At 32.5% G+C, this 59364-nt stretch overlaps 3 protein-coding genes across 3 annotated transcripts; 1 reads left to right on the forward strand and 2 right to left on the reverse strand.

Moving 5' to 3' along the window:
- Positions 1-407: 407 nt before the first annotated feature.
- LOC134718855 (uncharacterized) lies at positions 408-4197 on the reverse strand. The gene is made up of 5 exons (XM_063581667.1): positions 4091-4197; positions 3205-3608; positions 2120-2749; positions 1317-1538; positions 408-767 (listed from the first exon to the last, which is right to left on the reverse strand). The coding sequence occupies exons 2-5, from the start codon at positions 3605-3607 to the stop codon at positions 679-681; spliced, it is 1344 nt and encodes a 447-aa protein (XP_063437737.1). The 5' UTR covers position 3608; positions 4091-4197; the 3' UTR covers positions 408-678.
- A 5453-nt stretch (positions 4198-9650) lies between these two features.
- LOC134718856 (uncharacterized) lies at positions 9651-28145 on the reverse strand. The gene is made up of 8 exons (XM_063581668.1): positions 27846-28145; positions 26816-26849; positions 25446-25531; positions 24569-24697; positions 23796-23916; positions 22886-22963; positions 21919-22120; positions 9651-20726 (listed from the first exon to the last, which is right to left on the reverse strand). Exons 1-8 carry the CDS (start codon positions 28046-28048, stop codon positions 15130-15132), a joined length of 6450 nt encoding a protein of 2149 aa, XP_063437738.1. The 5' UTR covers positions 28049-28145; the 3' UTR covers positions 9651-15129.
- A 7240-nt stretch (positions 28146-35385) lies between these two features.
- Positions 35386-51854, forward strand: LOC134718857 (testis-expressed protein 9-like). The gene is made up of 11 exons (XM_063581670.1): positions 35386-35490; positions 41789-41889; positions 43126-43189; positions 44271-44338; positions 45769-45832; positions 46491-46591; positions 47068-47264; positions 47719-47975; positions 49488-49622; positions 50591-50725; positions 51694-51854. The coding sequence occupies exons 1-11, from the start codon at positions 35446-35448 to the stop codon at positions 51766-51768; spliced, it is 1242 nt and encodes a 413-aa protein (XP_063437740.1). The 5' UTR covers positions 35386-35445; the 3' UTR covers positions 51769-51854.
- Positions 51855-59364: the final 7510 nt, after the last annotated feature.

The following is a 59364-nucleotide window of genomic DNA, read 5'->3' on the forward strand; positions in this document are numbered from 1 at the left end:
ACAACGCACGGTGACGTATAGTTGTTGATTTCTGTGTATTTTTATCTTTTGTTCACAATTGTGTGAATCATTAGCAATGACACCGCTTTTTCTTATTTTCATATACAAATCATTTCATTTCGAAACATTGATTTTCAGCTCCAAATACCCTCAGTGACTTTCAGTCCACCAAAAGCGGTATCCACCTAGTGCTAGAAAATAATAACACTTTATAAATTTGGTCGTCCAAAGCCCTTTCCTATATTAATTAACTTTGTCATTTTTCTGGTAATCAGATTTACAAATTTGCACAAAAAAGAATACAGGAAAGAGTAACCGCACATAAACGAAAAACAGAGAAAAAATAACGTTTAGGTCCACTGTTTTGTCTATTTGTATGTGCATGTTCACCTTGAATAATTAAATTTTCTGCTGCAACGATGATTAAGTCATCCACGATACATTGGGATAGTCATGATGACAACATTTTCTTAACACAGCTTTACATATCTAATAAACTGTATATTAAATATTGTAATAAAAGAATATTATGCACTCATACAAAATTTATATAATCTACACTATGCACTCAGAATTACAAATAAAAGACGGGTCTAAATCGGTACTGGACTCGTCTCATATACAAACAATGCATCCGTTTAATGTTGCACTCTACCTCCCCATGCTTTCAGTACAAAATCACGAAAGTTCTGATTTGGTTTGAAGTTCCCCGGCTTCATCGGCCTGATATGGTGGTGGATTTTCTGTTTCAGCTGGTGTCTCGTATCCTACAATTTATAAGGAACTAAATATATTTTCATAGAATATTTTCTTAGCATAAACTAACATGAGGTACGTGTAAAGAAGAAAAATTCTAGCCATGCCGTAATTAGTGTGAAAAAAGAGGGGGGTCTAACACATGGTTAAAACAGTCACAAATATAAAACTTTGAAGACTTATACAAAATCAACAGCAGTCAAATTCAAATTAGATCAATAAGGGGGAACCAGGCTTAACCTTTGCACATTAACAATATTTATGGAATGGTTTATGTATAAATAATTAAAGCAAGTTTAGATATTTTTTTCTAAATTTCGAATCGGATTGTCAAGTTAAGAATAAGTAGTTGGAATTGCGATGGTAACATCAAAGATAATTGTCGTTTAAGGTGCAAGTTTCAGTTCTATTGTAGCAATATCATATTTGCTAGTGTTTTGTTCGCTTTTTAACTATTTTTAAGCGTCACTGCAGAAGAAACGCGCGTCCGACGTACATTATTTTAATCATGGAGTATCTATGATAAGTTTCTTTTAAACACTTTGTAGACGTAAATTTACCTGGATTGTTAAATCCACTGCTATGTTGCTGATGAGGCATAACTCCCGGTGGTTGTTGATATGGCATCGGTCCTTGCTGATATGGATATGTCATGATCCCATATTGTTGCTGTGGATACGGTCTATTACCCTGTTGTCCAGGTTGAAACACATAGCCCGGATAACCGTTTTGGTTGGTGGTAGAATATGGTGGAGGACCGTTTGGTTGGGTAGGTTGAGCTCCTATTTGAAGAAAGAAAATATAAGCGTTATATCAAATGTGTGTATTGTGTTTATGTTAACTGTCATAAAAAAAGGCCCGATATGTATGATTTGGCGTGCAGATTGAACATGCTTAAAGATTAATGGTCTATTTCGATTCTTGAATTGACATTTTTGAAAAGACCGCATTTTACAGTTTATTTAGACATCAAGCAAGGCAAATTCAATGAACGCTTAACACGCCAAAAATTCCAATTTGTTATACTAGTAACTTCAGTTATTTCTTTTGAAATCAAGAAGATAAGTTATTTTAATTATAATTAATACAAGACCGTCTAAAATCCCAAAAGTCTTTCAATACAAACTGCGTACTTTTTCGTACGTTGTTTTTGAAAATCCAAGACGTCGCGAAAAAATAAAATCTTCTAACCAGGCTTTCATATCTAAAAGACAACTAGCAAAACAACATTTGACCTTAAATGGTTTACTTTTACAAGTGTAAATTAAGACTGAGGGGGGGGGGGGGGGGTTGTCTCATTGGCAGTCATATCGCATCTTCTTACATCTTTTAAAATTATTTATGAATAATAATTTAGACATACCGTTTCCACTGGATCCATTGGTATATATGCTATTTGGTGGAGGTAGACCATAAACTCCTTGGTACACCGGAAGTCGTTGTCTCTCCTTCAAGTTTTCATTATGTTGTTTAACCATGCAGCATATTCTGAATCCATCAATTAACCAACCAATTCCAAAGAGACCGAAAGTAAAAAAGTACAAGAATCCCCAAAGTGGTCTTTGTAAATAGAAATGATGAAATCCGAGAATTCCAAAAGGAAACCATAAAACATAGGCGTCATCGCTATACTTCAAATTCGGATCTCTACCGTTAAATTTTTCTTCGTTATGTCTTTTCACTAAATTAGGTGTTCGAAACCAATCAACAATATAACCAACACCCAGTAATCCGAAAGTAAAGAAGTAAGACGCACCATACAATGGACGGTTTAGGTAGAAGTGGTGAAATCCTAGAATTCCGAATGGTGACAAAGCAAGTACTTCCGCAGCACATGCAGATTTTTCGTCGGGAATTTTCGGTTCTTGGTTAGCTTTTCTCACGTGGTAAGGCATAAAACATATGTCAAGCAGCCAACCAATGCCAAACAGTCCAAATGTAAAAAGATAGGCAAATCCTAGACCATAATTACGCAGGTAGAAATGGTGGAAACCTGTAAAAAAAAAACATTCGAAAAGTTTATTCACGAAAAAGAAAAATGTTCGAACGTTTAAGTCGTGAAGCATTGAGTGTTGCTAGCTTTACTACTTTAATCAAATATTTAGCACATATAGCGTCACTGATGAGTCTTTTGTAGACGAAGCGCGCGTCTGGCGTATATACTTAATTTAGTCCTGGTATCTATGATGAGTTTATTTAGGACGCTAGTTTTCAATGTAAACACTTTTTTTTTTAAATTAAAAAGACGATAGGGTATGTTTTAACCCTGACATTATGCTGGTTTCTTATTCATCATTTACTATGATGACGGTAACAAAATTTATCTATTTTTAAATGTCAAAATAAACGTTTCGAGTCAAAAAGCTGTTTTGTTAAGAAAAGGAGATAATTAAAATTAATTGCGAAAGTGAGCAAAGTAAAAATGTAAATTAATATGTAAAAATTTACCTAGCAATCCGAATGGAAACCAAAGACCATAGGCATCATCCAGTCTCTTTTTATATTCAATTTCAGGATCTTTAGCTCTTTTGTTAGCATTCTTAACCAACCATGGCATTCGAAACCAATCGAAAAGGACACCAGCTCCCAGCAATCCGAATGTGAAGAAATATAATACTCCAAATCCAGGTCTTCGGAGATAAAAATGATGAGCTCCTAGAAAGCCGAGAGGTATCGATAATATGTAGGCCTCAATAACCGTTTTGGTGGCTAATGGTTGTCTCTGTAGGACCACGGTTGGTGCTGTATACTGGTAAAACATCTGGTTGCCACATCCTGTAGCTGCGTTTTGTGGCACGCTGGCGGCAACTGGTGGTGCTTGTTGTCTTTGGACTTCCGTTTCCTTAGACATTCTAAAACAATTTCAAAACATGTGTTCTACATTTTCGTACAACTTGTTAATAATAAATGTACAATGAAATTCTTATATTTTATTTTACAAAATTGCTCTTATAAGTTAGCCCGATATAACAGTCTTTTTGTTCGTCAACTTCAGCGTAGAAATTATTGCTATTTTACGAAGTTTAGCCTGAGATCGCTGATTCTGATTATCAAGTTAAAATGCTTATTCTAAAGATTGACATCGGCAATGTATTAATGATAAACAATATGTTTAAAGATCGATTTATTATTTAATTTTTACATTGTGTATATTGTATTGTATTGTTTGTATATGCCTTCAACCCCTAGGGGTTTAAATGTGCATTTCATAATAAATAAATAAATAATTTGTTTAAAACATTTAAAGATCGATTTATTTATTTTTAAAAAAATATTGTTTTGGTATATAGCATTATTAGGTCCTATGGAAATAAATCAATGTAAGTATGCTTACCTGTTCTTCAAAACTAATGATTCAATCAGGTAACCGCATTATTATAAACAACCCGGTCTTATGACCGAACGTCATAAATATAAATAAAACAAAGTCAGGTGGTTAAAATTTCATTTTTCATAATAGAATAGAAAGATATTTATGAATATAAGATTATAATGTTGATCCGGGTCATGACTGTCATTTTTTTTTAAATATTTTTGTAACCTAAATCGGTCGGACGTAATGTTATGAATGGAGTTAAAAATAGCAATTATTCATATACCCGGGGTACACCTATGTTCTCACCTTGACACAGAGATTTTATCTTTTGCTTATACGATAAGATAGGTCTATGCAAGTAATGTGGTACATGTAAACTATATACATCGAAAGATTAAAATCGGTATGACTAAAACAAAAGTGATTCGTTGATAACTCTTTATGGTCCAGTCGCAAATATCACACACTTGTTCAGGCCGATAACATGATTATGAGTCATGACTTTATCCTGTTTTGTACAAAATTGACCTCTTACATACACCCGACAACACTACTATATACGCTGAGTCTTAATTTTCCATGTGCAAGAGCACAATTAAGCATTTTTTCTTAGCTCCTGTTTCTCCTATCCTGATTATAGCTACTTTTGTAAGTTTCTTTAATAAATGCATCAGCTTAATAATTATCCTTTGCTCTTTTCAACAACTATAGTCTCCAGGTTGAGAATAAGAGTATGAAAAAAAAATTGCAAACCAGATGCTCCATAGGGCGCAGCTTTATACGATCGCAGAGGTCGAACCCTGAACAGTTGGGGCAAGTATGGACACAACATTTAAGCTTGATACAGCTCTGAATTTGGATTGTGATAAAGTAGTTGACACAAAATAGGTTTCTGACACAGAATGAATGTGGTCTAAGAACTTAAACTTAAAAACTTAAAACTTTTGAATTGGATATTTACCTATTATGGTCCAATATCCAAAATCTAAATACATGGTTAGATTCAGCATATCTTAGAACCCCAAGATTTCAATTTTTGATGAAATCAAATAATGTTCAATTTAAGACCCTTCAGACCTCAATGTGGACAAATTTGATAACCGGGTCCAAATATTAAAAATCTAAATACTTGTTTAGATTCAGCATATTGGAGAACCCCATAATTATATTCATTTTTTGTTGAAATCAAACAAAGTTTAATTTTTTACCCTTTGGACCTTAATGTAGATCAATTTGAAAACGGGACAATACTGTGCAATTGAATATTTCTTGCTATTGCGCAAAACTGTGCAATTGAAAATTTCTTGCTATTGCACAATACTGTGCAATTGAAAATTTCTTGCTTTTGCACAATACTGTGCAATTAAAGATTTCTTGCTATTGCAGAATACTGTGCAATTGAAAATTTCTTGCTATTGCACAATACTTAATATAATAATTCTGGACCCCGATTTGGACCAACTTGAAAACTGGGCCCATAAACCAAAATCTAAGTACATGTTTAGATTCAGCATATCAAAGAACCCCAAGAATTCAATTTTTATTATATCAAGCTAAGGTTAATTTTGGAAGTCAGTGTGCAAAAACCAAGAAAAATGCTTATTTGGGACCTGTTTTTTGCCCCTTATTCCTAAACTCTTTGGACCAAAACACCCAAAATCAATCCCAACCTTCCTTTTATGGTCATAAACCTTGTGTTTAAATTTTATAGATTTCTATTTACTTTTACCAAAGTTAGAGTGCGAAAACCAAATGTCTTCGGACGACGACGACGCCAACTTGATACCAATATACGACCGACCACATTTCAAATTTTGCGGTCGTATAAGAATAGGAAGTTATTGGACCAGGTATCTATAGAAGATATATGAAGATGTGGTATGAGTACCTTAAGTACAGGAACCAACAACATGTATATAGTATTCAATGCAGTATAACTGCGTCTGGCAAGGATTTACATAAAAATGAGAATGGTGGTTAAAAATAATAAAAAGAGAAAACTGAGCGGAAGAAACAAAAAAAAACAAAGTATTAAATAAACCCCTACAAAGAAAAATGCAGTCCATCTGGACCCTCATGATATGAGTCATATAAACTATGAATCATGAATTAAAGTGTTAAAAAGTCAGACTTGCTTAGGGAGCTACTATTTGATTTTTAGGGGGGGGGGGGGGGGGGGGGGGCTAGGATGAAATTTGAAAAAAATAGGCCGGACAGGAGATTTGAGTGAAAAAAAGGCAGGACGACAATATAGGTAAAAAAAAAGTCAGGATAAACTAAAAAAAAAAAAGCCGGACAGAGATTACAGCTAAAAAAAATGCAGGACAAAAAAATTTCATCCTAGCCCCCCCCCCCCCCCCCCCCCCCCCCTAAAAATCAAATGGTTGCTCCCTTAATACCAAGTAGAGTTTATCTTTTTCATTATTAAAAAATCATGAACGACCACAGGGGCTTGTTTAGTGGGTCAGACGAGGTTATACTGTCAATGGCGATCGCTTTCCTATGGTATTTTATATAGGATAGCGATCGTCATTGACAGTAAAACCTCGTCTGAACCACTAAACAAGCCCCTGTGGAAAGACCGAAGTAAATAACGAATTGTAACAGAAGATATGAAATATCTAGGTATTTTTCTATATGGAATACCCAGAACGACAGTATTTACAACTTCAAGCCTGCGATATTTGTCTCAGACGAGACATATTCCAGTTTGACGACCGCCACATGTGCATGATCCAGGAAAATGCGGTTAAAGTAAAATAAACCAAAAGAGAAATACATGTTCGCCTTACAATCATTCAATACACCAAATTAAGTTGACATATTGCTTATAGAAACAGACTCAACCAAGAAAACTAAACATTGACCAATTAACCATGAAAATGAGGTCAAGGTCAGATGAACTTTACCAGACAGACATGTACACCTTACTTTGAATCTATGCATTACACAAAGTTCACCTATAGCTAATAGTATCTAAGAAACAAACTTAACCATGAATACTTAACATTGACCAATGAACCATGAAAAAATGATACCTGGCAGACAGACATATTAATTTTTTCACATAAATAAGGCCGTTAGTTTTCTCGTTTGAATTGTTTTACATTGTCTTATCGGGGCCTTTTATAGCTGACTATGCGGTATGGGCTTTGCTCATTGGTGAAGGCCGTATGGTGACCCAAAGTTGTTAATGTCTGTGACATTTTGGTCTTTTGTGGATAGTTGTCTCATTGGCAATCATATCACATCTTCTTTTTTGTATATACACCTAACAATCATTCCATACAACACATATAGTTGACCTATTGCTAATGGTTTAAGGAAAACAGATCAAAGCAAAATAAAATTAACACTGAACTTTGAAAATGAGGTCAAGGTCAAATAAAACATGTGAGACTGACATGTACATCAAAAAATTTGTAAGGGTTCCGCGGAACCCAATGTCTCACCTACTTTTGCTGTAAATCGCAGGCTCAACAAAAATGAGGAAAAAAATCAATAAAAATATTCCTCTTGATACAATCTTTTGATTGTAAGAAGCTACCATGTACTGTCCAAGTTTGGTAAAAATCCAGCATAGTTTATGAATCTAATAAATGCTTTAAAAACTTTAACTGCAGACTTTACAGGTATGTAATGTTAACTGGAAGAAAATCTAAGTCAATTTAAAAGTAAAATACGGAAAAAGTGGATTATTTTTTTCTTCAAATTTACTTCTGGATACTATCTTATGATCATAAACAAGCTTCTGTCCAAGTTTGGTACAAACCCAGGATAGTTTAAGAAAGTTATTAAAATTCTAAAAACTTTAACCACAGAGTGAATGTAATGTTTCCACGCAGTAAAAAACTAAGTCCATTTAAAAGTTAAATACGAAAAAAATGGAATTTTATTTTTACAAAATTTACTTCTGGATACTATCTTATGATCATAAACAAGCTTCTATCCATGTTTGGTAGAAATCCAGTATAGTTTAAGAAATTTATTAAAATTTCAAAAACTTTAACCACAGAGTGAATATTTGTGGACGCCGCCGACGACGACGGAAAGTAGTCGAAGGCTCGACAAAAATGTTTCCATACACCAAATATAGTTGACCTATTGCATACAGTATAAGAAAACAAGATAAAAACACAAGAACTTAACTATAACAACTGTACCATAAAAATAAGGTCAAGGTCATATGACACCTGCCAGTTGGACATGGTCACCTCACAATCCTTCAATACAACAAATATAGTACATATATTGCTGATAGTATCTGAGACATGCCATAGACTTGACCACCAGAACTTGGCCTTGTTCACTACACCATGAAATGAGGTTGAGGTCAAGTGAAATATGAGAAAGGCATGAGGACCTTGTAAGGTACACACATACCGAATATAGTTATCTTATGCTCAGAATAAGAGAGAAATTAACATTACAAGGAACCTTTTTTTTTTTTAAGTAGTCACTAAACCATGAAAATGAAATCAAGGACAATGGACATGTGACAGACAGAAACTTCGTAACATAAGGAATCTATATACATAGTATGAAGCATCCAGGTTTTCCACCTTCTAAAACATAATCTTTTAAGAAGTTATCTTACTCCACCCCCACCAGATCACTATCGATATGTCTGGGACAAAATGTCTCAGGCTCAACAGAAAAACGCCTAGAGCTTTCATTTCCCTCATTTGGTCTGTAGTGAATAGTTGTCTCACTGGCAATCATACTACATCTTATTTTTATAAAGATGGGGACCAGGTGGTCTAAATTGATCACATACTGCATCACAAGCCTGTCAACAATGATCTTGTGAGTTCGAACACTGCACATTGCAGGTGCGTTTTCTTCCAATCTTGGTTGACCAGGAGTTGTCATGTCCTGCAGAAGTTCATGGTTCTACACAGGCACTCCAGGTTTCTCTACCGATAAAATCAGGCTGCCACAAAGTAGTCTTTAATGCTGAAAATGGCATTTAATACCAAACAGCTACCAGTCAACCAATTTTATAATGAAGACTTAATCTTCTATGCCAGTATATGTAGACCATCTCACTAGTTTTTTGTCCCTACTAAACTCTCCATGTATTTCTTAATTTAAAAATTTCCATTTCCAAACTTTTCCTCCATATGTTCATTGCTGTCAACCATTGGGTTTTTTCACATGACTTCAACAGGAAGTTGTCTATGTAGCATATTTTTTTCCAGATTCAATAAATAGTGATTAGGTGTATTGATCCTCCATAATAAAGTGGAAGGTTGAACTATAAGAGTGATTTTTTTTGATAATTTAAACATCTTTGTGAAAAAAGTCTATTTTGTACAACTTCATTTGTCTCTGTAGATCTTTTGTTTTTTAGGTCATTTAGCTGCTTTCTCTTCGACATAAACCACACATCTTCTTTTATTCATATACCGGGTAATAAAAGGGATCTTCCCAGACTTTTGATACCACTCTTGTGTTGTCTTCTTTTCACAGATGTTTTACCAATTTCAAATCAAAGACTGTAGAAGTTTGTCTTTTTCTATCAATCATGATGTTTAAATCACTGATGCGTTTTAATAAATGAACAACAAGGCAGAAGTTCTACATAAAATCTGTCTTTATAAAATTCTATGTTTAAAACAGCAAATCACAAAAGTTGGACTCCACAATTATAAAATCTTAACAATAATGATTTAATTGAGAATGACCATCATGCAATGTTTTCAACCTTTTCACTTCTAAAATGTTTGTAAAATACAATAAACAAAAGGGATATGATTAGATGACAATTTTTCATATTAAAATCAATTAAAATAATAATTTAAATGATTAAGATTTTCTCAATATAAATTCACCATGTGTATGTCTCTATAACAAATATTAAGAAGGTAAATATAATGAAAGAAGGACTATAAAAACAAAGTGATTTATTTTATTTCTGAAAATGTACACCAATAAATTTTGGCTAGCAATTTATTTTTGAGATGTTTAGTTGTAGAAAAATTACGTTAACATCACATTATACCAAAATAAAGAAAGAATGTAATAAACTTTTTCATATTGCCAACTTTTGACTTGGGAGTTTAAATTTATTCGGTCTATTACCTCATTTGTAACATCAAAGTAGCTTAAGAAAATAAGTTACAAAAAAGTCATCTAGATAGAACTTAATATAACTCTGAGTAACAAAAACTACTACAATTATCATTTCCTCAAGATTTTGGTAACAAAAAAAAACAATAAAAAAACTTCTATCTAGGATATAAAATAGTTTTTAAAACATGCACACTTTTCTAGCAAATCTGTGGAATAATTGTTATCATTTTTAATTGAAATTTCATATTTCAAATTAGGAATCTTTTAGGGAAAGTTTATTCAATACTAAAACTAACATAATTATTTTATATAATGGACAGAATGATATACATAAAGGAAGAAAAGAACAAATAATGGACGGAAAAAAATAAAATGGAATGAAGCATTAAATAAATAGATATGTTAAATAAAAGAGTATTAGATAAAATTTATAAATTAAGCAAAGTGACTAACCTATAATTATAAGTGAACACAATATGACTTGGTTAATATGATTTCTCATTGGACAGAAGATAATCCACAACACCATGTGACTTATTGATCTAATTCCTCATTGGACAGAGGACAATCACAATGTCATGTGACTTGTTTTACTGATTTCTCATTGGACATACATAGGACAACCACAATGTCATGTGACTTGTTTTACTGATTTCTCATTGGACAGAGGACAACCACAATGTCATGTGACTTGTTTTATCTGATTTCTTATGGACCAAGAACAATCACAATCTATAAATACATTGTATTCAATCAGAAATTTTTGTGATATTTTATCTTTGTAAAATTTGTGCCCAGATAAAAGAAAAATCATATAAATTTAATTATCATTGGTTTTAAGATTCTTTTTCTGAAATCACAATAATAAAGCATGCATTTGCTTTCAAGTTTTTTTTGTAAATTTTGAAGTCGAATATTTCTTCAATTTGTCATGTAAATAATACCCGATCATTTAATTCTAATAAATAATTCTTAAGAAAACTTGTACACCAATGCTAGACAATAGCAATGCATATTTGAAGCATTAAGTGAGAACATAAGAGATCGAAAGAAATCATTCAACCATGACAGGTAAATTACACCTAAAGATTTAAATATGCTGATTAAAGGGGTGTGCAGGGCCCCGGGCCACTTTTTGAGCCTCATATATAATAGATGCATATATTTTTTTACAATTATCAATGTATTATTTGCAAAAAGAGAATTACAATTTACAGCAGTTGAAAAATGGCAAACCAAGTCACCTAAGAACAGAGTCACAACCAGCCTCTAATGGTTTCCTAAACACAGCATCAGTGTTGGCAGGGTTTTGTAATAACATGATGCCTAATTTTTTTAAATTGGTGTTCTTTTTGAAGCTTCAAGTATAAATTACCTGTCAATATTTAGAAAGTTTTAAAAAAGTACTTATTATTCAAAGAAACCCTACCTAATATTTGTTCACGGCAAAATTGTACTTAATGGATTTCACAGGAAATAAGTCACATTAAACAAATAGGAAAAACGTTTTAGGCATTGAAAGAAAATAGTTTCAAAAAGATATTCTAAAACCCTTATGTCTTCTAAATATTTTGTACAATAGTTTTTTGAAGGAACCATGCTGTTTCAAATCCTATAGCACTATTTCAAGTGTTTTAATTTGCCTTAAATGATGAAATTTCCATTTGAAATTGTAACAAAAGACAGGTGTCTTTATAGTTTGTAAAACTCTGTTTTTACAATATAAAACCCATGTGAGCAAAATTTGCTGTGAAGAAAATACTTTTCCCTACATGAGATCAAAGGAAATTTATAATTTAGTATATTACAAATTATATATATACTATAAAATCTATACACTAACAAATCTACCAATATACTCTGCATTCAAGACTGTTTTTGTTTTGTAAAAGTTAAAAAGTTTTCCACTTTATTTTTCATTACGTTTTTGAACTGACAGTTTAATAGGTCAAATCTTGAACAGTAAACTGTTTATTCCAAAATTTTGTAAGACTTTATTAATGTGACTGTTATAAATACAATACTGTGGATTCATTAATATTCGTTGGATACCAATTTTCATGGGTTTCGTGGGAAAAGGTGAACCACGAATTCAAATGTTCAACGAATAACATATTTTCAATAGGCCTTGTATACTGAGATTAGCAAAACCACGAAATCAAATATCCACGAATATGCCAGTTTTCAGCATTCCACGAAAATTGATACCCACGAAAATAAATTAATCCACAGTAATAAGAACTCACATTCTAATATCTGAAGCATAGAGCTATTTTCAGATTTTCATAAGGACACAATTAAAAATTTCGCATTTTTGTCTATTCCATTTTCTGAATATCCAAATGTCCTCTTATAAATCTTTCTTGTGTATATTCAAAATAGACAAAGTGTTGAATGCAGTTTAAATATGTATTATAATAACAATAATAATAAAAGTTTTACAACAAAATAACAGTTTTTCATTAATTCTGACATTAATATGATACAAATATGCAACAAAATCATTACTAAACAGTAACTTTATCAATAAGTACATTGTACCAGTTTTCTTAGATTTTATGGATAACTAGCATTTTTTTGTGGATAACAAAAATGCGGATAACAAAGATACATTTCCTAGCACAAATAAAGAGTAGAAATAGCTGTAATAGTAGCCAATGCTGTCTTAAACTGTAAATTCAGAAATTGTTGCCATGTTGCCAAAATTTGTACTGTTAGTGTTGCTAAAATGGCAACAGGATAAGTTTTGCCAAATTAAAAAATGTTTCTCTGCAGCATTTATTGTTCGCTATAATTGATTTCAATTCTAATTCCATTGATCAAAATATTAAAAGGAGGCCAAAGTTTCTGAATTTACAGTATACAATTGTATACATTAATACCCAAACTTACAATAGAGGAAAAAACAACCGTTGATATGCATTAAATGTACACAATAAACAAGTCTCATACAGAAATAAAAGTGTGAAAACAAGAATTTGAAACCCACATAGCAATAAAATGGAAATAATTAATGGCATCAAAGACAAAAGTACCTAAACAAGCTTTTTTTATACAGCTAATGTTCACATACAAACAATGTGTTCTATTTTGACTATCCTTTTAAAATGAAATAATCAAAATTAACTGTAAAAAAAAAACTATTTCTCTCATGAAAAAATTTAAGACTTGAAAAATCTTTAAACTAAAAATGATAATACTAATATATAAACGAGGCAAATTGTTGTTTATTATCATGATTATGTTGAAAATTAGCAATTATTATGATTTCATTATAAAATTATTTAATGATTTAAATGAATGAATTTTAGATGATATAAAAAGAGACATTAAAATAATTTGTAAAAAAAACAAAACAAAAATTGTTGGCAATTATTCAATTTTAAGGGACACTTTTTAAAAAGCACTTATTTTGTATAAAAAGCACTATAGTTGCATACTTATCAAAAGTAATGTATAAAATATATATTTACAAATACATCATATATACAAAATTCTGCAGTCCAAGGCAATTATATATAGGAACATATTCATGAAGTTTGTCAAAAGAAGCTATATTTTCACAAATTACTTGCCTTTAAAAATTATGTATTTATCATTAAAAATTTCAAAAGTTTCCATCACAAGGCATCGACATATTACATTTAACTTTAGGCAGGACTTAATGCAGTCTTTATAATAAACTTGTGCAGCCCTAGGCCCATGGCTCTTTTTTATAGACTATGTTGGTCCGTAATATAAATTCTAGCAAACCAATTAGCAATTTTACCAATTTTGGGCTGTTGGGCCTGTGGTAGAGATTGAAGGCTGGACTAAAAAATAAACAAAATTAACTGGTCTCCTATTAATTCTTTTGACAGACTTCTTGATTAGTTCAGAAGCACATTATACACACATATGTATGTACACATTATACACATGTAATATGTACACTCATTAACATTTACAAGGGTAGCATTATACAATTATTTAGACAAATCATAACCTTCTTAAACAATTTTGCATACTGTAAATTCAGAAATTAATTGAAGTGATATTTTTCTTAAAAAGGTAATGCGAAAAATGACATAGTTGCATGCAGAGTTTTCAGAAATTGTTTAAATTAATCTGACCTTTTTGACAATTCTTAAAAAGTTGCAATAAAAAATGCAAAGAATAATTTCTGAATTTACAGAAAGTCTGATAATACATGCACTTTAAATAAAAACTAATGTCTTTCATTAGTTAACCAGTCAGTGGAATTTTCAGGCAAAAAACCTTAAACACTGGTACATAAAAACTTATATTCAATATTGTTACAACATTTTTTTAGCCATATCAATAATTTCGTCATGGTTCACGCAACATTTCACACAATAACACAATAAATTTTAGGTCAAAATGAGATCAAATCTTCATTGTACCAGCGAAAAAAAAACAATAATGGACGCAAAATAAATCCTCTTCTTTACTAACCATAACTTAACAACAGAAAAGTTTTATTTCATGTACAAAGGCTTATTGCTTTTGTTTTGCCATTGAAATTTTGTGAACTGGTTGAAATCTTAATAGAATCATGTATATAAAACAAAAACTTTATAAATCACTTTACAAATAAATCAACTTGCGAAAAACTAAAATAAATCGAGATAAGAAACTTTCAGTGAAATATAAATTCAGAGAAGTAAGGTATTCACTAAATTATTTTTAGTTCTCATTTAAGTTTGAAAAACTTATTTGTTTTCCCCCCTATCAAAAAAAAAAAAAAGATTTTTTCAAATGCTATTTTATGGTTTCATGAAAAAATATGTAATCATGCACAATAAATCACCATCTTTATTTTAAATTTTTATCAAAATAATCTCTAGCCTAAAAAAAAATATTCCCTTAAAAAGTTTTCTATTTGGCTTGTTAGTCCATAATTTTCTTACAAAATGGTAAAAACTTTTAAACCAGCACACTATCTAATACATTAATTTACTACTAATTAAAACATAACCATTTTAAATAAATCTGTTATCTTGGTTATCGTGTGTAAAGTATTGTCCATCCAGTGATTTAAGATCCTCAAGGGTCGTTTCTAGATCGTCTTCATTGAAACTTGTATTTCGTTCCAAATCTAGTGACAAATTCCTTTTAGCGATAAATTCTATATCATCGTCATCCATCATTTTCTCAATCGCTAAATCACTTTTTCTATGTCTGATTTTTCTCTCCGACCTTCTGACCCCTACCTCTACTGTGTTCTGCGACCTTGAGATATCTTGACTGTCGAAGTCTGGAATGAAATTAACTAGATCAAGACTATTGTTTTGTAAACTTGCTTTGATAGATTCAATTTGTAACGATTTCTCATGGTCTTCATCGTTTTGAGATAGTCCACTGTTTGGGTATACACTAGAATCACTACTTTGTAATAAATGTTCTGGCAGTGACCGATTATGTAAATCTGAAGAACTTCTATTCACTTTACGACTTCCATATTTTGTAGACATCAATGCCAGTCTGTGAGAAAATGGTGCAACCATCAACTGTTCTGTATTCCCATTTCCAGTATCTTGTTGTTGTTGTGAAATAACATTGTCATTTCTTTGAGATGGAACATCAAACGCACCTTGAGATGGAACATCAAACGCACCTTTGTTTGACAATCTATTTTGATCCATTCTATTACCCTGTAATTGTGATAATAAAGCATCACTGTAGGAAGGTGGTGGTTTTTGTAATGCCTGATGTTCACTTCTTGGTAAAATGCTTCCAATTCCAATAAGATCCTTCCTTAGTTTAGTTTGTTCCTTAGCCTGAAGAGGTCCTGACGATGTTTGATTAGACTGAGACATAGCCACTGTCACGACAGGCTTTATCAAGGTCACATTGCTGTCAATCTGGAACTGTGAACCTTGAATCGGTACAAAAGACTGGACCGGACCAGTTCCATCTATTGGACTCTGTATTATATTTCTACACGGTGTCTGACTTGGTGATTGTAAAGGATAAGGCGTTGAGGTCTGGAATCGTGGTGAGATAGCTGACGACACTGGGCTGAACATTGCTGTATCGCTAGCAATGCTTTGAGCTGAGTCTGCACGAGTTGACATAAAACTAGAATTATGTCCCGATGTAACTGAGGTGTCACAATTTATGGACTGTGAAACTGGTGTTGGATTTAATATAGGACTGGCCCCAATGCTTCCATATCCAGGATCTGAGAATGGTGTCTGATTGGTCATCCTGTCGACTGAAGTTTCTCGTCTTCTAACATTTGTGGAATGAATGGGACTTGGAAATAATGTAGGAGTCGTAACAGACCTTCGATCCAAAGCTGAATTTGCTGAAATCTGTGATGTTATTCTTTCAACGGAGGGTGTCCTCTGTCTCCTACTGACAGGTCTTTGAGGACTAGCAAAGACATCTCCTACATTTGTTGGACGATCAGCAATCCTGGAAGTTCCCATTTTATTTACCTCTATATTACTTCCTTGTCTACTTTGAGGTCTTGATGATTGCAGTTGCTGTAATGCTTTCATCTGATTTGAATTTATTTCAAAATTTTGTAAAGTATTCCTTGGGCTATGCATTTCATTATTTGAAATAGTGTGCAATTTCTTCTGAATAGCCTCAACATCTTTTGAAAATTTAGCATTTTCTACATTATCATTTGGATCATTACCCATAATGCCACCAGTAACCATGGTAACTTGTTCCGTAATGAAATCAGCAATTTCTGCAGGCAAATCACTGTCTGCTTCCATTGGTAGTTCTGAATCTGTTGGTACAGCAAAGCCAGTACTACTCTGTAGAATGTCATGCTCATGTGGAACATTTAGATGTGAAATACTCATGTTGTCAGACAAAGGAGCATCGCTAAATGACTTGCTTCTATCATGCAGCAAACGCTCATTTTCAAAATGAAAGTTTGACTTTCCAGCAGTGTTAACATGTGAAAAATTTCCTGAAGCATTGGCATCTATTGAACCAAAATCTGTGATATTTCTATCTTTCTTCTGCAGGAAAGTATTTATCATTTGATCTAGTAGAGGCTTTTCTTTTAACAATTGTTGTTGAGACTTCCTTAAAGACAAGGAGTTCACCCCGACTGCTGCTGAACTAACTTTTCTCAGTGGCCTTACTGAATGTGGCTGTTCAGGTTGTACTAGATCTATCAAGGCATCTATCTCTAGCATGCTAATATCTGGAGAGTGTTGACTTTTGTGCTTCAGAGCTGATGTGATTGTCTTATTTGTTTTAGGGCTCCCATCTATTTCAAACGTACATGAACGACTCTCACGTCTATTTTCAGTGCTTTCCTCAAGAGGATCAAATAGAATAACATCATCATCATTTTCATCTCCTGAATTCAACCTCTTTCTACCGAAACATCTAAACTGGCCATTATCAGTGTTGAAAAATTTCCTTTTTCTACCACCAGCTTGCTCTATATCAGCAGAACACCTGGATCCTGGTCGAGAATGAACAATCTGGTCACCATCTTCAATTTTAGCAAATTTGGAAGGTGTTTCACATGAAACCTCCATATCATTTTCTTTTTCTTTATACATTTTCAGAACATCTTCTATATCCATCGTATCATCATCGTTCAAATCAGGGCTTTCAACTCCTTTCTTTCTCTCCCCGGTATCCTGACCAAGGCTAAGCGTATTTGGTCTTGCTACGGACGATTTAACGGGTGATTTATCAAGTGGTTGAGGTACATGATTTATTACATAAACAACATCCCCTGTAGACACTAATCCTGGAGGAACTTGCATTTGTCCGCTCTGTAGTCTGTCCGTCCTGTCCTGTCCTGTCCCAGGTTGTATCTTCTGAGACATTCCAACATTGAACAGATTTTTGACATTTCTATGATCAGCTGGTACAAAAAATGACCCAACTGAAACTGGAATATTTGTCCCGTTTTCTACATTTGAACACATCTGTGGATTAATTGTACCCGGCAAATTCTGACTATTTGATATGTCTATATTAATGGTCCCTGTAACATTTTGAGCACCAGAATGTTGCTTGTTCTTCAAAGCAAGCTCAGCCTCACGGGCTCTTTTCTCCTTTAGAAGTTCAGACACAGATTTAGATTTGTCATAAACAAAATTGTCAGTTGGAGTGATTTTAGTGTCCTTCAAAATTGTTGATATTGTTTTTACTGGCGAGGCTTTTGGACGAATGGGTGCAAATCTGCTTTTTGTGGATTTCTTAGGAGTGGACGGGTTCGAATGAAGTGAAGTATCCAAAGTCTCCTGATTATTGAGTGGAACAATTGAACACAGTGTAGATGGTGTTGAATTTACAACCTTGAATGATGACATGGACGACTTGCTCGGAGACTTCAAAATAGCTAGCGATGTTGAGACGGATGAAATGGGACTTGAACGAGGGACAACTAATGGCACCGATGACATTGAGACGTCTGGGTAACTCACAACCGGTTGATTTGTAGCAATTGGTGATTGTAGCGTTGGAACTGATACAACCGGTCTAATCATGGATGGAAGATTGTAACCACTAGGGGATTGTTGTGTTGAAACTGGAGCAACCGGTCTGATCATGGATGGAAGATTGTAACCACTAGGGGATTGTAGTGTTGTAACTGGAGCAACTGGTCTCATAATGGAAGGCAGATTGTTAGCACTAGGTGATTGAAGTGTTGTAAGCGACACAACCGGTCTGTTAATGGATGGAACGTTGGTAACATTTGGTGAAAGCAATGCTTGAACAACAGTTCCTGGTGAAAATTGTTGGATGGTTGACTGGTGACTTTTATCTGTAGCACTGATAGCAACTTTTATAGAGCCACTTGAACAAATGTTTGGCTGATTTCCTATAAGGTCTATTGTCTGTCTTAGTAAAACATTCTGATTATTTGCTTGATTTCCGACAAAGCCTAGCGTCTGTCTCCTTATCACATTCTGATTGTTTGCCTGTTGCGCCAGCAAAGCGATTTCTGGAGCACGAGCCATCTGTTTGAGCAGCTGACTGCAGGAAGAACTTGTAGTGGTGACAGGTAGAATAACTGTATGTGCAGAAGTTGGTACTGAACTAACATTCTTCCCGATATCGGAGATCTGACCTTGTCCAAGAACAATTCCAGAACTTCCTCCTATATTGAAATGTGCAGGCAAGATGAGTTTGCCATCTGATGTTAACTGCTGCGGCAATACAGTTCCTTTGTTTTTGGTCTCCATAGAAACAGTTGATGAGGCCATGGCTGGCAAAGAATTGTTCATGGCAGTCTTCGACATATTTGTTGATGACACAACCAAATTGCTTGGGGCAATAATCCCACTTTGTAAAACAGGTTGAAACATAACTTTTCCTACTAAACTTTCTGTGGTCCTCTTGGGTGCTTCAGTAACAGATCCAAATGGACGGTCTTTTCTCAATGTCTGACTTTGACCAGCAACTTGTTCTATCTTCTCCAAATAATGGGACGGAAGTTTGGTGATATCAAAGTTGTTCGGAACAGTTATAAAAATCTGACCATCACTTTGTGTCAAATTAATGGACGGACCTTTACACAAGTCAACATTGGAATCCTTCCTGCTTTGGATTTGCGAAAATGGAACAAAAGCACTACGAGATGAATGGTTGGCAGAACTTATCAGATTGGCAGAATCACTGTCAGCCCTCTCAACTGTTGAAGAATTACTATTCAACAACTGTTTAATACTTTCATTTCCGACAGACGTTTCAATGTTAGTGTTGAAGGAATTATAGTCATTGACAGATACAGGAATGTTCCATACATTGGCGGAAATGAGAGACGGTTTTCTGATGATATGCTGAATCTGACTAGAAGTTTTCTCACTTTCTACTTCCATTAATAAAACATTATTAGTATTCACTGGACGGTTTCCATCAACTTCATCAGAAATCCTACTTTCAATTTCAGCTCTAGTGTTTATATTCCTACTTTCAATTTCAGCTTGATTGTTTATGTTCCTATTTTCTCTTTGTTCTATATTAAACCTTGGATTTGATTTCACATTACTTTCATGAACAAAATTCACATTGGCAGTGTTTTCTTCACATTGTACTGTTGTTAGCTCTCTAAGAATATTTTGGTCCATTTGAATATTTTTAGAAATTTCTATATTTAGATTCCTAGCAACATCTACTGGCTGATTCTTCCTAGTTGAGATCTGATTTTTGTTATTACCAGATCTTTTTGGTTGCCCACTATTCAAACTGGACACAGATTTGTCTTTTTCATCACTAACCATTTCAACATCAACTTCAGAAATAGACTTTGATCTTTCTTGTTTTGTTTTGTTCGGCTGCTGAACAACCATGACCGACTGACTACGCTGTAAATCTGTTTTGCCTTGTACACTTTTTGATCGATTTCCACCGTCTTCAAACAATCGTTTAATGGGAGATTTGATCACCTGCTGGATTGATGGAGAAGTAATAAATGGAGTTTGTCGATCGTGAGTTTCTTTTAACTTTTGTTCGTTTTCCTCGCGTTGCTGTTGAAGTTTTTTCTTTTGTTCACGTAACAGTTTACCTTCTTGTAGTTTTCTCTGAAGTAACATTTGTGTTTCTTTGTGTCTGTCCCCACCGGTGCTGTTGGAAAACAAGGATGGCTCTGAAAATACAAAACATATGATTTATTAAGTTATCTCCCTTACAAAAATAAAGAATTATCTCCCATATAATAGTTCTTATTTTTTATGTGTGTTGTAAAACAAGGATGGCTCTGAAAATACAAGACATATATTTTATTAAGTTATCTCCTTTACAAAAATAAAGAATTATCTCCCATATGATTGTTCTTATTTCATTTTTTATGTGTGTTGAAAAACAATGTAGGCTCTGTGAATACAAAATGGATGTTCATGTCTTTAAATGAATAAACAATATAAAAAAAGAAGATGGTGTGTGATTGCCTATGAGACAACTCTTCACAAGAGACCAAATAACACAGAAAATTACCAAATAAAGTTCACTGTACGGCCTTCAACAATGATCAAAGCCCACACCGTATAGTCAGCAAATTGTGTAGATAGCTGTCTAACAAGCAAAAAACCCTAACTCTAAAAATTTAAGGGCATACACTACATAAGTATCGCTCTGCTATGCATTTGCCAATTTGAACATTGGCTTTATGTTTTTCTAATCATATGGTATTGCTCAATGTCATGATTGACAAGCCTTTTTTGATCCAATTATGATTATAATTTGTAAATCGTTTATATTTATGGTTTGTCAGGTAAGTAATTAATTTGAAAGTTTTAACTCATCAATACACTGTAGTTTTGTTAATACAAAGTAGATGAAGGATTTACAACTATGAATGATGGTGAAGATTCAAAGAGAGCCCACATGGATTCCTCTAATAAATTTCACAGCCTTCAATGGATTCTTTTAAGTTGTGAAATTTTCAATATTATTCAGTTATCTCCCTTACAAATATGAAGAATTATCTCCCATTAAATTGCTATTATTTTATTCACAAATAATAAAATTGAGAATGTAAATGGTGAATGTGTTCAAAAGACAACAAACTTAACAAAAGCAGAAAACATTTTCAACAGACAGTAAATTCAGAAATTATTGCAATCTTTTTATTATTGCAACAAAATGCAACAAGTTTATAATTGCAATAATTTAAACTTGATTCTTCTCAATATTGCAAAAATTAAAATCGCATTATAGTCTTTAACAACAACATCTCAATAATAAATGCATGCAATAATTTCTGAATTGTCAGTAATGAGAAATTCCAGCATACACTCTCTTCAGCTGGCCTCTAAACGAAATGTGTACTAGTTCAGTACCTTTAATATTCTGTATTCCTGCATCCTCCATAGCAGCAATGACAGTGAAGGCTGCTACTGATTTACTGTTAACACACAGGTTACTGATAAGATATTCAGCCAGATCACGTATCCCCTGGAAGTTAGCACTGAGAAGTTTGTGGGCCCACTCACACACCAGTTGACAAGAGGCTGTGTTGAGTTCGTCATCTTCATTTCCAGGCTAAAGAAAAAATATCACTATTTATATAAATATTTCCAACTCTGTTAAACATTTTAAAAACCTTTTTAATGCAAACTCAAACTTAAAGTACAAGTTCTAGCGTCAACTTTGTGTTTTTTTTCCCATTTTGATCCTATTTGAAATAGGGTGTTTATATTAGATAAACTGAATATCTTCATTGTGTCTGCGGAAGCATTTCTTTCATCTTTTGGCATAATCAATGCTTTCAAAATACTTTTAAATTTGATTGTAGAATTGTGTGATCTGTATAGCGGGTTATTTTCGCAGATAGAACAAAATCGTAAAAAAAAATCCGCCAAATTAATAGTGTACATACAAAGGTATTGATAAAACTTTTGAATCCGCAAAAATAATAACCGCCAATATATGTTGTATACCATATTCAATCAAAATCGTGAAATTTCTCACACGCAAATATAACCCGCTATACGGTTTATATTTTTTTACCCTGTGCATTGATTTGTTGTCAAGGGGAGCATCTCCAGACATAACTATTGCAATTGTTTTCTCTGTCTATTTATATATTATCGCAATGTATTTTACATTTTTTATAATATCAGGTTCGCAATAATAAAATCTTGTATAATTTAATTAGTAATTATTTCAACACAAATTTTGTTTGCGATTGCATATATAAATTAGATTTTTTCCAGTTGTCATTGATACCCTATAATAAATGCACACATTAATATCTGAATTAATAGTACTATGATTTGTCAATGTTATGTACTTATTGGTACTTACTGCAGTATTTGATAATATTTCTAACTCGGGTAATGTGGGCGGCAGAACATCTAATTTCTTCCTTAGTCCTCCATAACAATATGTATGTAGTGTTAAGGAAACAACATTAAAACATTCCAGTATAAAAATTAAAATATGATGGATTTAACTTGTCATATGTCACTTGTGAACATATTTTAAATTAAACATCACATTTCTTTTTTTTAATCATATGAATTGGCTTTGAAATACCTTTGAAAAATAACACAAGCTATTATATTCAATATTTTAACAAAATTTAGTATCAAACTTTTAGTTAACAATCTATGGTGGACCAGTGTATATAACAAAATATTCCTGGTTTACAGTGCTCAGTTTTAGTATGCTATGTTGTGATGTGTATTCTGCAGTTTGTTTTTCGTAAAAAAAATGTTTTTTGACATGGTGTTGTCTTTTTGTCAGGGACATGTGAGTTTGAATATCTTTTAGGCCACATTTAAAAGAATGTCTGTTTCCCCTCCCCCGGGTCTACCCTCTATATACAGACCAGGAAGGCAGGTTCTTTTTTTTTATTTAGATTATCAATCCTTCTGCTTTCAAGCATTTTCCAAAAATGGAAACAAATTATTTTCAGGAAAAAAATAATTATGATTTTTTTGTGGAAAATAATTTTTTGACCTGGGTGGGGGAAGGAAACAAACATATTTTTAATTTTGGCCTTAGGTAATCTCTGACTTTCTTCTTGAAATATAAATGAAGCATACATCAAAGGACTAGCTATTCTTTTCCCCCCCCAAAAAAAAAAAGTTTAAAAGATATATGTTTACAGTCATGGACATTTCATTTGTAAATTTTGCGTTAAAGTGTCACAGAATTTTTTATTTTTCCTCAAGTATGCTAGCTTTTTGTAAAATTAATTATTAGGAAAAGGATATCTTGACTGCCCTCTCTGTCCCAATCTTCTTGGTTTTACATTAGGAAACACTGATTTCATCAACTTGCCAAAATCAGCTGTACTGAGGGGCTTTATATCATGATTTTCACAATAGGACCTGAAAATATAAAACAAAGGTATCTTTATAATACAGTAATTTTTTCATGTTAAATAGTACAAATAGCATCCACATAAAAATAGGGAGAACTTTTGATGACAAATGAATACAAGCAAATATGGTCCCTAACTCTTTGTCTTTTATTCTATTTTCTTCTCTTTTCTTGTAAACTTTGTTGAACTAAAATTAGTGAAAGTGAAATTGGTTTAAATTACTAATCATATAAACTTAAATTTCCAAAAAATCAGAAGGATTCACTTCAGCAGCAGGGGAGATAACCCTTTCCTGCATAATGACGCCTTTTGACGCCACCTCCTTTACTCCATAATGACACCTTTTGACGCCTGTGTAGTACCTCAGTTGAAATGCTTTGACCTCGAAATGTTTGCATCAGACTTAACAAAATTTGTATCCAATATGAAAAGAATATTCATGAGAATATCTTGACTGGAATTTCATTGATAAAATATTTGTTTCTCAATGCATTCATACTTTAAACCTGATGATTTTTTTTAATGAAAAAATCCTATGCATATCAAGTGTGTAAAAAATGTCCATGGATAATCAGCAAATTGTCTGATATTAGACTGTAAAGACAAATTGCAACATGGGAGATAACTCCACATTTATTGTCTGACAATTCTATCCTTACCTGTAATCATCATACACATCTTGTTTAGGTAGGCAGATAAGTTCATCTTCCTCTAAATGTGACTTGATCCATGTATATGTCTGGGCTTGCTGTGTTCTGTTAGGTTTCTGTACACCTATAGTTGGGGTCCTGAAAAATAACATGTGTTGTCAATGAATGAGAAAACCCCAAAAATATATAATTCACTAAATTTTTTGCCAAAGTGTTACCATAAAGTGGGTTATTTTCGCAGGTTTAAAATTTCCTGATTTTCATTGAATAAGGTATACAAAATAATTTGGCGGTTATTATTTTGGCTGATTCAAAACTTTTATCAATACCTTTGCATGTACACTTTTAATTTGGCTGAAGTTATTTTGGCAATTTTGTTCTATCCACGAAAATAAGAGAATATTTACAGCCCATGAAAATAACCTGCTATACTGTGTTCTGTCTGTGTTTTAATTTTCTTTCTAAGTCCTGATTGACCAATCATTGTGAAAAGTAAAATTATTCCATAAATTTTTAATATTGTGTTTATGTAAACTTGAATTTGCAATGGGGGTCACGGTTTATTCCATGCTGGGGGTCATGGTTTGTTCCATGCTGGGGTCATGCTTTGTTCCATGTTGGAGGTCACTGTGACTTTAAAAGATAAATTAAAGCATAGTTTCTTAGTTTTTGGTTTGAAACTGACTCCAAAGAACACACCTCTCGTACAGCATGATTTTCATCAGGTTAGTTTGGGATGCCTAAATGTCTAGAAGCATCAAAACTTAGATTGCTTAAACAAAAAGTCAGGGATTAATTTTCACTTAACTGTAAGTTTTTCAGCTCCAAAAATTTTCATTTGAAAAACGTAAAATTCCTAATCTGTCATTCATTGTAAATTACTTACTTTCTAAACTCTTTACATGAATCTCCTGTAGGTAGTTTTAAATACAGGAACAGTTTTTCTACATCTGATAAACTCTTTACTTCATTCTGAAAAACAATCATTATACATGATATACACATCAGCACATTTTCCAAATAAACTAAAAAAAAAAAGTAACATTTTAAAATTTGTGTCATAAAATTTCTTTTTATTCATCTGCAGAATAATAAATTCTCACTGGTAGAAGTCACACATGCACACTTTGGAGTGAGTATTTGGTACCCTGCTATTAATACAGAAGTCTAAAATCTGCAATATAAAGATGGAATGTGGGAATAAAACTTATTCAATAAAGACAAAATTCTTCTCAAATGTGAATTATTTGCCATATTAAATGTATGGCCTTGTTGATCATGCTTGATACTTCCATTTCAAAGTGGTTATATTTTTTTGTATGATTGTATTGGATTGTTTTTGTTTGTATATATTTACATCTTGTTTCACCTATGAATGTGAGAGTGTTTTTAAATAAAGCATATTGTATCATATTATTGTAGTGTTAATTTGATCTACTTTGTAATATTATTGTTAAGATTTCTCTCAGTGATACATGGTTATGTCTATTCCAATCAATGATTAATAAAGATTTACATTTACACAATGTATTTTGTGTATTTCAGCATTTATACATGTTTATACAAACATAAAATACAACAAAAATATAGAAAATTTCCTTGTTCTTTTTCAAATTCAAACAGCAAATAGCTGTTCAAATGTCATAAAAATCTCCAGTTTTTACAAGAAACTCAAAGGCAGGATTATGATTTAGTACGCCATAATGTATATAACGATTTTCCTAAGTATTATATTACTTTATATATTACTTTATATTATAATGCTAGATAAAGGTGTATTCAAAATACGTATATTATTGAAAAAAGAGAGTAGATTACGTATTTGGCACAACTATTTTGAATTTTGGACCCTCAATGCTCTTCAACTTTGTACTTGTTTGGCTTTTTAGCTGTTTTGATATGAGCGTCACTGATGAGTCTAATGCAGACGAAACGCGCGTCTGGCGTACTAAATTATAATCCTGGTACCTTTGACAACTATTTACAAACCCCTCTGCAGGTCATAAACTTTTAAAATGCAAAATCTCAAAATGAACATGCCTGTCAGTGTGTTCAGGAACAGCCCTTTCTAATTCATTTTCACTAGACAATTGCAGTATGCTTGTGGTCTATCATGAATACTGATAAATATGCTAATGTTTGTGTCATTTTGGTATTTTGTGGATAGTTGTCTCATTGGCACTCATACCACATCTTCTTTTTTATATCCTTAAAGTTTCTTAAACTATCTACTTTTTATTCAATTTCAATACTCACAACTATTCTGCTGATGGTACTTTGTGCCTCATTGCTAAAAAAAGAGAGAAAAAACATGAAGAGAATAATGTTGACATTGCAAAATAAGTTCAGCTGTTTTAATCAATAGTTAATTATAATGCAACATGGTTTGTAATGTTCATCTTTTTGGATAATGTCCCAAATTTTCATGGCTTAAAAATGTACACACAATCACAGACAACGTATGACAATATTAAAATGTATGATTTGATGTTGCTTTCTGTCAGCCTCATTGCAATGGAGAGAGATATATTATAAACTAAGCTATGACAGAATCAATTTATGATTTGATGGTCACAAATGCCCATTTATTGGCTTTGCCTCAGATTACCCCATGCATGAAGTGTCATATCTTACTATAAAGTTAAAGTTAAGTCACAAAAGAAGACATTGGATGCCACAAAGGAGAAATTATTGTTGAACAATGACAAAAGTTTAAGTGTTAAGACTCCCACATAGCGATACGGTCTACATCTACTATTCAAGGGAAGCAATACACCTTATCGCTATTTGTCCGTCATTACTGGATATCACACAGGTTCCAGCCACAATGGAAAAGAGATTGTTGTATGCGTCAAAAGGTCAAGTGGCTGGCCGAGTAGGCTACTGCATTTTGTTGAAAAATAAACAATGAAACACAACAACATTAATAGATGACGTCACCATTATCACGTCAGTGACCCCCTGTGAAACTTACCAACCCCCTACGGCAACCCCCTACGGTCTCATAGGGGGTCACCACGTGACGGCGTTTAACCAATCACAACGTGATAATTTATCTGTGGTCCGATAAAATCATATGAAATGCCTCTAGGGTAGTTCAAATATTTATCTTGAATATATCACACTATAACAGTTAAAAATCACTTCACTGTCCATAGATCTAGACATGATTCATTTACTATGAATCACTCCAATAAAAGCCATAAGTATATATATATATATATATCAATAAATTAACAACACATTTACAAAACCATCATCAATTGACTCTCCCGAAAAATATTACCTCAGGGAGGATTCTAAGCCTTCCTCAATATGAGAGAACCTTGACTTAGTCTCTTTCTCATTATTATTGGTAGGTGACATTTTGTAAACATTGACGTCCTCAGAATTCTGGACAACTTGTTTTGCATTTTGTGACCAAAATGCAGGATCGATCTGAGCGATATCTACTCTAAAGTTATCTTGACATATCAAAATATTATTCATGCTACATGAAGTTGTTAGGTTATGTTGTCAAAGTTGTAAAATAATAAATTTTCTTTAAAACTATAAAATCCGATGAACTCCATTGTTGGTATTTCTTTTTGCGCATGCTCAAATAACAAAACGTAAAATAAAGTGTCGTAAAATGTATCTCTGAGGTCATTTTTGAATAATTTTTGATCAAAACACTTAATACCATTTGTTTATCTTTAAAAATATTTTAATCGTCATTGTTATTATGATGGGTTTTATAGGGTCGATTTAGGTTTGTTATTTCAAAAGAAAAGTTTAAAATGAATACTGCTTATCCCGCACCCGTACTAAACTCTCTGTTAAAATTTCGGTATCCTGTCGTTTCGGCCCCACAAAACCGATCCGGCCACAAGTCAATCCTTCCCACGGTTGATCCGGCCCCAAGTCGATCCGGCCCCATAATAAAATATGAATAAACTATATTCACTATATGGAGGAATTTGTCACAAATTTGAAAAGTAGTAATAAAAGAGTCGTTTCGGCCCCATCAAACCGATCCGGTCCCAAGTCGATCCGGCCCCGGTCGATCCGACCCCATAATAAAATATGAATAAACTATATTCACTATATGGAGGAATTTGTCACAAATTTGAAAAATAGTAGTAAAAGAGTCGATGATGGACGACAACAGATAAGTGAAGTATTGGAGTACCAGTTAAAGAATAATTTTAAATCGATACGGAACTGATTGTTATTGTGTCTGTTTGTACAAATGTATAGCAGCTACAACATATTTTAAAAAGTGAAGATATTTTCCATGTTGACTTTGAATGTCATCTAAAGAAACTATTTTTCAAAGGCCTTTTTTTTTTTTTCAACGTACACCTTTTACATTTTAATAAAAATCATAAACTTTTATGAATTACAATTAATATATATCTTTATTTTTATTCCTTACAAATATATTTTCTATTGGGCCAGATCGACTTTACATATGGGCCGGATCGACGTGGGGCTGGATCGACCCGAAAGCAAAATTTCAATTTCGGACATAATTTTAAAAATGAAAAAAATATCGATTATCGTGTTCGGTTCTAAATATAAAAGTTGATTGCACACAACGTTACAAAAGAGGGACGAAAGATACCAAAGGGACAGTCAAACTCATAAATCTAAAACAAACTGACAACGCCATGGTTAAAAATGAAAAAGACAAACAGAAAAACAATAGTACACATGCCACAACATAGAAAACTAAAGAATAAACAACACGAACCCCACCAAAAACTATGGGTGATCTCAGGTGCTCCGGAAGGGTAAGCAGATTCTGCTCCACATGTGGCACCCGTCGTGTTACTTATGGGATACAAATCCGGTAAATAGTCTAATTCGGTAGGTCACATTCATGAAAGGGAAGGGGATTGTAGTTACGACGTAATGAACATATCCGATATTATTTGTGAAACGGTTATTCCATAACGGTCAACAAACTCGTGAAGCGTCCGTAAAATTTACGAAGGTATGATTTCAACTTCACCATTTGGAACTCTTGGTTTAATAGCTTCCTTGTGAGCAGTAACCATCTATCAAGAAAATCATGATAAAAAATGCAAGCACGGGAATATCGTATCAATTGGGAGATATATACTCCGTATGCAGGTGCTGCTGGAATGTTGCTACTTAGAAATGGAAAGTTCACAATTGGAAAGCTGAAATCATCTCTTTTGTCGTAAAGTTTTGTCTTCAACCGACCCTCATTGTCAATTTCTAGATGTAAGTCAAGATATGAAGCCGACTTAACTGTATCTGTAGTATCCTTGATCTCCAATTCGATCGGATAGATGCGTTCCACATAGTCACCAAATTTTGAATTGTTTAGTGAAAGAACGTCATCTATATAGCGGAAAGTAGAGTTAAAGGATATTGCTAACTTCTTATCTTTCTTCCTAAGAAGTTCCTGCATGAAGTCGATCAGCCTCATAATAATAAAGAAACAAGTTAGCAAGTAGAGGGGCACAGTTTGTTCCCATTGGGATGCCGACAGTCTTTTGAAAAACACGTCCTCCGAACGTAACAAATAAGTTGTCAATCAAGAAATGAAGCATCTTGATAATATCAGTTTCAGAGAATTTTTTGTTTGAATCAGAGCGATTCTTTACAAAGTAGGATTTATCCCTCCCTAAGACCAGATACTTGTATCTACGTTGGCCATTCTTTTTTAGGAAGCAAAGTAATACCAACTCTTTTAATTTGTCTTTTAGTTTGGAATGTGGAATACTAGTGTAAAGAGTAGAAAAGTCAAATGGTTTAATACTGTTACAAGATGAAAGAGAGTTAGATTGTATGTACTCTAAAAGATCTTTGGAATTTTTAAGTATCCACATCTGATTCACGCCACCTCTAGAATAGGCAGTTTCACAATAACTTTGAAGCCCGTCTTTGATTGCTGATAAAATAGATGTTAATAATTTAGAAAGGGGTTTCGTGGAGCACTTGGAAGACCCAGCAATATACCGTTGTTTGTAAAGACACTTATGTAGTTTAGGTATCCAATACAGTGATGGAAGATCCAGTTCTTCATCTTTGGTTGAAATACCAAAGGAACAAAGAACAGACCTATGATTATCCAGGATTTCCTCTTTGGTAAGTGTCGTGAGGGTATATGTTGAGTTTCCAAGTGAATTGTCTATACATAATTCGTTTATCAAGCAATTGATGTAATGACTTTTACAGACAAAAACGATGTTATTTGGGGCTTTGTCTGCGGGGACAATAACATATTTATCATGGAGGTCGGATATAGGTGTTTAGCAACATTTGGGGCTTTGAATATTGACGTAGCATGGGCATTAATGGACCCATTCAGTTTCTTAATTCTGATTTGTATTAACGACCTCACTGCCTTAATCCATTCGGATATATAGAGTGTCTACGTCTTCCTTCTCGCGCTTAGCCCATTGCCTGGCATAATCCTCGACTGAATCCATCAACATTTTAAAGTTGTATTTCCAATTGATGGATTTAGGCTCACGATATTTCGGACCTTTCGATAACACATTTCGTATAGAAGTGTTATTAACAATGTTAAGGTCACCGGTAATAATGTGGCCAGCAGGATTATATGTGAATTGGGAACTAGCACAAGTGCAATCAGGAGGTTTAGACTTGAATTCGTCAATATCGAGATCCTGCACAACGCGTTTGTAATTGAAAATTTTAGTTGCAATAGGTTTGGTTTATAATATAAGAAATTATTGGTACATACTGGTCTTTGAAATAAGGAGGTATTTTCGATTGAACTAATTTATGATGAAGGACATTGCCTAGGTTGACGCCATCGAGACCTTTGTTGGCAAAGGAAAGATTTAGAAAAGATCTTTTCTCTTTTTCATCTTTTCCAATGCGAACTGGCTTGAAAAGTTTGTGACTTGCAATATCCGAAATTATAGCTTGAAGTTTGTATTGGTTTGAATGAGGGTTTGTAACAGTGGATTCCAAACATAAATTGAACAGAGAATGAAGTTTTGAAAGGGGTAATGAATAATGTTTCGTGCGAATGTGATGAATACCTAACGGTTTTTGTATGAATAGAAGCAAGTCATTTATAGAGACATCATGCAGAGAGGGTGATGTATAATGACGATGACCATGACTGCGTCTACGTCGAGGAGTCGAGTTGAAAATATTCATCACATTCACCGAGTTACACGAAGGACTAGATAGAATACCTATACCATCAATTTTGTCATTGCAGCCATACGGTGTTGCAGTTCCCAATTTTCTAATCCAGTAGTCTTCTTTTTGTTTACGGAGAGTCGTTGAAAGATTAGGATTGTTAGAGCTATGGTTTATCTTTTCGATAATGCGAACTGTCATATAAACGATGCAATGATCGGGCTGATTGAAATGCTGGTATAGAATGTCGTTAGCATTGAGGTTAATGTCTGATCTATGACCGCACATACGTTTGTTTAGCCTTCCTTTCGTTTCACCGACGTATACCAATCCGCAAAGGTTGCACTCTAATCCGTAGACGACATTTATCGATTTACAATTCAGATCATCGTAACTTCTGGTAAAACATGACTTCTTGGTCATATTGCTAGAGAATTCAGCATCTGTTATTAAAATAGCACAAGTTTTGCAACCTTTGGGGCCACATTTTGAAATGCGACAGTGTTGTACTGTGTCATCAAAAACCAAAATGTCTTTAAGGAGAACTGAACATGGCTGTATATGTATAATATTGCTATTGTCGCTAGGACGATGATCTGAATTTTGTGTTATGGATTTCAAATTCAAGTACAAAATGCAACTTCAAAGTTTTAATCAGTGATGCATGATCGTACATTTCTTTCCCTATCCAGCACACGGTGATCAATTCCCAGTTGAAGTACAACTTTTCCATCCATCATCCCGGGTAACTATAAGTTATTCTCCTACTGAGTATGCATGAAATGAATATCTTGATGAAATAGTTGCCGATGGACGAAAACTGACACCAGCGCTCTATCAATCAACGAATTTGGAATTCCATATGCGCAAATGGATTTAATCGAACACAAATTGTTATTATTTCCTGAAACTGACCGCATAATCACGGACATTTTGTCAATTTTATTCTTAAAAAAAGCACACTTGTAAAGTGATCAATTAAGTGAGAATAAAGATCAAAGTCCCTGATTTTGCTTCCGATGCATATAGTACGGAGAATATACGTGTTTCGATGATGTTCTTTAAGTTTAAATAATAAAATACTCTGAACAAAAATATCCGTAGTATCAAGACAACCTTGTTTAGCTAAAAATATTCCAATAAATTTCAGTTTTTAAGCTAAAATTTAATATCAGTATTGTACACGCATGAACGGACGCGGCCGTGTATACCATAGGTATGCTGATATAAAGGATTTTTACGATTTCTTTTTCTTCAAATTTGCCATAAATTATAGGCTGTTTAACAAACAAAAAAACACTGTGCATGGTGTAACGATTTATAATGGAAATGAACAACAATAGTTTAGTTTTAACGTATTTATTTATAGTGGATTGGGAAACAAGTTTTGCAACTTATATTAACCCCTTTCCACTTTGCGGGTGCGGGGAACAACAATAGAATTGTCCTACATTATGGAATAAACCAAAACTGTTACAAAGGACTCCAACTTAACGGTTGGCTAATGGTTGTGTTTGAGGAACTAAACTGCATCTCCTAAACTGATGTATGCTTATGATGTGAGAATACTTTGAATATTTTGAATGCTTGATTGTGGCTCCGAAGTAACTTATGATAGATAAGAACGGATACCAACAAAAACAAATATTGAATTTGTAAACTTTTGAAGAGTGACTTTTCATTGTTTCTGCTTCACCAGTTGTTTTCACTGTATACTTTTAATATTTCAGAAACCGTTTAAGCATCAGCAGTACAAAAACTGCCTGTTGTTGTATAAAGTGTTTCTGTGTGTGTCACATCAGTTTAGTGTTATGTCGTTGTTCTCCTCTTATATGAAATGCGTTCCCCTCGGTTTTAGTTTGTTACCCCGATTTTGTTTTTTGGTCCATGGATTTATGAGTTTTGAACCGCCGTATACTACTGTTGCCTTTATTTACCAAGGTATTTTGCTGTGTTGACATAGACTTGCTACATGTCCCTTCCTAATTATGTTTTTTCTTCTTTTTTTTTCAATTTTGCCCCTTTAATAGTTTTACTGCTATAACTAGGAGATAACAATTATACTGACATCTGCAGGAGGAACCTTTCTCCAAGGGCAATCAGTAGGCTGGCACTTATCAGTAAACATATAAATTAGTGAGAGAAAAATGATAGAAAGGGAATTGTAGCAGGTCTAGTGTTGACACTAAAACGTTGCATTTCATCAATGTATAATTGCGTTGAATGGTGACTATGTTCTTGTAACAGAGTCGAAATTTCAAGTTTGTACCAAGTCGGCTAGATGATTTGAACATATCGTTTTGTAAGTTATCACAATCTTCTTGTTTTCTATTACTCCGTATATATAACATATAAAAATGTACAGTTATCTACAAACAAGCAGTTTCTTGGTGAAAACAAGAAAAAGTAACGGACCTAATATTGAACCTTGAGACGCCCAACTCACCACAGGCATTTCACTAGATACCTCCCAATTACGCCGAGGAGAAGTTTAATTGATTTAATAAATTCCAGTTATATATTCCTAAATAATGTGAACCATTCTTTTTTCGACCATGGGTACCATGTTGCATTTGCAAGATTGAGAACGGCATTTTCAAACTGAGTTAAATCTATGTACCTAAAGTGGTTTTTTTATTAAGTTGCAAGTATAATCTTTGATGTCGTTTTCATTTATCATTTGGTAACGTGCAAAATGCCTTTTATATGTCTAAAATAAAGATGTCTTCTTGTTGCCGTTGTCGAAGGTACCTTTTTTTTTTGAAATGCTGATTCATTTTCATTTGAGAAAATGACATGTTCCAGTTATGGTTCCTTCGTTAGAATGCTGATAAAAATGAGTCATGGTCCAGGCTCAGATAGTACAGTTGCATGTTCTTTTATACACTTTTGGGTGATTAGTTTTGGGGCCGGTTTAACCCTGTCAGTCTGTTTTTTTACCACTCGGGCTTTTTGGCAGTAATTTTCTCACTTCATCTGCTAGCGGCGCTAAGTTTGATATGGAATCTTATTTCTTATAAAGCTAGAAACTTATTTCTTTGCGAAATATTCCTCAATTTTAAATCATTAGAATTTTTTGCCAACAAAAATATAAAGATATGTCTTTTTTTTTCTTCTTTTTTTTTTTAAATTTTGACATATGATTTTATTTTTTGGGTGGGGTAAATTTTGGCTTATTTTTTTCCAATGTGGCAAGGTTTTTTTTCAAATATAGCAAATTTGATTATTTTGAAAATATTTCTAATTATAAATGATCATAAATTAAAAAAAAATGGCAGTTAAAACTGAAATATGTCAAACGTTTTTTTTGAATTTTTATTAATTCTGACCGGTATTGTTAGTAAGTTTGGCACATTTTTTTCATATCCTCATGGTATTTTCACCTTTGTAAATGATTAAATCTGCATTTGGTCAAATCGGCACCTGTAATAGTTAATTGGGCACCAAAACAATCGGCTCCTGGTTAAAATTCTTTAGTTTAAATGATGATTTTTTTTTCGTTGAGTACTGTATAGTATAGTTTTTCATCACTTGAAAATAGAAAATTAACCAAATAAAAAGGAAATAACACGGGGAAAAAATAATATGAGATGTCAGTTGAATAATTTTTAAAATGCCGAAATGACTTTAAAAGGGTGCCGATTTGAATAGATGGCGATCTGACCTGGTACGAATTTGTCTTGTACCGTTCACGGGATGCGACTACACTTTTAGAAAAAAGCCGATTTACGGCAGCAACCCAGTGCGTCAAAATGGCTGAAAGTTTTAATAACATTCCAGGCAGTAGAACAAATTCTGTAAGATTTTAGGCCAAATTAGCGATCAGGTGTATTCCGAATTGCCCCGAGAATCTGTCCCACTTGAACTATTGACAGTCAGAGATATAACTCTATAGGGTTGTTTCAGAAAATAACTTGCGTGTGTTATTACAGATTTTCTTCCTAAAATTTTCCAAATCTGGAATAACATATGTTTGTTATTTGGAGAATTATTTCATTTACAGTGGGCTCTAGGGAACTCTTGAGACTTTGGGCAGAAACTAAATGCATAGCATTGATAACTAATTTCTTAATTGTAATTAATAAATTTTTTTATTAACCATGGTAAATCAAGAATCCGGGTCCGTCCGCCCTGATTTCGGTTCGCCCTAGTTACTGTTCGCCTTAGTTCCGTTTCGCCCTGAGACCGTTCGCCCTGATATCTGTTGGCCCTGGGTATGTTCGCCCTGATTTTTATTTTTTATTACAGTGTTGTGTTGTGTGTATTTAACTGAATATGTTGAAGTCAGTCTACAATTTCGCCGAATATTTACGATGTATTGTGTTGTATACAGCTAGCTGATACTAGGTTATAAGTTCTTGACAATTTCGACGAATATTTACGATGTATTGTGTTGTCTACAGCTAGCTGCTACTAGGTTATAAGTTCTTGTAAATTTCAGGACTACAAGATATTTTGACTACAAGGTATTGAGAACTAAGTTAGTATCTGTATGTAAATACATTACTAGGAAATTCGTTGATGTGAATTTCAGCACTACATTGTATTTTTAAATGTAAAACAACTGAAGACTTAAACTATTTGTATGTAATGGCATATGTTGAATAGATATAGGAAGATGTGGTGTGAGTGCCAATGAGACAACTCTCCATCCAAATAACAATTTAAAAATTAAACCATTATAGGTTAAAGTACGGCCTTCAACACGGAGCTATGGCTCACACCGAACAACAAGCTATAAAGGGCCCCAAAATTACTAGTGTAAAACCATTCAAACGGGAAAACCAACGGTCTAATCTATATAAACAAAACGAGAAACGAGAAACATGTATATATTACATAAACAAACGACAACTACTGTACATCAGATTCCTGACTAAGGACAGGTGCAAACATTTGCAGCGGGATTAAACGTTTTAATGGGCCCAAACCTTCTCCCTTTTTCTGAAACAATAGCATAACATCACAACATATAAAAACATACGATAAAATATTGAAGTCTGTTTAAATTCACCGAATATTTATTTATGATGTATTACGTGGGTTGCTGTGATGACATTGCCCAGTAAGGCAGTTCAAATCTTTGACGATTACATAATGTTAATATACCAATCAATGACTGTCATTAAATAAGGTGTAAAATAACGATTAATCCAATTATGAAGGTGTCAAAGATGATTACTTAATTTTAATATGTGATAGCTTGTTAATCCAATTATTTATTGTTTGATTTTCTTATTGGAGTCTCACCACTTGTGATATATATGATACAATCATCATATAATATAAAAATTAAATGAAACAGTAATTTTATGAATTAAAATACTCAAAATACTTAAAACTTTTTGTACAGTTTTAAAATGCGTATTTTTCTATAATTATAATTTTTTTATTTTGCTAACAATATACATGTATTATTTTATTGAAAGTACAATTTGTACATCAGTGTTTTTACCCATCCAAGCTGACTATTTTCTTTTAGAAAAATGTTATTTTCATTATTAATCCCTCAAAGCACAATGCAAAGACAATTCATATAACAATCAGTGATACCAAAGATTTCAAATTATACCTATGGTGGGCAATCAAAATTCAATCAACAGTAATTACAAATAATTAGAATAAAGTGTAACGAAGCAGCCACAAATTTTATTTAATTAATATTTTGTATTCAGCTTTTAAAAGATAAACATAAATTTTAATATAAATATGCATTTCTTTCATAAATGTAACATATACATATCATTAATGAGAATAGGGCGAACGAACTCAGGGCAAACGGAACACCAGGGCGAACAAACTCAGTGCGAACGAACCTAGGGCGAACATGTATGGGTGAACAATCCCGATACCGTAAATCAATGAGACAAGGCTATTAAGGGATAAACTTAGCTGTAATAACAAGGCTTAGTTATTAAAAGAATGTAACTTATTATATAAGACACTTGGGAATTACTGAGAAACTTGCACAGAACCTCATTACATCCTCTGGTCATTTGTAATTAATCAGTTCCATAACCAACTTTGCATTCAGGCAATTAGTCTCCAATGTAACAATAATAATTTTATTATTGTTACATTTCCATGTAACCGTAGCCAGTGCCTATGCAAAATGGCAAACTATGAACTGTTATATCTTTCAATAGTTAAGTATACATATAGACAAAAGTAATATCAATAGAATTTTTACAAATTTTAATGAAAATTATGATGTATATTGTCCCTTTGAAACATGTAAAATACCGAGCTAACATACATATGTTATCACAGTTCTTTGATTTTTTAGTCTATAATAACAAATGTATGTTATTTTCCTGTAATAACCCTATAGAGTTATATCCCTGACTGATTGATGTTATACAATCACTTTTCAGATATTTTTGTATTATGATGCAAAATTTTAAGGAGAACCTGTGTGATGTCCTGTTATACACCAAATGGCTATTCCTGGTAGACCCGAGAATCTGAACAGCTTGAACTATTTACGTCATATAACAATCACTTTTCCATTGTGGAGTCACATATTTTGTATTTTGACATTGAAATTTTACAGAAACCTGTGTGACGTCCAGTAATGGCTGACAAATAGGGATTAAATAATTTTTCTCTCTACATCCAGTTACAAATATTTCATACATTTTCAGGATGAGAACAATTAAACAATAAATAGGATAATACATGTACAAGGTTGGTCCGACAATTGAATAAGGGACAGACTGGGGATAAAAGCTGGGAAAAGTATTATGTCACTGAAAAAAGAAGGTAAATTGGGATGGGGCAGAAATTGAGCTTACAGATTCCTCAAAGTGTTCCTTCAGTGACACTTATGTTCAAAGACTTTAGAGTACAAAAATGTATGACACTCTCTTATACTAAGCATCTGACATATTTTAAAACATATCCATTCTCACTGGAAATAGCTGTCAATTTTAAAATCTGGCACAGTCAAAGGGACACTCCAACTTGCCAAAGTTTTCACTGCTGGTCAGAAATAAACCAAAGGATGGCCCTATTTCTAAATCCTAGTCAATCCAGGAAGCAAATTAAATCATGCCACTGTATATCTTTAAAAGCTTTCAAATTCATGTCATTTTTATACAACCGCAAAATTTGAAAAAATTTTCGTCGTATATTGCTATCACGTTTGCGTCGTCGTCGTCCGAATACTTTTAGTTTTCGCACTCTAACTTTAGTAAAAGTGAATAGAAATCTATGAAATTTTAACACAAGGTTTATGACCACAAAAGGAAGGTTGGTATTGATTTTGGGAGTTTTGGTCTCAACATTTTAGGAATTAGGGGCCAAAAAGGGCCCAAATAAGCATTTTCTTGGTTTTCCCACTATAACTTTAGTTTAAGTTAATAGAAATCTATGAAATTTTGACACAAGGTTTTTGACCACAAAAGAAAGGTTGGGATTGATTTTGGGCATTTTGGTTTCAACAGTTTAGGAATTAGGGGCAAAAAAAGGGCCCAAATAAGCATTATTCTTGGTTTTCGTACAATAACTTTAGTTTAAGTAAATAGAAATCAATGAAATTTAAACACAATGTTTATGACCACAAAAGGAAGGTTGGTATTGATTTTGGGAGTTTAGGTCCCAACAGTTTAGGAATTTGGGGCCAAAAAGGGACCCAAATAAGCATTTTTCTTGGTTTTCGCACCATAACGTTAGTATAAGTAAATAGAAATCTATGAAATTTAAACACAAGGTTTATGACCATAAAAGGAAGGTTGGTATTGATTTTGGGAGTTTTGGTACTAACAGTTTAGGAATAAGGGGCCCAAAGGGTCCAAAATTAAACTTTGTTTGATTTTCATCAAAAATTGAATAATTGGGGTTCTTTGATATGCCGAATTTAACTGTGTATGTAGATTCTTAATTTTTAGTCCCGTTTTCAAATTGGTCTACATTAAGGTCCAAAGGGTCCAAAATTAAACTTAGTCTGATTTTGACAAAAAATGAATCGGTTGGGTTCTTTGATATGCTGAATCTAAAAATGTACTTAGATTTTTGATTATTGACCCAGTTTTCAAGTTGGTCAAAATCGGGGTCCAAAATTTAACTTAGTTTGATTTCATCAAAAATTGAATAAATGGGGTTCTTTGATATGTCAAATCTAACTGTGTATGTAGATTTTTCATTTTTGGTCCTGTTTTCAAATTGGTCTACATTAAAGTCCAAAGGGTCTGTAATTAAACAAAAATTAAAATCTTGGGGTTCTTTGATATGCTGAATCCAAACATGTACTTAGATTTTTGATTATTGGCCCAGTTTTCAAGTTGGTCCAAATCAGGATCTAAAATTATTATATTAAGTATTGTGCAATAGCAAGTCTTTTCAATTGCACAGTATTGCGCAATGGCAAGAAATATCTAATTGCACAATATTGTGAAAAAGCAATTTATTTTTTTTAATTAGAGTTATCTTTCTTTGTCCAGAATAGTAAGCAAGAAATATCTAATTGCACAATATGCAAGATTTTTTTTTAATTGGAGTTATCTTTCTTTGTCCAGAATCAACTTAAATCTTTGTTATATACAATATACAATGTATATTCACTTTTTACTACCAACTGATAAATTAAAATAATCTTTACCATCCAGTGATAACAAGCAGTTTTTTTTTACATCTTAATATTTTATGATGTATTTAAATGAGTAGTTATTGTTGCAAACTCCATTTGAAATTTTAATTGAGATTAGTTTCGGAATAAGGGAAAGGGGGATGTGATTAAAAAAATTGGGTTCATTCTCATTTGAAATTTCATAAATAAAAAGAAAATTTCTTCAAACATTTTTTTGAGAGGATTAATATTCAACAGCATAGTGAATTACTCTAAGAGAAAACAAAAATTTTAAGTTCATTAGAACACATTCATTCTGTGTCAGAAACCTATGCTGTGTCAACTATTTAATCACAATCCAAATTTAGAGCTGTATCCAGCTTGAATGTTGTGTCCATACTTGCCCCAACCATTAAGGGTTCAACCTCTGCGGTCGTATAAAGCTACTCCCTGCGGAGCATCTGGTTACGAATTGTCTTTGAAAAATAGTTATATAATGTTTACATACTTTTCATGTCCTTTCATAGATGTCTTTGAGGTCAATTATAATGTATCAAATTTGGCTTGATTTAATTATTGATTACATAAATAAATCTCAGATAATAACATGGCTAGAGAACCACCAAAAGGGACAGCCTTAAGTTAGATGTTGTCAAAAGTTGCTAATTAACTATTTCTTGGTCTGTCAATTGGCTGTTTCTGAATCTAAAGCATCATGGGTAATTTCATTGTTCGTACCCCAAAGTGAAAATAACGTTGTATACGTCATTGGTTGAATTTCCATTGTTTATAACATTTTACACCAATCAAAACGCTTTGGTGTACGCTTTTGAAAATATTACCCAGAATGCATTAGATTCTGAAACGGGGAATTGCATCAAGTTTTTCATGAATCACTTGATATACTGTAAACCAACTTATTTTCACGACTTTCGCGAGTAGAAAAATTACGCGAATATAAATCTTCGCGAAAATGTACAACTTGGATCTTTCTTTATTAAACTACATCATATAAATTTAAAAATCACGAAATTAAATAGCCGCGAAGTGGACTTGTAAGGATAAAACGCGAAATAAAGTATCCGTGAAAATAAGTTGCTTTACAGTATATAGAAACAAAATTTGATAAAGTTTAAGTTATTTTGATTTGTTTTTTTTACAAACAATATGTATATGATTATTGTGTTAATCTCACATTTTATTAAATGAATAAATTTATATGATAGACTTCAAGACCAATTGGTGGCCTTGGACTGTTTTCGGCTCTTTGGTCTTGTTGTTACATGCAATACTTGTTACTTGACACCTTCCACATTTCCATTCTCTATTTCATTCATGGAAAATCAAAGATAACATACAATGAAAATTATACAATGTATATTTTTAAAAAACTTACTGATCTAGAAACAGTTGATATCATTTGTTTATCGACTAACAATGTATTCATCAAAATGTTATAGAGTAAGACAAATTAATCTTGCTACTAAATTTGATTATTATACTTGTGTGTTATTATTTGTATTTATTAGGCAAAGACTAGACCAGGATCAGGGAGGAAACCTGGCTCAAGTGTAAAAAATACTAATATATCTGGAGGTGGGAGTATTCTTAGTAAAGAAGAAGAGTACAAGTAAGTTCATAAGGCCAAAAAAAAAATATATGTCTGTTTCCTGTTTCCCAACCGACCCTGACTCAAACCCCCCGACCCTAGATCTTTTTATTCAAATCTGGAAAAAAATCGCTTCCGGTCCAATCCAGATCCGTATCTAACTATGCCCAAACAATCAAAATGGCTGCTCCCAGCACAAATGTGCTACAATAAGGTTAAAAAAATGTCTGCACTGGGATTATTATTCAATTAAAGCTTCTTTAAAGGGATTAAATCATTTGGGGGTACAGGACCCTAACCAAACATGACATTTAACCGACTACAGATCTGACAGGGAGTGCAAAAATTAAAAAATAAAAAATCCAGACCTACCAACCCTGATTTATTTGCCTTGGCAGCAGAAAACAGACATATATTTTTTTTTTTGGCCTAAGGTCAAAATAATTATAGATTTTTACCACTGCATGGATTGTCATAAGATAATTTTCCACTGGAGACAGTTAAAATTGGCTATCAGACACTTCCTTCTTGTTCCGATACTGTGAATTACAATAGGAGTATGCTTAACATTTTAAAGGATACATGAAAGTGAGTTTTTGTCAGAGGCAGAGGGAACTCTGAAATTTATTGATTTTGATTACTGTGAATTAAGAAATGTGTTTATGCATTTCTGTAAATATATATAGACAATGCAATTTCCCATAGAAACTCCTTTTACGGCTAAAACTGTGCCACTTTACCTATGAACATTCATAAAAAAAAAACATCCTATAATTGAACGTTGATATTCACTGCTTTTTTATTCAAAGGTCAAATTATAGGTATGTGCTGCATATTGTCAACATTTATATGCCATGAACTTGTAAGAGTTTAAATAATAAAATTCTGCATTTAATTACCCCTCACTTCACTTGAGGTCTTTTTCAGAATTCTATTGCACCACCTACCATTTGCATTAATACTGGTAACATTCCCAAGTTATGTCTCTATGACATGAAAACATAGAGAACATATTTGGGAATACAATGTTGTACATAAACAAACAAAAAATTATCTATAATTTTTATATTTTCCCAAAAGAGGCATGGTTTGTGAAACAGCTGTATTAACAAAGACTTAAAGTGCAACCTTTATGTTTGCTAAATCTAAACCATGAATGTTATTTTTTTATTTTTTGTAAAAACTATCCTTTTGCCATAACAATAGTATCACACAAAATTATGAGTTGACATTATTTATTTTTTATTTATTTTTCAGGAGACTAAATGATGAATTAGAAGCAAGAACAGCAAGTCTTGTTAGAGAGGCTGAAGAAGTTTTGGTAAATTATTTAGTGGATTGGACTCCATAATTATTATTTAGTTCAATTTTTTTTTTTAGATAAAATGCAATTAGATAAATACATATGTATCACACACACACACACAATTCAACATTTGTCTAAAACAGAAAACATAATAAAATCTGTAAGGGGAGATAATCTCATTTCACTTGCACCAGACCAATTGAAATTGCTAGTGGTGTTATAAAATGGCTACTGTATAATATATTAATAATGAACTTAAAGTAAACTTAGCAACAATTTTCTATTGTCACACAAATATGTACTGTAAATTCAGAAATAAATGTGAGGTTTTTATCATTGCGAAAAATGCGACCGAGTTGTAAATGCAACAATTAAAACTCGCATTTTGTTATATTTTAACCGAATTAAGCATGACTTTTCTCAAAATCGTCAGAATTAAAATTGCATTTAATTTTAAAATGACAAAATCGCAATAATAAATGCATGCAATAATTTCTGAATTAACAGTAGTTCAAATTTTTTTGAATAAAATGCAGTTAGATAAATACATATGTATCACACACACACAATTCAACATTTGTCTAAAACAGAAAATATAATAAAATATGTAAGAGGAGATAATTCTCTTTTCACTTGCACCAGACCAATTGAAATTGCTAGTGGTGTTGTAAAATGGCTAATGTATAATATATAGATAATAAACTTTAAGTGAACTAAGCAACGATTTTCTATTGTTACACAAATATGTACTGTAAATTCAGAAATAAATGCGAGGTTTTTATTATTGCGAAAAACACTTACGAGTTGTAAACGCAATAATTTAAACTCGCATTTTGAAATATTTTTATGTAAGAGTTACACAGAATTTTTCTCAAAATCGTAAAAATTAAAATCGCATATAAGTCTAAAATGACAAAAGTGCATTAATAAATGCACGCAATAATTTCTGAATTTACAGTATGCCCACACAACATATATGAATCCACAGTATATAAAATGGGTTTAACAGTAAATTTAGAACTATTGCGATTTTTGGCAATAATGCGAGATTATGTATTGCAATTTCAGGAGATTGATATGTTTTTTTCTTTTTCAGCAAGGTCAAGAGAAAGTTTTATCAGAATCCAGACTGTTAGATAATATAAATGCTGATGATTTTCTCAAGTAAGAAATATGAAATAAATTATTTGTCTTATAAACAAAGAATTTTCTTATCCCAGGCATAGATTACCTTAGACGTATTTGCACAACTTTTGGAATTTTGGAAACCCAATGCTCTTCAACTTTGCACTTGTTTGGCTTTATAAATATTTTGATATGAGCGTTTATGATGAGTCTTATGTAGAAGAAACATGCGTCTGGCATACTTAATTATAATCCTGGTACTTTTGATAACTATTTATACTTTTAACAATATTAAACAAACAAATTCTTTATTTGCTAATCATGGCGCTAAAAGTTAGCCGAAAAAATTACTACATGTATATGATTTTTAATACAAAAGTAAGATGAAAAAAATATGTAAAGCAAAGTATAACAAATACATACATGAAACTTTACATAATTGACATTTTTGCTTTTATATATTTCTTTACAAAACATTGAATTTACATCATTGTGGGATTTTATCTTGTTCTTTATGAATTCTATATGAAGTTTTGCTTTCTATAAAATTGGGTTACCCTTTGGGCATTTAATCCACAATTCATAACATGAACTATTTTTTGTTGCGCTTGATGGATTAACAATTAAATTTGCAGTAATACATGTAGCATGTTTCTTTGCTTTTTACAAATTGCAAGCAGACTTGCAGATCTTACAAATTGAAATAAACAACTTGTATGGTACAAGAATTATATCTGAATAAAAAATAGCATTGGCTTGCAAGTCCCTGAAAGTGCCACCCAATGACACCAATAAACTAAGTATAAAGTTCAGTAAGTGCCATATTTGGCCCCAATTATAAAGCTCATAGTTACAAAACAATAATTGTTTTAAGTTGCCTTAAAGACATGTGAGAAAGTTAAACAGAGCTGTTTTTGTCAAAGTTTAATTCTAACACGTTGATTTTTACATCCCAAAAAGGTCAAGATAAGGGATTTTAGTGAAATTTGACAAAATCAGCTGGATTTCAACCAAATAAAGAACCAGGAAACACAGAGCGCAGGCGCCGACAAGCTTAATATTCAAATAAGACATGTTAATTGTCTTCACAAACTTTATTTTCAAAGATCTTTGTTGTCGACGTATGCGCTCTATGTTTCCTGTCAAATAATCTTTGGAAATTTACCCATTTTCTTTGACTTTTTCTTGAAAAATCAATATGAGTACAACTTGTGACGTCATAATGAAACGCAGTAACGTAAAATTTTCAACAAAATGGCTTATACCCTAGCAAGTTAATGTATTAGCTATACTTTATTGTGATATTGGTCAATAAATCCGAATTTGAAATTAACGCTAAAAAAGGGGGCCATTTTAGTACCTTATCGAACATACTCCTTTGCATGAAGAGGTTAAATACCGTCTTTAATTGTATGTTTTTTTTTTTATAAAAATATGATTATGTATTTTTGATACTTTTTAATTTGTAGAGACTATGATGATGATACAGAACCAAACACAGACAGATCTTATACAGACCGACCGTCATCAAAGGTTAGACAATTATAATGGTCTCCTACAGTTATCCCCCCCTGGCACACAAAAATCAATAATTTTGAATTATATCATAAAGTTTTAATTTTTCTCATTTATTACCATTATTTTTCAACCTTGCTTACAACTGTAATGGGAATTCTTTCATCTTGTCTCTTTGTTTATCCTTCTGACCTGTATCAGTTTAAAGTCTTAGTAGATTGAACCATTGATTGCTTCATACAAAATATGCTTCAGTCAATGTTTTTACAAAATAAGATTGCAAAAATATGTAAAAAAAAAAAAATGTCAGGTAAATTTTTTGTTTTATATTAGATTCTGTAAAAAATCTAGTGACACATAAATACCTTCCTTGTAAACACGTATGATTGAATTTTTCAATGTTTTGCACATTCTCTTTTATAAGTTCATAAGAAAATAAACTGGTTTATATATTTTAATGATAAAATAAAACAGAATTACTATACATGTTTATCATTTCCCTCTTCAACTTGTTACCAGGCACTTAAATGCTTTATCTTAGATACAATTCCTCACAACAATGGCGTGCTTGACAAACTAAGTTGTGGAAAGTAAGATTTTTATTATGTACCAAAAAATCTGTGAAAGAGGAAGAAAATGAGAAGATTTGATGATGATTTTACTTTTTGTATTGTAGACTGGATCCAGAACAAGTTCAAAGGTTACCAACCATACAAGACCACATTCCACAAACCAGTCCAGGCCACCATCAAAAGTTAAGCGACCTACTTCTGGAAAGTATGTATAGACTTTCAATGATTAAGCTTTTGTTTAAACCAGAGAATTTCTAAAAAAAAATATGAAAAGGAATTCTTACATAGTTGATCCGTATCCAGTCCGTAATTCATATATATTTTAATGGCAGACAAAACAATTACAAAAAATAAACGATGTTTGACAAGCAATTTGGAAGAAATATGACACTTTTGAAACAATAAATGGATGAAACACTGATAAAAGGCAATTTGCACCATGTTCTAATGTAGCAAAACATTTATTTCGTCTAAAACAGAATGATTTCATTGTACGATTTTAGTTTGAGTAACAAGTAACGGAATTGAAAGAAAGTGTTTCATAAAAAGTAATTTATTTTAAATAGTATACGATCAGTCAATGCTTTTACAACGTTTACATAGACCTCTGAGGCCAAAAATATCTTTAAGACCTTAGAGAATAAAAATGTCTATAAATTTGCATGAATTTTATCTTTTAAGACCTCTTAGACCAAAGAGTGGTAAATCAAACCTAGCAGACAATGTAGCCGTCCCAGAAGACACATTCATGACACAGTTTAGAGACTTTAACATAGATAAAACAGTCAGCAACATAGAAGGTCAGATTGATAGAGGTCAGGTTATCTCTGATGAAGATGATGATGTCATACCTCAGGCAGCCAATGAAATGGGAGCAGGTATGAATGTTATCCGAAGTCTTTTCTGTTTTCTTCTAAAATTCTTAAACTCTAAGATCATTACTGTTCAGTACAAATTCACCAAAAACGGAATCTAGAGATCATCATACTGTTGTATGTATAAATAGAGTTGTACAATATATGTTCACTCCCTTTAATCATTTGAAGAATACACAATAAAAGTCATTTAAACATTTGTCCAAATTACAACAGAATTATGGTATATTGCATGAAAATTTGCTTGTATATTTATAGGACTTGTGTAAAAACACAAATAAAATACATATAATTATGCTTTTAATTACATATTTTACACATTTTAAGTTTATTCTGTATTTACTATTTGAATAAACTGGATTTAGAAAGTCTTTTTTACTTTTTTATTAGAATAACTGATTGGTTTTTGGGAGTAACAATTAAAAGCTATAAAATCAGGCATATTTTTTGTTTACAGAAGCAACTATACGTTTTCTCAAGGCAAAATTACGAGTTATGCAAGAAGAGCTTGACAGACTTGGATCAGAGGTCAATAAACGGGATGATTCAAATAAAACTTTATCAGTTAAAATCAAAGAAATGGAGGACGAGAGAGGCAGATTATATCGTACAACATCAGCACAACAGGCACAAATTGATAAATTCAAAAAAATATCAGAAGATGCTCAAGTAAAAAGCGATACTGCAGAAACTCAGTTATCAGGTCTAAGAAAGGTATAGAAAATATGAGTAATCATAAACTGTAACTCCAATAATTATTACTGCATGCATTAATTAGTGGGACATTTGAAGAAAGGAAAAATTTGCGAGATTAATTGTTGCGATTTAAAAAAATTCTGCATACAGATATAAGTTGGATATCAGAATGTAAGTTCTTGTTATTTCGATAAAAGATCCCAGATCCACATTGATATAACCTCACAATCAGTGATTTTGCTAGCGATCGTCACTTTCGTATTTTACGAAAAGGTTTTTCGAAATGACGAAAAAATTTCATATCAATTTCGACACTTAAATTTGGAAAGTGTAAACATATTTACACATCAAAATACTAGAATTCTACCTGTCTTTATGTTTCTGACAAGTTTATGACCCTCAGGTAATTAACGTTTACCAAAGGTGTTAAAAAAGTTGTGATGACAAGTAATCGGCCTATCGCCAATCAGATGGGTCACTAATCCCTTAATTATTATTATAAAACCTCATAAATGACCATCATAATAATTTATTTAAGTTAAATCAGTCAGTCAGCATTTCATTTTAATCATTTCTCACAATTCTGTCATATTTTCGTCATTTGAACAAAATTGATACTCTTCCTGGACATTTCAACTTTATTTTAATTTCAATATTTCCCTAACGATCATAATTTGCAGTTTGCTTGTTGTAGTTTTGTCATATTAACGTATTTTCGTCATACTTTCTATATATATTCATCAAAAACTTTCGACAACTTTGATTAAAAAGAATGAACTTTATTCAAAACGTAAATATTTTCACTTGCAAACAGGTGCTTCCTGTTCTATGTATTGCGCATGCGTTAAAGTTCGTAGATGAATCCGGTTTTATTCTGAAATTATTATTCAAATGTCACTTCCCGTTTTCGTTTCATTTCGTTTAAAAATCGAAAGTAAACGTGGTCTACAGCCATTAGAATCATCACATTAAGTATAGATGCAGATCCTTCTATCTAATATTAAAGAAATTGAGACCAAATAGATATGTAAACCTATTTTCAAGGATATAAATGATTGTGAAGTGAAAAAGTCGTTACAAGTTCATTTGTGCTGTGGTTTAAAAAATAGAGGCACCCAACTTTTGTTGATCAGGGGTGTGCCCTGAAAATAACTGAAGTGAAGTTGTAAACCATATTACCAGATCTCTGTTCTTATCTTCATATCTTCAAAGATCCTAGACTAGTCCTTTAAGGACTTGGACATATATGTATAGCTATTTTGATAAACATCCTAGACTATTTTAAAAAATGAGGCTGATTTTTATCACGCGCAAAAGTGACTAAAGCCCTCAAAATCCTAGCTGAAACCCTGCTCACAATGATTTTAATGAATTTGAAGCACAAAATAAATTTCATTAGGAAATCTTACAATCAAATGTGCATAACTTATGCAAATTAGAAGATAAAAATGAATAAAAACCTTGCTTTTCTTAATTAAATTGAGCCCTAGTTTTAGTAAAGATTAACAATGCGGATTGTTTTTTTAACAGGAATTAGATCAGATGAAAAGGTCCCAGAAACAACAGACATCCACTAATACAGCAACAGAAGTCAGATTGAACAGAGCATTAGAGGAGATAGAGAAATATAAAGAACAATTACTGAGAGCTAAATCTTCTTCTAAGGTAGGGACCAGATATTGTAAATATAGAAAAGTTACTGAGAGCTAAATCTTCATCTAAGGTAGGGACCAGTTATTGTAAATACAGAAAAGTTACTGAGAGCTATAACTTCATCTAAGGTAGGGACCAGTTATTGTAAGTATAGAATTTTTTCTGAGGGCTGAATTTTCTAAGGTAGGGAGCAGATTTTGTAAATATATAGGGAGGCTCCGAGCAGTTATGATAAAAACATTTAATAAGGAGGGCTAAATCTTCATCTAAGGAAGGGAGCAGTTATAGTAAACTTAGAATAGTTACTGACATCTAAATCTTCTTCTAAATTAAGGAGTTGTTATTGTTAAGGAAGATCAATTACTGAGGGCTTTATCTACTTCTTAGACAGACAGCAGTTATTGTAAATGCAGAACTGTTTTAAAATGAGAACTAAATCTTTTACCAAGGTAAAGAGCAGTTATTATAAACATATAACAGTTATTGTAAAGGTTTGTTGTTAATTTTTATTTAAGTATTGCATTCATTTGCATAATTTGACAACCAGGCATACCAAGGTATCCTCTTCATGGACTCTACCAAAACGATTTCACAGGTGTTGGTTCACCAAACGGAGTTTAGTTATTTTATATGTAGAACAATTAGTTACTAAATAAATATAAGTTAGACTCGCTGAAAAAAGGGACATGTATCTGAAAGTAAATTCTCCACTGAAGACATGTAGAAGTCTGGACTAAAACCAAACAAATAGCTATGCTTAATTCTTAGTTTCAATAAATTTTAGAATTTTAACATTGAGGTCCTATAACAAGCAAACAGAATTTCAAAAAACTCATGAGCTTATTTGTATAAGATATCATTTATTAAACTGTTAAAAAACATCTTTTTTCCTTTCTTTTATATATTGTGTTGATAGAGCTTAATTACAGATTGGCAAACAATTTTCTCATTTAAAACTTTTGATGATATTCTATTTCTAGGAATCTACTGACCATGATAGAAAGAGAACAGAACAGTTGCTAGCAGATAATAAACGATTAGAGAAACAGAAAAATGAACTGATGGCAGGATTTAAAAAACAACTCAAACTTATAGATATTCTGAAAAGACAAAAGGTTTGTTTCAGAATCCTATGTTAAGGATGTAGTCATGTCAGATTTGTAATATTTGGTCAAGACTCCTTGGGATTTTTCATAGGATACAGGGTAAAATATTTACCCCATATCACCCTTTTATCGTTTCATGGAAAACTCCAATAGCTCATAAAAGGTAATTATCAATATTTATGCAGATTCTGGAAATATTGCCAATTTCCTACCATAAGGTAAAAGTCAGACTCACCCGTTTTCCTGCAATTTTATTTTAATCAAATATCTTGAAAAGGAATTTCATAACCTATCAATATATTGAGTTTATCTTGTTACTTGACTAATGCTCTTCTGATTTATAGTAGCAAAAAAAAATTAAATTGCAGATTTTTTATTTCTAGAATCTGTGAAACCAAATTGTTAATCCGTCGACATCCTTAAGGGCATTCTGCTTAATATGTTCAAAAGCATACATCAAAATGTTTATTTGGTTAAGATAGTGCTGAAGAATGGAATTGCAACTAATCAATGTGACATTTTTTCATGTTGGAATCCTTTAGAATCTGAAAATGTGAATTACATCATACACCTTTCTCTTTTCCTCTTATTTTTTAAAATCTTACATAAACTGTTGCATAGTATCCATCAAAACCACATCCAATTATTTAAAATTAAAAAAAAAAAAAATATATGAAAGACAAAAAAAAATTGTTTTTTATATATTTAGGAATGTTCAATAGATTTTAAAGGGTCCTTTAGCTACAATAGCTCTCAGGACAAGTTAGGAGAAATTGTAAATGTATGCACACCACATAACTAAAATTATACAAAAGTACAAAAGACATAATAGTTGAAGGAGTGTTGTGACTGCATTGTTCTGAAGTAGCAATCTGCCCTAAAAATCTAGACCACTGGATCTCCAACTAAAGAATATAATGCACAGATGTTTTTCGTCACATCCATTGTATTCAATAATCACTTAACTATATTTTCAGATGCACATAGAAGCAGCCAAGATGTTATCATTCTCTGAAGAAGAATTTGTGAAAGCTTTAGAATGGGGAAGCTAGCACCAGTGACTTGAATATTTATATTGCCATACTGTGATCACATTGTATTTAATTTTATTTATTTAATTATATAATATTCCAATTTATCTATTTGTCTGTTTTTATCTATATATTTGGAATACATATTGAGTACTGCAGATTCATGTATTTTCATGGTTACTTTTCTGTTGTGTGAGAAAAAATTTACCTTTGTGGGAACTTAAATTTGTAGTTTTGACAAAATCTCAAAACAAGACTATAGGAATATATAAAAATAAAGAGATGTGGAATTATTGACAATAAGACAACTACCCACCAGTGTCAAATAACATGAGTATACTTTGGATGGAGGACAACTTTTATATTTGAATTCGTTGATTTGTCAAACTTTGTATACAAGCTTAAGAAAATGTGTATTATGTTAAAAATTTAAATTCATAGTTAACCTGTACACAATGAATTCCATGAAAAATGTGCACACCACCATTTACAGTGAATCCACAGCAAGAAATTTTGTATTTTAATGAATATAAAAAAGAAGATGTGGTATGATTGCCAATGAGACAACACTACTTCTTGGAGAAAAAAAATTGTAAATTTTTGAAAGTTTGTATTTTAATGAATGTATTTCTTGAAAGAAAAAAAATAATTTAAAACTTTCTTATTGCAATCTACTTAAGTTACCTTCTTCAATAAGAAAAAGTCTAATAAAATATAAAATGAAGATATTTAAAAGCTTTTGAATTATCTCCCCTTGATAGATATTTCATACTATTGTTAAAAAGATTGTAAAAATGCATCAAATTATCTCCCTCTTGATTGTTAGAAATATTTTGTCATCTTATTTTGTGATACAACTTGAAATTTAAAAAAAATAATTAAAGATACTTAAAGTGCATTCAACTCTCTCACCCTTGATTCATTGACGCAAAAGTTTGCAAATTTTCTGTAATTGTTTTTATTTAAATTTTTGGATTTAGAGTAGAAATGCCATTATTATTGTTGACAATGTCACAACTATAGAGGTTTATTCATTGCTGGTTGTGAAACATTCCCAAAATCAAATAAAAGTAAATAATCATTTTTAGGCTTCATTTCCTGGTTATTGTTATTATGTAATAGTGAAAGTTTAATTGATTTGAATTTTCGAATGATTTTCATTTTCTTAGGGTTTTTTTTCCAAAAATTTCCAATAACCTTTGCTATTGAATTTTGAAAACTGATTTTAGAAGAAAAGAAGAAAAATATCACATTATAATTCTCAAATAACAAAATATTTACTGATTGTATCAAAATCAGATAGTTTATAGGTTTAATAAATAGATTGGATTGTTGTCTCATTGGCAATCATACCACATCTTCTTTTTAGCTCACCTGGCCCAAAGGGCCAAGTGAGCTTATGCCATCACTTGGCGTCCGTCTTCGTCCGTCGTCTGTCGTAATCTGTCGTCGTCTGTCGTTGTCTGTCGTCGTCGTCTGTCGTCGTAAACTATTTCAAGAATCTTCTCCTCTGAAACTACTGGGCCAAATACTTCCAAACTTTAACTGAATGTTCCTTAGGGTATCTAGTTTATAAATTGTATCTGAAGTTTTGATCTATCAACAAACATGGCCGCCATTGCTAAAAATAGAACATAGGGGTCAAATGCAGTTTTTGGCTTATAACTCAAAAACCAAAGCATTTAGAGCAAATCTGACAGGGGTAATATTGTTTATTAGGTCAAGATCTATCTGCCCTGAAATTTTCAGATGAATCAGACAACCCGTTGTTGGGTTGCTGCCCCTGAATTGGTAATTTTAAGGAAATTTTGCTGTTTTTGGTTATTATCTTGAATATTATTATAGATAGAGATAAACTGTAAACAGCAATAATGTTCAGCAAAGTAAGATTTACAAATAAGTCAACGTGACCGAAATGGTCAGTTGACCCCTTTAGGAGTTATTGTCCTTTATAGTCAATTTTTCACCATTTTTCGTAAATCTTAGTAATCTTTTACAAAAATCTTCTCCTCTGAAACTGTTGGGCCAAATACTTCCAAACTTTAACTGAATGTTCCTTATGGTATCTAGTTTATAAATTGTATCTGAAGTTTTGATCTATCAACAAACATGGCCACCATTGCTAAAAATAGAACATAAGGGTCAAATGCAGTTTTTGGCTTATAACTCAAAAACCAAAGCATTTAGAGCAAATCTGACAGGGGGTAATATTGTTTATCAGGTCAAGATCTATCTGCCCTGAAATTTACAGATGAATCAGACATTCTGTTGTTGGGTTGCTGCCCCATAATTGGTAATTTTAAGGAAATTTTGCTGTTTTTGGTTATTATCTTGAATATTATTATAGATAGAGATAAACTGTAAACGGCAATAATGTTCAGCAAAGTAAGATTTACAAATAAGTCAACGTGACCAAAATGGTCAGTTGACCCCTTTAGGAGTTATTGCCCTTTGTAGTCAATTTTTAACCATTTTTCGTAAATCTTAGTAATCTTTTACAAAAATCTTCTCCTCTATAACTACTGGGCCAAATACTTCCAAACTTTAACTGAATGTTTCTTATGGTATCTAGTTTATAAATTGTATCTGAAATTTTGATCTATCAACAAACATGGTCGCCATTGCTAAAAATAGAACATAGGGTCAAATGCAGTTTTTGGCTTATAACTCAAAACCCAAAGCATTTAGAGCAAATCTGACAGGGGGTAATATTGTTTATCAGGTCAAGATCTATCTGCCCTGAAATTTACAGATGAATCAGACATTCTGTTGTTGGGTTGCTGCCCCTAAATTGATAATTTTAAGGAAATTTTGCTGTTTTTGGTTATTATCTTGAATATTATTATTGATAGAGATAAACTGTAAACAGCAATAATGTTCAGCAAAGTGAGATCTACAAATAAGTCAATTTGACCAAAATTGTCAATTGACCCCTTAAGGAGTTATTGCCCTTTAAAGACTTTTTTCACAATTTGTTCATCATGTTGACTTACTTTAAAAATCTTCTCCTTTGAAACTGCAGCTAAACTTAGGCTAAATGAGTTTCAGAGTATCTAGTATAAATTTTATTTCCTTGTATGTAAAGAAACATAGCTCCTATTGCTAAAATAGAACATAGGAGAAAATGTTTTTTTTTTGCTTTTGAAGAAAATAGGAGGATCCAAAGATTAAGAACATTTAAATAAATTGAAAAGCCAAAATAATCATTGATGAGAGATTTAACCAAAAGAATTAAGGTGAGCGATTCAGGCTCTTGAGAGCCTCTTGTTTATATTGACTTCACTTTGATAAAATATTCAAAAATAAGTATAAATTGCAATGAATTGTCCCCTCTTAAATTTTTAATGTTTGACAATTTTAACGCATATTATCAACATAGTACTACCAGGTTATAAGAATCATCATTCTAATGCAATTAATTTCTATCAATAGTTCTGATTGGATGACAGTTAGCGTAAAATTCTCTATCTCCTTGTCTGTAACTTAGGAAGCTGACATTTTGAATTGCTGAATGTACTCGCATGTAATTTCTTCAGTAATAAGCCAAAAAACTCACATGTTGTAGGTAAAAATCTTCTTTTTATCAAATTTTATTACATTCTGAAGCGGCACAGAAGTCAGAAAACGCCCGGTGTTTATGTTTGACGCGGGAAGCATACCTATGACGTCACCTAGTGTAGGGACCAAAGAAAATAACATCTTTTTGCGGAATTTTCTTTAGTGAAGATTTTACACTGAAATTATGAACTTGTTTTGCATTAGAATAGAAATAACTGTATTGTATTTGAAGCTTTGCGAACGTCCATCGGTAGTTTTACTGTCGCAAATACCCGTTTACCTGTCTGCGCTACGGTCGCCAGGTAAACTAAATTTGCGACAGTAAAACTACCAATGGACGTCCGCAAAGCTTCAAATACAATACAGTTATCTCTTAATTGATAGATTTATTAATTGAATATGCCAATCTGTAAAAAAAAAATTATTTCATGCCAAAACCAAAAGCCATACAAAGTTTGGTTTTTTTTTTCATTATCAAGAATTATCTCCTCATGCTCCAGTCTTTCTTGTAGGATGTAGAAGAATATAGGTATATGGACTCTTTTTTTTTTTAAATATTTTCTGACCTTATGTTTTCCACTAATTCTTGGGGCCTCTATTGCCAAGTGTTTAAACACACAAGCAGTGCAACTTGAGAGGAAAGTTTACTGTTGTCTGATTATTTTGTCATGTATAGAAAACATAAAAAAGAACATTTCCCCAAAAAATATCACCAATCGAAAGCTTGATTTTATTTCTTAATGTTTGTCTAACTTGATGGAGCAGGAGGATATCCAACCAAAGAGTAGGTAACCTGTTGAAAAAAATATAAAGTCTGTAGTCAAAAATCAATAAAAAAGGATTGCAAGTTTTCCTGCAGATGAATTCCTGAACCAATACATGTAGAAACTGGCTGCCATGATGCTGCAAAGTGTTCTGAAGCATCTTTGTACACATTTTTCATCAACCATACTCCTACTGCAAACTCTGGGATCATGGGTATAATTCCCGACAAGGACATGTACCAAGCACATGGTATTAAACATGAACAAGAACTGGTTGTGAATCAGAAAATAATGTCATTGCATGTTTGCATGTCTGTCTGCATACTGACTTTTATAACAGACATATCTGTCTGCAGACTGACTTTGTGAGTTGACATGTCTGTGTGTGTAGGCTGACTTTGTGAGCTGACATGTCTATCTGCAGACCATTGTATTATGATCAATAGCTGACACATCTTTCTGCAGACTGACATTATGAGCTGAAATATCTATCTGCAGACTTTGTTAGTTGACATGTCTGTGCGAAGACTGGCTTTGTTAGTTGACATGTCTGTATGCTGACCATTGTTTAATGAGCTGACAAATCTGTTTGCAGACTAAATTTGAGAGCTGACATGTATGTGTGAAGACTGACTTTGTGAGCTGACATGTCTGTGTGAAGACTGTCTTGGTGAGCTGACATGTCTGTGTGAAGACTGACTTTGTGAGTTGACATGTATGTGTGAATACTGACTTTGTAAGCTGAAATGTCTATGTGAAGACTGATTTTGTGAGCTGACATGTCTGTATGAAGACTGTGTTTGTGAGCTGACATATCTGTGTGAAAACGACTTTGTGAGCTGAAATGTCTGTGTGAAGACTGACTTTGTGAGTTGACATGTATGTGTGAAGACTGACTTTGTGAGCTGACATGTCTGTGTGAAGACTGACTTTGTGATCTGACATGTCTGTGTGAAGACTGACTTTGTGAGCTGACATGTCTGTGTGAAGACTGACTTTGTGAGTTGACATGTATGTGTGAAGATTGACTTTGTGAGCTGACATGTTTGTCTGCTGACCGTTGTTTAATGAGCTGACATATATGTTTGCAGACTTAATTTGTGTGTCGACATGTCTTTCTGTAGATCGTTGTTTTGTCAGCTGAAGCAGGCTTGCATTGTTATCTAACATGTCTGTCTGCATTACATACCCTTTTGGTTATTTTGACCAAACTTGGCAGTAATAATTTATGGAAGGCTTAAAGTTTGTTTACATAAATCCCAAATTCCAATCGTAAATGAATAATATGACCATAAAAGACAATCTTGGGTTCTGATATTTGAATAGATATAGGAAGATGTGGTGTGAGTGCCAATAAGACAACTCTCCATCAAAATAACAATTTAAAAAAGTTAAACATTATAGGTCAATGTACGGCCTTCAACATGGAGCTTGATTCACACCGAAGAACAAGCTATAAAAGGCCCCAAAATTACTAGTGTAAAACCATTCAAACGGGAAAACCAACGGTCTAATCTATATAAAAAAATACGAGAAACACATATAAATTACATAAACAAACGACAACTACGGTACATCAGATTCCTGACTTAGGACAGGTGCAAACATTTGTAGCGGAATTAAACGTTTTTATGGTACCAAACCTTCTCCCTTTTTCTGAAACGATAGCATACATGTTCACTTATGAAACTTCAAGCAATGTTTGAAACTCCACGCGATTAGAGACTCTTGCAATCGGTTCACCATTATAGTGGCAGAATTATCCCATTTAAAATGAGATTGTTTTCTTCTATGAAACCATCTAACCAATTTGAATCAAAATCGGCATGTATGATTTATTGAAACTGCATTTTAAATTTCTATTTTAATTTACGAAAATCGACAAACTGTCCACAAGAGACCAAATGACACAGACATTAACAGCTATAGGTCACCGTACGGCCTTCAACAATGAACAAAGCCCATACCGCATGGTCAGCCTTAAAAGGCCCAGATAAGACAATGTAAAACAATCCAAACGAGAAAACTAACGGCCTTATTTATATAAAAAAAATGAACGAAATTAAATATGTAACAAATAAACATCCCAATATCGCCAAGCTTGTAATATAAGACTATTATTTATATAAAAAACGTCAAAACGAAAAAAAAATGCAAAAAAATTAGAAATTATCGGACAACAAATATCGTGGAAAAGCAAGTGAAGAACAATACTTAGTGTTTTGAAATTGCTACGTGCAAAACACCACACTATTCATTTTTTTGTTGTTTTAAAAACAGTAATTGAGTGGAACCACCTTGCTGACACTGTAGTGCGCGCATCAAGCGTAAAGAGCTTCAAAACGGCTCTCGAGCACCGTCAATGTATCGAAAGCGCTCACTCTATCGTTGTATAAAAACCAGTATTGATATCCACAACGTACTCATATATGCAGATAGGACAAGATACACTTTCAAGATCTTTCAATATTTGCTATTTCTCGCTTTTTTCGAGTAGAAGTTGCGCCATTAAATATTATGAAATCAGGGTAGTTTCGCCCCGATTAACGATATGGTATGATAAAATTGAGAATGAAATAGTTTCCGTTTGAGCGATACTGGCTCAATTGAGCCTCTAGTTTGAATTAATGTGTAGAACGTCTTGATGGTTTATCCCCCTTTTAAGAAAATATCCAGCTATTTCAGTGCATTTTCGCTGTAATAAATCAACATATGCAATTCTTTTTATCGTGTAGCGAAGCTATACATTTCGATTACTTCGTGTTAAGCTGAATAATTATCTATAGAACTTCTACCGTTTTCGTAAATTATTGATAAGTTTTAGTCATAAACACGGACAACAAGAGATATATACCCCATTCGGAATTCCCATTCTGCCCGAGCCAAGCACGGAAGGTAATACATTATTTACCTCAACAGTGTATCTAGATTGTAATTATGAAAGGAAAAAATTAATTAACCTTAAGAATAATTATTTATTGATAACCCTTTCTTCGTCTTAATATTTTGGATCAATGGATCAAAAAGACTTAAGTTTTTTCCCTCGTAAACCTTCCTCGGTAGAGCTGTTCTGAATAGCTATTGAACTACATTTACTAGAATTTACATGTTTTTGTCATATTTGTATAATTAGTGTACCTGAGAAAAGAAGATATTTTCAATGACAGGATAAATTGCCTCAATTTTTTTTATAATGTAGATGAAAACCATGAAAGGGGTACTTTAAAGGGACTGGGTAACATTGAAATGTATGCAGTATATTTAAGTTGGGGTTTGTCATTTTACCTTCCGGCTC

This window comes from Mytilus trossulus, chromosome 5 (genome assembly GCF_036588685.1).
Source record: "Mytilus trossulus isolate FHL-02 chromosome 5, PNRI_Mtr1.1.1.hap1, whole genome shotgun sequence".
NCBI lineage: Eukaryota > Metazoa > Mollusca > Bivalvia > Mytilida > Mytilidae > Mytilus > Mytilus trossulus.

Excerpts from the sequence above, each read along its gene's own strand:
- LOC134718855 (XM_063581667.1), bottom strand. The coding sequence starts at position 3,607 with ATGTCTAAGGAAACGGAAGTCCAAAGACAACAAGCACCACCAGTTGCC. Across the intron at positions 2,750-3,204 it reads GTTTCCATTCGGATTGCTAG|GTTTCCACCATTTCTACCTG; the intron begins GTAAATTTTTAC and ends TTTTTTTTACAG. Across the intron at positions 1,539-2,119 it reads CAATGGATCCAGTGGAAACG|GAGCTCAACCTACCCAACCA; the intron begins GTATGTCTAAAT and ends TTCTTCAAATAG.
- LOC134718856 (XM_063581668.1), bottom strand. The coding sequence starts at position 28,048 with ATGAATAATATTTTGATATGTCAAGATAACTTTAGAGTAGATATCGCT. Across the intron at positions 25,532-26,815 it reads GTACCATCAGCAGAATAGTT|AATGAAGTAAAGAGTTTATC; the intron begins GTGAGTATTGAA and ends ATTGTTTTTCAG. Across the intron at positions 20,727-21,918 it reads AGGAATACAGAATATTAAAG|AGCCATCCTTGTTTTCCAAC; the intron begins GTACTGAACTAG and ends TTGTATTTTCAG.
- LOC134718857 (XM_063581670.1), top strand. The coding sequence starts at position 35,446 with ATGGCTGAAAGTTTTAATAACATTCCAGGCAGTAGAACAAATTCT. Across the intron at positions 43,190-44,270 it reads GAGAGGCTGAAGAAGTTTTG|CAAGGTCAAGAGAAAGTTTT; the intron begins GTAAATTATTTA and ends TTTCTTTTTCAG. Across the intron at positions 45,833-46,490 it reads CAGACCGACCGTCATCAAAG|ACTGGATCCAGAACAAGTTC; the intron begins GTTAGACAATTA and ends TTTGTATTGTAG.